The 72089-nt window shown below is 40.5% G+C and overlaps 2 protein-coding genes across 3 annotated transcripts; one reads left to right on the top strand and one right to left on the bottom strand.

The window, feature by feature from the left end:
- Window positions 1-20111: 20111 nt before the first annotated feature.
- zic4 (zic family member 4) lies at window positions 20112-24737 on the bottom strand. 2 transcript variants are annotated; one of them, XM_073488535.1, is made up of 3 exons: window positions 24311-24737; window positions 23576-24202; window positions 20112-21298 (listed from the first exon to the last, which is right to left on the bottom strand). In XM_073488535.1, exons 1-3 carry the CDS (start codon window positions 24735-24737, stop codon window positions 20856-20858), a joined length of 1497 nt encoding a protein of 498 aa, XP_073344636.1. In that variant the 3' UTR covers window positions 20112-20855. The 2 variants fall into 2 exon arrangements, with proteins under 2 accessions (XP_073344636.1, XP_073344635.1); XM_073488534.1 differs by having other exon boundaries at window positions 23576-24737.
- Window positions 24738-28906: 4169 nt separating this feature from the next.
- Window positions 28907-31112, top strand: zic1 (zic family member 1 (odd-paired homolog, Drosophila)). Its single transcript, XM_073488577.1, has 3 exons — window positions 28907-29867; window positions 30308-30471; window positions 30915-31112. Exons 1-3 carry the CDS (start codon window positions 28907-28909, stop codon window positions 31110-31112), a joined length of 1323 nt encoding a protein of 440 aa, XP_073344678.1.
- Window positions 31113-72089: the final 40977 nt, after the last annotated feature.

Here is a 72089-nt window from a genome sequence, read left to right on the forward strand (position 1 = left end):
GTAAAAATGTATGTCAGCGAGTCCATAAACTGTGTGCTAAGTATCTGGGCAGGACCTTATTAGCCGGGGTCAATCAAATCATATGTGTGAATTGACCTCGCTTTCCTCTGCTTTGGCAAGTCGGGAGCTCTGCACTTGGTAAAACAATCTCGCATCAAAGATAAAAGTTTTGGGGTGTTTACTATTCTCTCATTAACAACGCTCCCAGCCATCTGTGAAGTGCCGCAAACACACCTGCTCCACCCTGGGCCTGTAATGGCTTTTCTCAATGTGCATGTGGGTCTCCAACTATCTCAAGGAGAGGGAGGGGGGGCTGTTATAGACCTGTCATTCCGAGATCATCAACCAGACGCACAGCACCTTGTATTCCACTCGCATAATTATGGATATTGTAAAGCATTCAAAATGATCAATTTAGCAGGCTCTGTCACCGGAGGAGTTATTAAGCCACTTTGTGTCGATTTCAATGTTCATAATGTGGCGTTTTAAAGCACACCCGACTGCGTGAATTCGGAGCTCCGTCGCAGAGTGTGGACTTGTGCAGCTTGAGGCAGAAGTATATTTGTTAGTAGAGTCATTTTAAGCAATATCAATTTGGTTTGGGTTGAGGCCAAAATCTCTAGAAACCTTCCCATGCTGCCATCCACAATTTGCCGCTCTATTCAGATTCTCATCCTCATTACGTAAAAATCCATTGATGACAAAATGAGAGCGAGCTCAGGAGAGTAACGCGGAATATCTGGAAATAGATTTTTGCTCATACTTAATGGAGCTGGATGGTCCTTAAGGGGTGCGCCGCAGACAGAATGACTCATTTCGAATGGGAACTCTTAATAACATTGCCACCTTTGAAGTCTCGCACTTCAAACTGAAATGCCTCACGAAACAAGAAGCAGTGAACCACATCAGGTGCTGAGATGAATGAACTCCGGCAAATGAACTTTGGCAAGACCCCGTTGGATCCTTTGAACTTGCTTCAGGTCTGTTTCTGGTCTGTCAGGGGAGGGTGTGCAGTGCTGTGGTCACTCTGTGGTATGGTCATCAGGCTTTGCCCCCTCCGCTCCTCTCTGCCAATGTATCTGTTTCCAAATGGGACTGACGCAGGCCTGAGACGTACCCTGCTGGGGTCCTCTGAAACCAGAGACCCTTGAAGTGGACGTCTGCCTGTGTCCAGTCTGCTCCCAGGAACCTTCTCAGATCCAAGGGCTCCAAATGTGGCCTGCTGCATGAAGACATTTTGGACACAGCCTGGTCAGTCGGTTAGGTCCCTGCCCCCGACGTCTTGGCCCTCCACACACCACCACCACCACCACCTCTACCACGCTAACCACCAGCAGCCTCCTGCAGACCAGGGAGCAGACCACCCTGGGCTGGTCAGCAACCCCTGCTTACACCTGCCATAAAACTTAAAAGCTACAGTCTCATCCCCCAGCTTTGAAGTGTTCAAAGCATAGCTTAGTGACCTTTGATGCGACTTTGGCCGCAACACATGTTTTGCACCCATGTATAAACGCAGGCCTCTCAGTAGACAAGGCGGGATTGTTTACCTACATGTGCAAAACGTAAGGGCCAATGCATGGCAGCCATGCATGGAGCCTCTATTCCCACACGTCAAGTTCCCCGCGGTGGGAAGCTGACATGAGTCGAGCCGGACACTGCTTTGAGCAAACATATTCAGCCACCATGTGTTCAGCATTACTTCAGCCACTTTCTCTGCGCCCTCAGACTGACCACCAGGCCACAGTCCTTTCCTAAATATGGACACGCGCAGTTGCTTTTACTGGATATCTGAAAAATAACAAAACACATTCACTCAGTGGTAAAAAGTGCACATACTAAAGTACTGTGCTTACTTTTGTTTGGCCCACTTATTTTGTACTGACCAAAATGTGTTGATTGCACCTTGTATTGAAAGCTGGAATGTACTGCAAGTTGGCATCAAAAGCCGGGTCAGTTAACTTCACCCAGAAATGATCTACTCACCACCAAGCTGATGGAAAGTTTTAGTCCACAGAATTGTTCTGGAGCTTCACAGCAAAACAGTGTTTCAGCATTGTCCATGTGTTGAAGCTGTAAATAGCGTATTTTCAAATATGGAGCCATTTTATGTTTTTTTCAGTTGTTTATTTCTGTTTTAAAACAAGTTCCCATCTACTTCAGTTTTTGGGGTGAGAGATATCTGATTTTTTTTCTTGATCTATAGACTTTAACAATGCATCATTTTATAACCGTATTGAAAGTTTCTTTATATGAAATCTTAATTTGTAAAGTAAGCATTAACTAAAATGTTCTGGAGTAAGGGGTATAATATTACTCTCTGAACTGTAGCAGAGTCAAAATATAAAGGGGCATGAAATGGAAATACCCATGTAAGTACAAGTACTTCAGATTTGTGCTTTAGAGCAGTGCTTAGTTCGTTCCACCACTGCATTTAACACTCAAGAACTTTGTGTTTTCAAGGGTTTTCCAAGTTAAAAGAAAGAAAATTTTGCAAAACATGTTGTATTTGTCCATGCAAGTTATGCAAAATGTATTCAAAATTTTGCTTTCAGTACCGAAAACCAGGTTTGTAATGGCATTATGACAAATTTCATAAGATAACCAATAACCAATAACCAATACTTTGTGTATGATATTGAGGTGCTTGTACTTTAAAGGGTCTCTGTGAAGCTTCTGTGTTGTTTGCGGACTCTATTTCTACTCTAACGTTAGCTACTGTTGCTCTCTGTTAGCAGAGCAGAGACGATGCACTGGAGAACATCGCAGAAAATCCGACCCAAGTCCTTCACAAAGAAATCCACAGTCCAGCAGCGTTAAACAACTTAAACAAATCATCCACAGGCTTGTACAGTCAACTGAGAGGGACGGAGAGTTTGCATTTTTCATGTTTTCACGTTAGAATCTGCTCACATATGTGCAAGAAAAGAAGTGATTGATACATAAAAATTGCTACAAAATGTTTACATAGAGCCGCTTTAAGTCAGTATTTTCACAATGTGCGAATCTATACTTCTACATGACTTTATTTGAGGGGAAAATGTTGCACTTTTTACTTTTACATCCACAGAGGAAGCTAATTTACAGATAAGAAAATGTACATTCAAACATACAAGAAGCTCATAAATGCACTGCGTTTGACTAAACTACCCAACAGTATATAAAGCAGCTCATCCAGGATCTGAGACAATATTAAAATGATCCTTACACATACATTAAATTATAATGAAAGCTCATATGGAACCGTGCTGCCATACGTTCTTTCACTTTTCTAACTTAATATAAAAATGCACTGTGAATCCTTCTGTTTGAACTTAAGTAAAGGTTTGTGTGTAAGACTTGAGCGTTTTTTTACGATGTTACATTGCTGCTTTTTCATAATGAAAGGATCCAAGCTCTTCTCCTCGCACTATGCATATCATTCTCTTGCTTCAAATCACAGGAAATTGCATTCTTTACTTCTGTCAAATGCTGCATGCTTTGTTCCATAATATATGGGTCTTGTTTACGAACTTAAACGTGATGAGTTATTGGTGTCTGCTGGCATCTTAAACTTGCACGCATTTACAACTGTAATCATGTTTACTATGCACATGTCAAGGATTACTGCCTCCTCCTATGTCGCAGATAGCACTGCAGCATTCACTGTACATTATAAATAGCTGGCTGTTTTACAGGGCATTAAATATTTGACAGAAAAGTAAGCTCATAATTACACAAGAGCATGTATAAATGTCAAACAAAAGCAGGCTGATATATGGCCAGCCATAGGGTTTACATGCTTCACATGCTAGTGTCTGACTGACACGGCTCAAGATGATGTAATTATAACACGAGAGGCTTTATAAGTGCGTGAACCGTCACAGTGTGCACACAGAGTTAAAATAGCACACGCTCGAGTCTGGAATAACCTGGCAGCAAAACACAGGCTCCCCTTTATTTACACAGCGTGTGCGGGACCTGCTGTGCATGCAGTGTAAGTACACCAACAATGAATCTCAATTACAGCTCACATATAGGAGAAGTTGAAACATAATCAGGCTGAATGCTTTTCTGATTTTTGCTGTTCCATTCTTTAGCACCAATCAGAGAGCTGACTGTGCTGATGTCAGTGCTCAGCGGAGCCAGAGGAGCTGGCCTTTCGCTAACTATAGACTGAGAAATCCCGAGCGTGTTTCTTTTAGGCCTCGGGGCTGTGCGGCCCACACAAATGTTGATGAGGAAGAAACGGAGCGACTGCGTGGTGTCTGCACTGTGACCTGCGGAATGTGCCTTCAAAGAGGATTCTCAGGCAGCGTGAATTTCTCAGAGGAGTTTTTTCATTTCAGTCTCATGGCACTGTGTTAAAGCAGCGTGTAGTCACTCGGGAAGCGAGTTCACTATGAAATGTCAAACCTGGTCTGTGCTGCCGCTTTTCTTTGCACAAGGAGCCGGTTGCAAGACTCCAAAGTCGCTCCTGTCCCTTTGAATGTCACTACTCGTGGAACGCAAGGCCCGCAAAGTAGCGGTGATTTCATCTATTTGTTGTAAACTTTCACACCGTGGGTGCACAATGACCCAGACAGGAAGTGAAAGCAACATGAGCCGCAGAACCATACTGTTCGTCGGCCCAGAAGGCCCGAACAGTATGTAGCACATAAGACAGCAACAGCAACATTAAAACAGTATGAGCGAGAAGCTGTCAAGTGTGGCTGTCAACACCTCTATTTCAGCAGACATGACAGGCCCCTTTAAACCTTGATGGATATAAATCAAGACGCCATTTTGAAACAACAGGGTCATATTCAATCCTTGTTGAAAGTGTGTGCGTGTCCACATAAACCTTGCCAGCATGGGACTCCCTCGAGGGCACGCCGGCCTCCCATTCCCATCTCTGCCAGGCAACAGTTTCAGATCGGATTCTTCTCATTTTAATCCCTCATTACTGTTAAAGGGGCAATGTGTAGTTTTTGAGAGGAAATTCAAACTCAGAATTTTAATATTTACAATATTAATGAGGTAATAATACAATCTCTGAAATATTTATCTTTTCCATAAGTGAATAAACAAGCTGTTCTCAGAGGAAAATAAGGTCCTCATAACACTGTTTGTTTATATGTGGCGGACCCTGCCTCCTTTCTAGCTTCCAAGTAAAAAACTATGAAGTTGTGTTGTCCTTTAAGGTTTGTTTATTGCATTTATTCAGTCATGAAAACAAAGAGAGTTTGTTTATTTAGTTTGTTTAGACATTTATAAAAAACAAAAACAACTGGCCTTCAGACTAATCTCTGCTGTCTTTGCTCAACTGTGAGGATCCTTTTTCTTATTTTATTGGAGAATTTGTGTGCAAATACTTTGTATCTCAGTCAGAAAATGTTGTCTGGGGCCTTAAAAGCCAGAATTAAAACAGCTCCTGTTGCATGAAATATACACAAAACATGTGCTCCTGAACTGTTTTCATAGCCCCAGTGATGACAGTGATGCAGATGACCATATTGTAAACAGACTGGGGCTGCAACTAACGATTATTGTCATTAGTGATTAACCTGTGGATTATTTTATCAATGAATTGATTGTTTTTTGGTCTATAATATGTCAGAAAAAGGTGAAAAAATGTCAGTCGGTGTTTCCTAAAGTCTACGATATCATCCTTTAATGTGTTGTTTTGTCCAGAACTGAAGATATTCAGTTTACAGTCAAAGAGGGGTGAACAAAACAGAAAATATTCACATTTAAGAAGCTGGAATCTGATCATTTTGACTTCTATTTTCTCAATAAATCAATTATCAAACTAGTAGCTGGTTAATTTTGAAGCTGACAGCTAAATGATTAATACTGCAATAGAAAACATTATTTTTTTATGACATTAGGTAGAGGTAATTAAGAAGTAAAGCAGCAATTGTGTTAATTATGATATGATATAAAAATTAGATTCTGTGGCTATACGAATGAGATTGTCAGGCTAACTAGGTCTTTTCTGCTCATTAAAAGGTGAGTTAACCGAGTTTAAGTGCGTTTATCCATCCACTCCATCCCTAGTTAGTCAGGGAAATCAAGCACAACAACAAAACTTCCGCTCTTTCTCTAAATCTTCCGACCCTCTTTCAGAAACGTCCAGCCCCTTCATTCCTTTCACTCCAATGGGACTCTACGGAGAGCCTTTGTACTCGGCAGATCAGGCTGTGTCCACTACTCCCACTCCTTTTTCAATAGAGAGTAAGAGGACTGCTAAGGGCTGGAACGACAGTGTTACCCATGCAAGCAGAACATCCCTCTCTTTTTGTGCAGTGGGTTGGTGAGGGGGCAGCGGGGAAGGATGCGGTCAGTCTGCTCCGGGATAATAGAGGGCTGGGCAGCTGCCTTTGGCCCAACAAAGGGACTAGTCTCCTGTTAGTCCTGTTTACTTTAGTGTTGTTTCTATGCCGCCTGCGTGTCAGGGTACCTGAAAGGGCGTATTGGTTAAAAAAAAAAAAAAAAATGCGCGTAGGCCCTTACAATTGAGACGTTTCAGCCATCAGCTTCCCAGCTCCTGTCGGCGGAAGAAAATAGTCCAGCATGACTTTATTTCTATTCCAGGTGTGCTGGGGCTATTTTTTTCAAAGCACACGTGTGAGCAAGTAAAGAGATAAAAGACGAAATGTAGTATTTTATTTCTGATTATATCAACTGTAGTTATTGATGTTTGACTCAAGAACATCCATTTTTAGTGTCCAAATCAAATAAGACATGGAAGTTTGGGTCTATTTCTCTTCAAATGTTGTATTTTTTTTTCTTAAAGGATTAAAATCCCTTTGGAAAAAATAATCAAAGGTGCACTGTGTAGTTTTTGGGAAGAAATTTAAAGATCTTCATTCACTAAATAAACAAACTCTTTGTTTTCATGAACTGAAACTGACCTTAAAGGACACCACAATTGTTTATATGTGGCGGACCCTGCCACCTTACCAGCTTCATACACTTATTTTCCTCTGAGAACAGCTTGTTTATTAACTCATGTAAAAAATAAATATTTCTGAGTTTGCTTTATCTAATCATTAATATTGTAAATATTAAAATTCTGAGTTGACATTTCTTCACACTGCCCTCGTTTTTTTAATTGTGGCGATGTATTCATGAGAATAAGCAAAAATGAACAAACTTTGGTGCAAAGTGCTTTTTCCAAGACCACTCTCGGAGACACAGGCTGCAGAAGAAAGTGGGTCTCCAAAAAATCTTGCCAACACTTAAAAGTCAACATCGTCCATCTTTTCTTCACGCAAAAAGCCTCCTTGAGCCGAGCCTTTGATCCCTTTGAGCGCCCCCCTCCTCCTTTTCCTTACGCCAGATCTGTTTATGCGCTAAAATTCTTTAGTTTTCCATAGAAACGTGTCCTTTCCGCGGGGATATTGATGTTTTTTTCCTCGCAGGGGTTATGATATGGTGAATCAGAATTTCAAAGCCGGGGGACAATACTTGCATTCATGCTTGTTTTTTTGTGTGTGTGTGTGCGCGCGCCTTTGTCGAGGTTTTTTTTCTTCTTCTTCTTCGTCTCGTTGTTCAAATCCTCATTTCTCAAATGAATACAAATATTTATTCTGTGAATGTCTGAGCTGCAGTCACTTCGGATGCTTTTCAAACTATTAAAGTCTTTGTCGGAGCAGCAGGTTGCAAACGCCAAGACGCTCCAATGTGTGTGGACGCAGAGACAAGCATCTCCCTCTCTGTCTCTCTCTTACTGTGACTGTCTCTCTTATAATCACACACACAGGATTAGACTCAACACACCCTCTTTTTTTATTGACTTCAGGCACCTCACTCACCTCAAAGTTTCTGAATTTAGATTTAAATGCGTATCATGCGCCAAACATCTTGCGCACAGTTTGGAGAAGATCCACGCGTCTCTGACTCCCAAATACTAATAAATGCTTCCCACAAAAAAAAATCATAAAATTGGATTCACTTGTGCCCTGTTGTCACCCATGTTTAGCAAATGCCCCCACCAAGACATGGATCACAGATGCTAAGTGGGAGAAAAAACCGACTTGGCCACAGCTAAAAGCTTCAAAATTCCTCCAGTCGGGGTATTAAATCGACACCCAGGCCTTTCTCAGCCTCTCCTCCCTCTCCTTTCTGCCGGCTGACATGTCTGATAGACCACGCTTTCTCTCGGCATTGTCGCCCTGTCATCTCAACAATGTACATCTTCGGGACACCAATTTTAGAGGCCTTTGATCTGCAGACCGAGAGGAACAAAGTTATGGGGAGAGGGAGATGATAGAGGAGGATGGAGGGTTTTTTTTTTTTTGGGGGCTCACCCCTCCTCAGCCCCATTTTGACAAAACAGAAAGACAGAAATTGATTATCAGTACAAGAATAATACTCCCTCCACTGTCATCTCCCATGAACAATAACCACAATCATTTATAATAAGCAGCCCACATGTTAAATTCATTACATTCTGTATGCAGCTACTGATCAGAATCATGTTATAACATGTTAGATGTTTTCCTGTTATGACATCATAGAGACTTCTCACATTATAACAAGAAAATGTTGTAATGTGTACATTTTCTACTGTTATAACAGCTTACTATTTATCTTGTTATAACATGAAACACTTCACGTTATAACAAGATAAATATGTTGTTATAACAAGAAAAGTGTCTCGTTATAACAATGTGTTATCACGTAACATGAAAAGTTTCATGTTATAACCTGACAATATAACCTGAAAATATCGTTTTTAATGTGAATCCTTTTGTTTGTTATAATAATACATTATCGCGCTAAAATGTGAAACACTTCGCGTTATAACAAGATAAACATGTTGTTATAACAAGAAAAGTTTCTTGTTATAACGATATAAGTTATCACGTAACATGACTTGTGTTTGGTGATAACATGAAATTATGTTATCACCAAATACAACATTTATATAACATTTTGTTATAACAATAAATTATGATGCTATAACATGAAACGTTTTGCATTGTAACAAAAATTGTATATTGTTATAACATGATAAGGTTGTATTATGATGATACATGATAACATGAAGAAGACTTGTAATAACTTGGAGGAAACTTGTTAGAACATTAAAATATCTTATTATAATGTAAAACATATAATAAATGATCCCGCTATAACATGAAACAGTTCAAATTATATTAACATAAATGTTACATTTTTATAACAAAGAGTCTCTTGTTGTTCTATTATAACAACATAAATAGTTTTATTTTGTTACAACAAAAAAGTTACACTACTTAACACTATTTACCTTGTTATAAAGCTTCTTGTTATAAAGTTGTAAGTTTGTATTTCATAACAACATGAAAATATCTTGTAACAACATTAAATTACCTTGTTATAATGAGAAAACACTGTTATAACATGTAAATATCACGCTATAATGTAACGTTTCATAACATAAATAATACACAAACATCTTTTCATAAGAGGAAAAGTTTTTGTCATGATATAAGTTTGTATTCTGTTATGATGTGAAACAATCTTGTTATAACAATAAACTTTTAACCTGTTACTGATCCACTTTTCTTTTTGTGTCATGGCAGCATTATGCTTCCGTATAAAGAAGCAGGGGAACCTGCCACCAAAAGTCCTGCAGGAGATGCATAAGTGTAATGTGTTTACAGTAACAACATGTTTTCTCTGCAGAGATTCTGACAACTACATCCACTGTCTCCATATGTGCATCTTCTTAAGAAGGTACACAGACAATAGCTTGTAATTATTGTGCAGAGAGAGGAAAGATGAACATATGATTGAAGAAAGAAATGTGAGAAAAGACTCAATTTGCAGGTCTTTCTGCGGGCTAAATGATGGCATATGAAATTCCACACATTCCCTTTGTGCCCTCAAGGCCGTCAAGAGTCTACATTTCAAATCTGCCCTAAACATTAATTATGATATTCTGGCTGAGTCTCACGGGAGCTTTAACATTTGACACAGTCTGGGTAATCCTTCGTTTTCACCTTCTGATCTTCACCTCCTGAGCCACACTGTAGGAACACAGAAGAAGTGAACGCTGGAAGGGGTGCAACAGCTCCTATTGTAACACTCATACCCCAGAAATGTGTTTGGAGGGCTGAGCTCAAGTAGTGGAAGCATTAGTAACAGTTTATTGGTGCCAAAAATATTCCCAATTCACCTTTTGACGGCACCAAGAGTTAAGACACAGCTGTGTGCAGCAAAAGTTGATTCAAATGCAAGTGGCAGGTGCTTGTGAACGCCTTTAAAGTTGGAAAATGTGATGTTTTATGTGCATTATTCAGTTTATGTATTCATCCTGTGGATCAGGGACTTCATAATTCAGGGTTATAATGTTACTTAACTTGCATTTATCTGTCATCCCTGATCAGTCCTGCAACTTTAGTTCCACCAAATGTTTCATGAGCTTCACCAACACATCTATATTATGTACTTTTTCTGCACGCATGAGCCAAATCACCCCAAAAATGAACGCTGACAGTAAAAGTGGCAACACCTCCAACACTCAGCAGTGTAATTATCATCATATAGAGTCATTTGATGAAGCTTTATGATGAAGAGAGAAAAAAAAATTGAGAGAGAGAGGGGGGTGCTTCTGCTGTCTCTGCTTTCCATGTCATCTCACGCACTGCCACTCCTGATAAATGAACACGTTGCCCTGCTCCCCTATAGGCTGCGAGCGACGCAATCATGTCCCTCCTGTCATAAACAGCAGTCGTTTTACTGGCTCCAGTTAGTATTTCTATCGCTCCCAAGCAACTTTCCCGCAGCTCGCACGAGTGAGTGCTGAGAGTAACTGCAACATAAGAAATAAAGATACTGTGAAAAGTGACAACTAGGGTGTTACAACGTGTCAGGAGCCTGTTGGAGGGAGGGTCAGACACACCGGGCTGTTAGTGGGTGCAGCAAGACGACACTGCGAGCATGTGTTCCTCTTTTTGTTTTGTGGCTGATTTATTTAAAGTATGTTGAAGCACGTTTTAATCGTGTGATTATAACGTAAAGTCAAAAACCACTAAAATTCACTACGTGTATAGAGCTTGTATCAGATGATTGGCAGGGATTGCAAGGACTAAATACATAAAAGTGTTTATTTATTGTTTTCTGTGAAGCTGCAAGTTTCTAAATAATAAAAACAGAAAAATATCAAGTGTTCATGCGCTTTTAATTAATCTGTTCTCGACCTTTTGCGCCTTTAAAACTGAATTCAAACAAAATGTTGTACTTTGACATTTTAATTTAAATGGATGCTCTGGGTTAAGTTACATGTTTTGATATTTTTAATGAAGGTTGTGATATTTTAAAGGTGCTATTTGCAAGAAAAGTTGTTGTTTTTTTAAGTCTCATTCCCAAATCGTCAGATAATGACGCTCTGTCCTACATTTCCAAAACGTCATTATTTGACGACTTGTGAATGAGACTCAAAACTAAACTTTTCTTACAAATTGCACCTTTAATTATTCCTAATTATCTTATATATGAAATATTTGAATGAAAAACAAACATTTTTAATTTATTTTATTAACTCCCCTTGTTACACTCAGAGTGCAGCCACCCTTCTCTAAATTACCGTCACGTCGGTCTATTTACAGTCGAGTCATGTCACAGAACAATGACATGATGAAACCTGGAGGAATCCCACCTCCGAGAGCTCCACTGACCCGTGCGTCCATCCAGCAGAGATGTAGGTAGACCTACGCGGTGACATGAATGGTAACAAGTTTATCCCTCCCCGCAATATGAAGCATGTGCGTGTAGACGCATCGCGGGGGTTCCTTGAATGCGTCCTAAGCGCGTTTACAGCACACAGAAGCGAGAGATTAATCACCTTTTTGGACACTTTTAGTACATTTTTTAACAATTTCTGTGAGTTTCCTCTCGTCGTTTCCTTTTTCCTGGCCTGTTTCTGAGTGTTTGGAAGAAGTTTACAAACACCTATGAGCCATTGACGTCCTCTCCAGTCAGCCTGACTGCGAAACATCCATCCGCTCAATAGGACGTGTCACGGCGGCGCATGTCCGCGCACAAAAGACAATTGTGATTTAGACAAACATTGGGGGGAAAACATAAAGGCAAAGGTCAAGTCCTCTTTCAGTTCAAGTGTGCTGCGATTCACCTACAACACAACGGGCACAAAGACTTGCAGCTACCTCCGTTTTCTAAAGGGGGATGTGATGATTACCCGCTTTTACGACTGACGGAGGGAAGGAAGGAGGAAGATTCTCAACGTGGAAAAATAAGAGGAAGAGAACTCCTCACCCTCCTCCTCCTCCTCCTCACCACCACAGAAAGAGAAGAGGAATTACAACCTGGATTCCTTATAAGACACAAAATAAACAAATTATTATTCTTATAATTATCTTGCCAGGAAGAAAAATAAAAATGCATTTTCTACAATTTAGCCATTTTGTCGCGCTTTTTTTCTTCTTCTTGTATTATCACTGCAAGTTCAATTATTTTCTAGAACAGAGGGATTAGCAGAATAAGTAGTGTTAATTGCGCGGCAGGTATAACGAGCAGGTCTAATCCTTCTTCCCCCCTCTTTGTATTGAGTTTTTGTGGGCTTAATGAGTGGCAGGTAGGGCTGCTTCCTGCTTTCTCACATGCTCAAATAGGCCTCTCACCGCTTGCAGTCCTGGACCCTGGCTGTGTACAGGAAACAATTGATTTTGAGCATAAAGTTAATTATGCCTAGAAATTAGACAGCCTTAACGTTGGGTAAGGACTCGGAGGTTGATTTCCCTGACAGCTCTTAACACACTCTCACATATCATTCACGCATGTAGGTTTTTACTGTGTAGGTAATAATGTGCGAGGGGAAAAAACACTTACCTCATTTAAAAAAAAACATTTTTTTTTTGCATATGTATTCCAATAAAAAATAATATTTTTTAAAAAAAGGCTGCTCTGCTAGTTGTTCATTTTTATCCGAGCTTTAATGGAGAATTTAGGGAAATAAATGGACAAAAAAAAAAAAGTCCTGTGGGCTCGCTGCTCTCGCTGGTCTGAGTAGTTTCCTAGGCTACACAAATCAGTATTATGAAGATAGTCTAAGCTCAAAGAATGTCGCAGTGGTCGGCTTATTATTGGAAGCAGGGAAAAAAATCTTATTGAAACTTTTTTCCTTTTTTTCCCTTCTTCTTCTTCTTTTGATGAATTAACTCATGGACAAGGAGGATAAGCCTCGCATCGCGTCTTCAGGAAGAATTTCCACAAAGAAAAAAAGTGCTGCTTTGTGTTTTTGTCTTTTTTGGTGCCAGAATCAAGTGCCTTTAATTCTGCAACTTGAAGACTCTCCAAAAAATAAGAGTTTTTGCGCCCTGAATCTTTTTTCTATGCGTAAAAATGTCTTATTATGATGATCATGGGCAGGGAGGGTTGCCACGCACAGACAGAGACTGACCCCTCTGAGAGGGAACTTTAGCCTACATATGGTTTACGCGTCAAACTGGAAATTGCCAGCCGCTGAAAGGGTTTTCTTTAATTCTATTACCGGACGTGGGCTCGCTTTGTTTCAATACTGTCGCATCAAGATGATTGACAAAGTAATAAACGCGTCATGCTGCTGCATCTGATTATGCCGCGGCATTTGCATTGGACATTGAGGGGGGAATATGACAACCTTGACACGCTGGGGGATTTGCTCTGTCAAATAAACACGTCTCCAAGGATCTATATTGTCGCGGTGACAATAACCTCCCCATTCATTGAATTTCAAAGTATCTCGCAGTTCGTGTATCGGTTTTGATCAGGTTCTGGATGCGCGGAGGAAAGAAGGAAATAATGATATGAACGAATGAATAAATAAATGGTTGGCCACGAGCGGAAATTAACTCCACACACACTGGCGACACTCTTCTATAATTAATATGTCCCCCCCACCCTCCATCTCCACCTACACCTCCTCTTCCTCTCTTTCTTCACTTTCTGCAGGTTCAGTCCTCCAAGTGCCACTTGTCGTTGTAGTGGTCACACAAGCTGCGTGCACTGCAAAAATATCCATTTTAACAAATCAGGCATTACAGTGTTTAAATGTCTTACACACAGGAAGCTAAAAAATAATAATAATAATACAAATAAACCCTGTAGGAGATTCTCAACATGCTCCAAATAATTTAAAAACGTGTAAATCAAATTATCTTAATCTGGAACTACTTTTTAAAAAAATAATAATATTTGTTTTGGGTGTTTTGTGAGTATTTTTGTGCAGTGCAACGCTCTAAGAAAATTTTATTCATTAAAAAAAAAATCTCACCCAACATTTAACGCTTTTTATACAGGCTACTGGCGTTATAGATGGAGGCCATTTATATCCCATGGCGTGCCCACCTCCAGCAGGTGATCCCGATGTCGCAACGTGTCAGCGGTGGCCTGACATAAGTATAATAATAGTTAATAGAGCGTGATAGAGAGAATGGTATTAAAACCTAACAAAGATGTGTCAAAAGCACCGGGAAAAAAAAGAAGTCTATGTCTTCATTAGCTCGATCTCCAAGGACCGTCGAACATTTCATTAGTTTGTAATTTATGAATGTTTGACAAATATTAAAGAGTATGTAAATACGGGAGGCGTAATGTGTTTCCTGCGGGAGATGGCGAAATGACCCAAAGTCTTCGATACTGCTACACTGATCACATGCATTATGTTCCTCCTCAAACTGTGCATTTGCTCGAACATATTTTTCCCCATCTGACGTGTGAAATAGTGCAGATAAACCAATGATTCATAATGCTGCCAGCATTTGCATCCCCTAATACTCTGTGTTATTTTGATATATGATGATATACTGTCTCTTTTATCGACTGTATGAACGCACTTTTGCCATTATGGCTCTGGCTAAATCAGTAGGAGGGTTTTTGTGTCCTAAAACGCTCCATTTCCTTGTTCGTGAACCCAAACCAAAAAAATAAAAAATAAAATAAATAAATCGTTATTTTATTTTTATTTCAGCAGCAGTGGCTATCTGTAACTTCTAAGACGTGGAGTCCTTTTGTTTCCTGCTTGAAACTTGAAGTAAAAGGCCTCAGGAACTTCTGTCTTTTGGTGGCATTTCCTATTTTTTTCCTGGATTTGAAGCCACCTGTTCGTCGTGACTTGTGCTTTTGTCAGATATCAGTGTCACAGTCTCTCTCAGAGGTCAGCAGAAGATGATAAACTCGAGTTATGATAAATCACTGTGCGGGTTCAGCGCCAAAGGGCAAGTCCTTAAATCCAGAATCATTTATTCTGTATGATGCATGGCCCACTTTTATCCATCTGAAGTTTGAGCAACCTAAGTGAGCCTTTTTTTTTTTACATTTTATTTTAAAGGAGCACTGCGTTGTTTTGGGCAAGAAATTTAAAGATCATGACTAAACACACTCTCTTTGTTTTCGTGACTAACTGAATAAACAAAGTGAACTTAAAGGACAACACAATTTCAGTTTGTTTATATGTGGCGGACCCTGCCACCTTTCTAGCTTAGAAACATGTATTTTTCTCTGAGAGCAGCTTGTTTATTTAGTCATGTGGCAAAATAAATACATCTGAGTTTGCATTATTATCTCATTAATATTATAAATATTTAAAAAACGAGTTTGAATTTCTTCTCCAAAACCGCACACTGCCCCTTTAAATAAATATCTGCGCTCACACGGTTTGAAATCTTAATTAATTCCCTTTTAGCATGTTTTGGATTTATTTTAAAAACATGACTCATGCGGGGAGAAAAAGAAATAATGCGCCATTAAATTACTGTTTGGGCACGTTTGTACTCACGCGATGACTGAATAGACTCCCTATTAATATTTAGATCTATATGTTGCAGCAACAAGTCATTACGCACGTATATGCGTGTGTGACACGACGTGCGTTAACCGGAGGAAGTCATCATGGCTCCTCGCTCGCACTCTTCACTCCAGACTTGCGAGATCAAATGAGAAAAAGGAGAATCTCAGATCAAAAGAGAACCAAATAAGCGAGGTCGCTGATTCATTCACGCAGCTGCATTGAGACCAAGGCCAACAGGCGTATCATGCCACTGAAAGGGAGCTGCTATTCAGAGTGCAGGTGTGAAGTATGTGGCACATTCTGCCATATAATGTGGAGGTTGTTAGAAAATCCGTGTTCGGGCCCTATAGGGCTACTAGGGGGCTGATTCGCATTGGAGGGAGCCGGCTCGTGTATGAAAAGTGAAATAACTTCGTTTCCTGAAATCTGCGGATGACGGTAATCCTGCAACCTGGGGGGAGAGAGAGATTGGTGGAGGTGGAGGTGGCGGAAGGTGGAGGAGGGGGTCTATAAGGTCTTATTGGCACTGATTTTTTTTTTTTGTCCCTGTGACTTATGTGAGGTTTGCCTGCTGTATACAAAAGCTATCGCAGGGGTGTAGCCTTAAACCTGCCTCAGCTTTGCTTGCGCATCTTTTTTTTTTATAAGCGGAATTCGGTTAATCTGCCTTTAAAGTTTGTCATAAATCTTCATGACGGAAGCCCGTGGTAGCCTATACATCAAGAAGAAGGCATGTGATCCTCATGGGAAGACAATATTCAATATCCAGTACAAGCTTTAGTGGCTGTGGTTGCCTTTTTCAAAATAAATTGTAATGCTCCTTTAGGAAAAGAAAAACAGAATATTCCTTTAATTATATTTAGATTGAAAATAGTAAAAAAAATAGTTTGGATGATTTAAAGGGGCACTATGTCGTTTTGAAGAAGGAATTCAAACAGAATTTTAATATTTACAATATTAATCAGGTAATTTTCCCCCCATAACTGAATAAACAAGCTGTTCTCAGAGGAGGTGGCAGGGTCCGCCACATGTAAACAACATAAAAACGGTATGAAATTGTGTTGTCCTTTAAGATCAGTTTGTTTATTTAGTTTGTTTAGGCATAAAAAAAAAAAAGAAAGATCTTCCAATTAAAATGCCTTCCCTAAAACTACAGACTGCACCTTTAAAGTGCAAGTGGTGGAGAAGGGTGTTTACTGTAAACACAAAAAATATACAGCTTGTGATTAAATTTATATTTGAAACAATTTGCAAAACGTGACTGCTTGTCCATGTAAACAAGCTGTTCTCAGAGGAAACATAAGGTCCCAGAACACTGTTTGAAGCTAGAGAGGTGGCAGGGTCCGCCACATGTAAACAAAGTATGAAACTGTGTTGTCCTTTTAAGGTCAGGTTGTTTATTCGGTCATGAAACCGAAGAGAGTTTGTTTATTTAGTTTGTTTACACCAATGAAGATCTTCCTCTTCTGATTCTGCGCCTTTAAGCTTCATCTAAAACCTGTTTATTTATTATTGACTCTAATAAAAAAGGTCACATCAGCGCTTCCTCTGTCCCAGAACTCCATTATAACAGCTCTGTCCTGCTTTTCCGGTCTTTTTTTTTTTTTTTTGGTGGCTCTATTGCACCTGTCTCACTTGTCTTTCTCTTTATCTGCCATGCCAATTTCGGCCACTTCATTCCTGTTAATTATGACCTGGTTGGTGTTGGAGGTGCTGATGGTGGTGTTGGAGCGTGGGGTGGGCGTGGAGGAAAAGAAGTCGGTGGGGTAGGGGGGTGATGGTAAAGGGGTGGTGTGGAAGAAGGAGAAGGAGGAGGAGGAGGTGGAGGAGGAGGGGGGGTGGGGGGGTGAGGCTTTTACTCCTAGACTGCTAATCCCCCTATTAAAAGGGTTTTGTTCAATAATGCCGGACAGTTTCCGGAAGTAGGATTACCGCCTCCTTTATTTTACAAAGAAATGATATTTCACACTCAAATGAGCCTTAGGACGCAGCAGTGGTGGTGAGAGGGCCTTGGAAGAAATGAAATGGATTCATTTTCTTCTTTCTTTTTGTTGCGGTTTGGAAGTTGAATCCCCCCCCTCCCCCCCTCTTTTCTTCTCTTTTTCTTAAACAACATTTCTTCTATAATTAATGTGAATATTTCCTGTGAGACTACAAGCAGCTTCCTGTTTGGTTCTTCGTGTTGCAGCTCCTCCTCCTCCTCTTCTTCCTCCCCTCTTACGCACACACACACACACACCTGTTCTTGATTCTTGACCCCCAGAGCTGATATCAGATCAGAGGTTATCCTGAACCCATCGGGGTCAGTTGTTGTCAGAGATCCCTGTCTTACACTTCCAGCTGCCTGTCCTGCCCACTGTCAGCACGCGGGGGATTTTAACTTTCAAAATAAAAGCAAACAATCATCATATTTTCTTTAATCGCAAACACACGCCTGCTCACTTCAACTTTCTAGGCAACCGAGCCCACTTGTTCCAGCTTCATTTTCTGACTGAAGACAGGATGTTTCTATTCGCTCGAGGTCATAAATTACTGCGCGTAAAAGGTCACGAAGCTATTGCAGCGCAGACATGCTGCACTTATTTCAACTTCTTCTTCTCAGTGGATTCAGGAGCGTTGCTCTTTGATCCGCCTGCAGTTTGAGCTGCAAAAACTAGTGACCCACACCTTCCTGACTCGTGGTTTAACTCTCGCCTCTGTCCCCCTAAATGAAACAACCCCTTTAAATGTCGCCCTATCCTTCACTTTCAGCGCTGAATGGAAAATGTTTTTACGCGACTCAGTTAGTTCTTGTCCGTTTTGACGACTGGAACTAAAAGCTTTAGACGGCCCAATAGAGAGGAGCCCAATAGAGAGGAGCCCAACAAATCGGCGACAAAAGGCTTTCCGTGTCATCAACGTCGTTCAGACGACCTAGAAGAATCCCTCTGATATCAACTCCCACTTCAAAGACTCCCACTTTCAATTGAGATCCAACTATCTTGTTTTTTCTCCTTCCTTCCTTTTGTTTTCCTCCTCTTTACGCAACAAGAAGCTGGTGCCAAAAGAGGCATCATCATCATCATCATCATCATCTTCTTCTTGGTCTGTTTGGTTGGTTTGGTGTTTATTCTTTGCCTTCAGCAAACTGTCACGCACTTAACCAAACTCTATAAACGTATCAGGGAGTTTGGAGGTCTGCTGTTTCCACCCACTTCGGGCTCGAGTCGAAGCCGGAGTGAAAGATTTTCTTTCTTTCTTTTTTTTTTAAACTCCTCAGCCAGAAACTTTCCCCCAACACAACTGCACATTTTCCCACTTTCTTCTCTCCAAAAATAATTAATTTGACATTTTTCCCATTTTATTTTGTAAATTAATTCTACACGTGTGTCACGAACATGTGCAGTGATTGTCCCTCTTTTGTTTTTTTGTTTTTTTTACACATTTCATGTATAGAGCCTAAAATATGATTATGGTTAAATGTATCCATTCAGCTCTCTCTCTCTATTATGGTGCGGGACAACTGCGTTTCAGCGGCTTCCCCTTTGATTTTCCCAAAGTAGGCCTGAAGCAATAGAATATATTTTTCTTCTTTATACTGCCCTCGTCTGCAGCATAAAGGACATAGATTACCGTTTCCTACCCCATGGGAAGCAAATATTACATTCTTTAGAGCGGGCTTTTGAGTCCGCGGACTTGGCCCCATATCATTTGAGTTTGACTTGGCTATTGCTATAGAAATCTTAATTCACCATGAGGATTCACCGTCGTGAAAAAAATGGCTCTTTGTACTAAAACGCTCTTTGAAGTCTGGATCAGAATATTGTAGCCCTTCATCAGCCTCAGCCCCACGTCTCAGCCCAGAGCTGAGCGGAGAAAGTAAGACTTTAACACGAGTTAAGTCGCCCCTCTTTTTTTATTATTATTATTAGAGGAGAATACTTTAGAAAATACTATCTTTAAATGTATAAAAGGAGCTTTCACTGACGTTTTATGTCTTTGGATTTTAGCACAAAAAAGAAAGCAGACGTGGGTGGATTGTTGCTGGAGCATGTGTGTAAAGGAAGCAACAGTTTTTGTTTTTTAAAAAAAAATGGAATTATTGCTTTTAAAAACTTTTTAGAAAAAAGAAAAAAAGAGTGGAAAATTGCACATGTTCCCCAGAAAAGTGTCCACTTTTAAAGATGAAACATAACCGCACGTGAATTCCAGATAAACCCGAATGGCTCAGCAGAGTTTGTTTCACTTGAGTCATACAAGATTTATTCAAAATACTCACAAATTACAAGGCAATTCGGTACGCATTTTGAGTGGCGCTCGATTTCAGATATTCAAAAAAAAAAAAAAAAAAAAAAAAAAAAAATATTGACGACAATGATACAAAACCACAAAATGCCCACTTTGATAAAACATTTATAATTTCACGGTCGTATATCAAATACTGCAGGCTTATGAAACAGTTCTATCGTTGACCCTCTGCACAAATGGGGGGGAGGCGGAGAAATGCTGTAAACATGAAATGTTTGTACAAAGAACTGCAGTAATCGGTAAGAAACTGCGCAGAGACAGATCCTTACAAAACTATCAACATCAACACATCGAAACTTATACAAAATTTACAAATGTACAGTTGTTTTTGCCCTAATTGAAACATGCACTTTGGTTCGATAATACAAAAAAATTCCTCCAAGATCAGATTGAAAAATAAATAAAAACATATAGAAGTCAAAACTCGGAATTTCTTCTTCTTTCTTTCTTTTCTTTTTGTTGTTTTTTTTACAAAATAACTTTACACCAACATGCCTAGCCTACAATAATGCACCACATAGTCTAACGGATTTACACGACTCTGTCCACAAGTGGAGCAGTGGGCCGTCAGGGCGTTAACAGGCACTGAGCCAACCATTTTGAATCGCTGAGGTTTGTAAAATATATTCTTTTAATGTGCCTGGAAATTAGCACGTCTTTAAAGTTTGCACGTTTTTCCTTCCAATGTGGTTAAAATGCGTCTCTGGGCTCTGGGTGTCTGTTTTGGTGGCTCATCAGTAGGGCCCTTCACAGGCAAATATATAGGCACCAGAGCCAAACCATTTTTAATAGTTGAGCTCGTGAAAATGTGTTCTGTCACTTCTGCTGCGAGTTAAAACGCGTCCCTCGGTTCTGGGTTTCTGTAAGGTGGCTGGTCTGTGGGGTCGGGTGTGGAGGGCCCGCTGGGTGGTGTCTGGGCGCCGCTGGCACCTGAACTGTGGCACACGTACCATTCGCTTAAATTGGCGGGCTGGGAGGAGGCTCCCACCGGCTCCGACAGCACCGAGGAGCCTCCTGGCTCCCGGCCCAAGTCTGAGGAGGGGGAGACCAGGGACGGGGTGGATGACTCGTAGCCCGAGCTGGGCGGGGGGGACTTGCAGTGCACCTTCATGTGTTTCCTCAGGGAGCTGGGGTGCGTGTAGGACTTATCGCAGCCTCTCACTTTGCAGTTGTAGGGCTTATCGCTGGTGTGGACGTGGGAGTGCTTTTTCCGGTCACTGCTGTTGGCGAAGCGTCTGTCGCAGCCGTCGAACTCACATTTGAAGGGCTTCTCACCTGTTAATGATGGGGACACAATCACATATAAATTAAAACAAAAAAAAATCAATAAATCGAATATTCAGATCGTGTTGTTGTTTATTTCAGGAGACCAATTTGTAGCATGAACATTTAAATACACCAACAATGTGGGTAACCCCATTTTTATGGGCACACATGTTCTCAGGAGAGACTGAGCAACAAGTATCCAAGTATCTGCGACCAAAACAAGGACCAGGTGAATAAAAGCTGTCACTTTATGCTTATTTTTAAATATAATTTTGTCACAGTCTATGCATTTTTTTTAAATTTACAGTAAACACACTTGGACTTTTAAAGGAGCACTCTGTAGTGTTGAGGAAGATCCTCTATGTCTAAACAAACCAAATAAACAAACTCTCTTTGTTTTCATGACTGAATAAACAACTGACATTAAAAGGACAACACAATTTCAAAACTGTTTTACTCTGTTTATATTTGGCGGACCCTGCCACCCTGGGGACCAGACAGCTTGGTTATTCAGTTATGGAAAGAAAAGAAAACACATATTTCATGAATGTCGTAAATATTATATTTCTGAGTTTGTATTTCTCCTCCAAAACTACACAGAGAGCCCCTTTGAAGAAAAAAAAAAGAAACTTTGCCTATTTGGACAGAGCTGTCATTAGTCTCAGCCTGGTGTAAACAGGGGGGCTGAACCCCTACTGTCCTGGGTCTATACCTGGCGTCTGCATGCATCAAGGCATACGTCAAAACAGACAAGCTATGAGCACAGACATAGCAGGCCTAAAACCAACTGAAAAGCGTGATAAATGAAAGTATCGCCACAAGCCAGGCAGGCTTCAACCCACTGTGTGCAAACGGCAGCAGCAATAAAATAAAAAAAACGCAGACGGTTCTGGACTGCGTCTTAATTTTGCGTCTTAATAACGAGTATTCCTACCTGATTATGACAAGGCAGAAAAAAAAGAAAAAGAAAAAAAAAAGACAATCTGAATAAATTACACGGAAATCATCCACTGCTGATTTTTCTCCTCCGATTAAAGCTTTTGAGAATATGTAATTGCCTCTGTCTAATTACACTTGCGGGTTGAATATCAATTTGACCTTCAGCTGTTGGGTTGAGAGAGCCAATCAAGGATATTAGTGTAGTACAAGAAACCGTCGAGGAACAGACCCCAGGGGCAGCCCCAGTCATAACCACACTTTCGGGATAGGTTTTAAACATGATACCAAAAGACCAGGCCCCTTGGGAGTCAACACACAGAAATAATTTAACAGATTTGTACTTAGGTAATGTGAGCAAATTATATGAATAATACATAGGGCGCAGAGATGGAAGCGGAGGGGGGAGCGCCATGCAGCCACCGCAACAGAAAAAGAAGTAATCATTGTATTCATTTACAAGTCTGACTCGACATTTTGAGGCCCCTTCTCTCTCTCTTTCTTTTTTTTTTTTTTCCTCCTCTCTTCCTCCTCTCGAGCTCCACATGCAGCACGTCACTGCTGGGCCACAGAGGCAAGCAGCCATATTGTGCTGGAATATGTTTTTTAAAGTTAAAAATCAGGGCTGCATTGTGCGCCCGTCAGTCACTGGAGACGCTCTGGCAACCTGTTGGTGAATTATTCTCGCCGTGTGTGTGCACTTGTCAACTTGTTGCTTTGGCTTCAGGCTATCGAGGGGCTGATCAGCCCATAAACATGCACGTCACATCACTAAATAATAACATTAACTAAAAAGCTTCAAGCACTCCTCTTCTCTGCAGCTTTAAATCTAATAAATCCAACCAATTGTGATTGTGAATATTAGCTGGAATAACAGCTAATACACAGAGCAACAAGTGCCTGAGGGAAATAAAAAATCAAAATAAAAGCATCATCGCCATCATCATATCGGTTACACTCCCACGTGAAGGTGGCATATTTTACGCACAAAGCTACACAGACGAGAGCTGAGGTGGGCCTCGGTGTTTTGGCTGTGGTGTAAACACGAAGGTCCAGAGTGAGCTGTATCATAACCTTAAACTTAGGATGCAACTCATAACAAACAGGTGGTCCAATGGCTGCTGCTGCTGCTGCTGCGCTGATGTATCAGCAGCACAGATTGATTAATTGGCTCAGCAGAGAATATTTTAAATGCGTAAAATCAAAGAAAATGAAATTAAATCTCATAGGAAACATGAAATTACGCACAAAGCATGACTCGACTTCCCTGTATTTGAATTTCAACATGCAACTCGATTATTTTATGTGACACATTCCTTTTCTTTTTTTTACGAATATATATCTACTGACCTGTGTGCGTCCTCTTGTGAATCTTAAGATTCTCGGATCTGGCGAACACTTTCCCACAGCCAGGGAACGGGCACGGAAACGGTTTCTCCCCGGTGTGCACTCGAATGTGATTTACAAGTTTGTACTTGGCTTTAAATGGTTTGCCTTCCCTCGGACACTCTTCCCAAAAACATATGTGGTTCGCCTGCTCCGGTCCTCCGACGTGCTCCACCGTCACATGCGTTACGAGTTCGTGCATGGTGCTGTAAGTTTTGGAGCAAAGTTTCTTCGGCGAGTGCTCCGGCTCCAGCCACTTGCAGATCAGCTCTTGCTTTATCGGCTGCCTCATGTAGCGGAAAAATGCTCCGGCTCCGTGGTGGTGGTGGTGGTGAGCGCTGAGATTCATGTTCAGATTCAGACCACCGTAGCCATGCAAAGGCGATGCGGAGAACGGATCAGCCCTGGAGCTTGCCACTTGACTCAAGTGATCAGACCTAACGTACATTTCTCCAGGTAGTCCTAACCTTATTTGTCCATTCAACGCTTGGCCACCCGGTGATCCGCTAGAAGGCTGGTCGTGATGGAGTCCGGAGAAGAGGGTATGGTTCCCAGCGTCAGGGTGATGACCATAGTGTCCGGGATAGCTACCTGTTGTTGAGACAAACATTCCGTGGTGAGAGGCTGAACCAGCAGTCTGGTCAGTCAGTACAGGCATGGCTTGAGCTGTCAGATCTCTCCGGATGAGGAAATCCCTACCTGCGGATAAAGCCTGGGCCGTGTGAGACATAGAATAGGGGACCGATGTCGCCTGAACCGGGCCAAAAGCTCCCGTTTGACTGGAGACCACTTCACTGTGGCCTGCCATATGATGATTGTGGTGGTGGTGATGGTGGTGGGGATAATGATGGGCTGGGCTGATTTTGAGGGCCGCGGAGTGCCCCATGTGTTCTGGCCCGAATGGACTCGGCCCCAGGCGGGGTTCCGCAGTAATCTCCCCAGGGTGCGAGTGAGCCATTGAGTGTGGATGGCTGCTGAACCCCGGGAAGCCTGTCACGCTCTGAGGGGTATGGTGGTGATGATGGTGATGGTGGTGAGCCCCTGCCAAGTCAACTAATCTCAGCGCCGTGTTCCGTTTGGAAAACGTAGGGTCCATCACGGGGCTTCCCAATGCATCCACGCTCATTACTTCCTAATTTTAGAATAACTTGACAGCAGGCAAAATAATAATGATGATGACAAATATATTTTAATCGCAATGAAAAAATAAAGGAAAAAAAAAAAAGACTTTATAAAGTTAAGTCTATCTGCAGACTACATGGAATCCCATTCGGTTGAGAGGCAGCAGCAGGACGCTTTGATACTGAATAGAGATTCATGGTAGGCGCTGCAGCCCGTGGAGCTAAACAATCACCCTGCGCTCTAATTGGTCAGAGCTCGGTGATTGACGTCACCAGTGACAGTTTCCAACGTGATGAAAAATGTCTTAGTGACAGCGAGCTGCCAGCGCGCATGCGCAGTGCCTGAGGCAACGCTTGAGAAAAATAGTTGTTATGCAAAGGTTATCGTACAATAAAAGTCCTTAAAAAGTTGATCCAGATATACAGTCGCCTCTCTTTTGTCGCAGCGGACAAAGGCAGCGCGGCTATGAAACAGCAATTTCCCCGCTTTGATGATGCAATTACAAAACAGGCTGCCTCGCAAGAGTATGCATATTGTCACTATAAAAGTTGTAAGGATCATAAATAATGCAGTGATATCTTCATTTTGCCCCGCAACGTATGAAAAGCAACTTTACGCACGAATTACGCACAACTTTACGCACGTAGAAGATCGGCGTCAGCTGGAGAAAAAACTTGTCAGCTTCAACCGAAAGGGAAAACTCCACGTGGGAGTTTCAAACAGTCCGGAGTACATACCATTAATGTGCGCTTTGATAAACACCCATATTTACACATCCAAGCCGTTTGCCCCTTCAGCGCGCGCTGCTACAGTGCTGAGACTCCGTGCTCTGCTGGTGCTTGCTGGGATCCGTGTGTGTGGGGAGTGTGACTAGGGGCGAGCTGCGGCCATTGTCCCGAGGAGAAAAAAAAATGTAATGGACGGGACCTGTTGTTATGATCCGGGGTAATTTTGCTTTAGACCCAGGACGGCAGCAGATGAGGGTCACAGGAGGTGGTGCCGTTGCAGACTTAAGTTGAAAATAAAACGTGTGTGTACTGTAAGTATCGGTTACTACAATATTCTCCTTCAAAGTCTTCATCTTCCTCTTTTTTCTGCCTTTTTTGTTTGAATGCTGCAAAGATATTAGTTATGAATCATAACAACAACAAGCGGTGTGTATTATCTAACTCCTATGTTGATTATTATCTACGTGGATTTTGGTGTTTTAAAACCATCAGCCGGACTATTTTTTAAAAATCCGATGTGGAGTCGTTAAAATGTCGAGTAACGTTTGGATGTTACTGTACACGGGTTATAGTCGTCAGCACGGTGGACATTGTTCGTCTGTGTGCCGAACAGAAATGCCCAAAATTTAACTTAACTTAGTCGAATATCACAACTTGGAAATTTAGAATATTTCCCTGTCTTGCTCTGGTAATACTCCTATAATTACCAGTTGTTACTGTACCCTTTATTTTAAGTTATTGTGAGTTATATGTTGTGTGTTGCAACCAAAATGGTGTTACCGAACGCTTCAGATTTTTTTTTAGCCGGGGGGATGTTTAGACTGAAAGCTCAATCTTAATAAATTACAGTGTGGAGTGACCTTAAAGACGCGCTCACATACAGTATTGATCCATCTTTGAGTCCAATATGAAAAATGTGATATTTGCTTTCTAAGTAAATCGTGAAGGTTGTTAAACTGCAGCCTAGATTTATTGTCACAGGCGCTCGTCAGGATCTAAACCTCCTCACACACATTTTTGTTATTTTCGTTCATGAGAAAAATCAGCTGGACGTGATGTAAACTCGTGTTTTTGGATGACTGATTTGTTGTTTTTCAAAGTATTCAACCGGATGTGCTGAATAACGGGACGCTCGCCCACCTTTAACACGACTGAAATCATTTAAAAATCATCCTCCTCTCGGCTATTTGTCTGAATTGACTTGTCAAACACCGCTGCTGACAGCGTCCTATCCAGCACGTCAGAAATTCTGTCAATATTTTGAGACATATGACGGATCCAAAAGATGTTTATTAAATGGCCTTTGCGCGTGGGGTTCATGAGGCTCACAGCTGTAGCCTTCAGAGGCATCAGGCACACAGCAACCAATGTAATGCAAAACTTTGAAGTGCTATTTCTGGTCCAAGTTGTGCATGCACTCACTCTTGGAAGACGAGTAAGCAGGGGAGTTGTATAAGGTCCCAAACAAAAAAAAAAAAAGAAAGAGAGAGAGAGAGAGAGAAAAAAGCTGAATATTGTAGAGAGGTCTCATAAAACACTGCTTTTGCTGCTTTGGCTTTTAGTGGCTTTCACTGTAAATCCTAAATAGCTCCTGGAAGCCATTTTACATTTTCTACAGTGTGACTCCAGCACATTAGGATCATGACACTAAACGGTTATTGGCCTTTTAATTACAGGTACGCGTCTTTTACGCATAAAAGTCAAATATGTTAGAATCATTCTGAGGCGCAGACCTGGCACAGGAACTTTAAATACACCTGCAAAGTTGTATAATTCCAGCGAGCCTTTTCCTGGCAAATTCTGAGTATGTGACCTCCACTCTTGACTTGTTCAGTGATGTGTCATTCTTACCGTTCTCCACCTGTTGAAAGATCCCTCCAATTTGTGCATAGCAGAGCAGTGGATCAAGTTGTAAGGTCTACTTGTTAAGTTGAGAACAACTAAACTTCCCCTCTTTTCCCCTGGTCTCCCAAGACTGATTTTTGGAGAATGCCTTGCAAGAAACTAGCCTAGTAGCCAAGTAGATATTTTAATGGTTCGCATGGCACGTCTGTGCATGTGGCTTTGAACTCTAGCAGCCGGAGGTTCCTGCAGAGAGCGCCGCAAATCCCACTTGATAACTTCGACAACCCACAACGTTTTGCACACAGGCTATGCATCACTGGCCTGCAAAAGAAAAAAAAGAAGAAAAAAAAGATTGAGTATGTCGCACAAGCACAGCCAAACCGTGATGGATACATCAGGTGTATACCAGTGCATCCAAGTTAAACACCGGCCCTTGTATTCAAGGTAACCTTTTAAGAACGTGAGGTGCTGCTGCTGCTGCTGGTGAGCATGGTGATGATGATGGTGGTGATGATGATGATGATGATGATGATGTGGAAATCTAAAGCACAGATGTTGCACTGGTGTGTGAGCAGAAACATTGTGGTCAGAAAACAAAACGTTAAGTGGATTTCCTTCAAAAATAAAAATGGATGTGTTGATGATGACTGAGTGGTGACAGTGGACATGTCAGACCTCAGGGTTTCCCACGGGGTTTCCCGAGGAAAGGCGTAAAGCTCGTCCTCTTGCATACCTGGAGGTAACGAGGATCCACCTTTGGATACCTCGAAGATGTGTTTAGCATCCTGTCAGTCCATGCTAGTGGCAGTAAATTACATGTGTGTCATATTCTAGTTCATAGATAGATGCATAGAAAGCACAAACACGTCACCAGTTACATCAGCGAATGGTTTGCTTGGTAATCTAAAGCCTCCATGCTAACAAAGACAATCTGACACAATTGCTTTATAAGCACTTAATTCAATACATGGCCACAAAATGTGCTTTGCCTTTTTTATTTATTTATTTATTTATTTTTTTTTACAAATCCAGTTCTCCTCTCCTGCTCCTCAACTTTTGTTTTGCTGTTATTCAGCCATTTAACCAAATTCACAGTCAGCAATCTCACAATATCTGGGATTGATGATGCAAAGAGGCCAATAGAAGTGTGGGCCCTGCACCGTGGATTGTTATTTGGTGAGTGGATGTTATTGGGGGGAAAGGGGCTCCGCCAATGAGCGCTCAGCTGCGGGGCCACGTGTCCGCCCCCCTCCTCTCCCATTCATCAGGGCTGGACTGTGTTGTCTTTTCAATTCATTTATCTGCAGGAATGATTGCGACTATCAGTCTAGAGCTCACCGCCTGACTGAGGAGGTGAAAGTTGCGCCACAGGAAGATAAACCGCAAAAGACAATATTGCATGTATACATGATTTTGCGTGTGCATCGGATGCGCGGTATAGGGGAATTCCTCGCGTCCTAGAAAGTAAACAGAAAATCGGTGGATTGGAGAGTTTGCTCAGTCGAGTGAGGTCCAAGAGATAGAGAGAGGGGGAGGAAGAATATCTGCGCGTGATTTTGTGATTTCTGCTCTCAGTCGTCTCGGCGAGTCTAGACTGAAGATGCTCTTGGACGCAGGACCGCAGTATCCCACCATAGGAGTCACTACTTTCGGCTCCTCACGGCATCACTCAACAGGCGAAGTCACAGAGAGAGAAGTGGCGTTGGGGATAAATCCGTTCGCGGATGGGATGGGCGCCTTCAAAATAAACCACAGCTCCCACGACATTGGATCCGGACAAACGGCGTTTTCCTCCCAGGCGCCCGGCTACGCGGCAGCCGCCCTGGGACACCACCACCACCCGACCCACGTTGGCTCTTACTCCACGGCGGCTTTCAACTCCACCAGGGACTTTCTCTTCAGAAATCGGGGATTCGGGGACGCCACCGGCGCGCAGCACAGTTTGTTCGCCTCCGGAAGTTTCGCAGGGCCACATGGACACTCAGATGCAGCGGGGCACCTGCTCTTCCCGGGGCTCCACGAGCAAGCGGCGAGCCATGCGTCTTCCAACGTGGTCAACAGCCAGATGCGGCTGGGCTTCTCGGGGGACATGTACGGACGGGCCGACCAGTACGGCCACGTTACGAGCCCGCGGTCCGACCACTACGCTTCAACCCAGCTGCACGGCTACGGCCCCATGAACATGAATATGGCCGCACACCACGGAGCAGGGGCCTTCTTTCGATACATGCGGCAGCCGATCAAACAAGAGCTCATCTGCAAGTGGGTCGAGCCGGAGCAGCTGACGAATCCCAAAAAGTCGTGCAACAAAACTTTTAGCACGATGCACGAGCTGGTGACCCATCTGACGGTGGAGCATGTGGGGGGACCGGAGCAGACCAACCACATCTGCTTCTGGGAGGAGTGCGCCAGAGAAGGAAAGCCATTCAAAGCCAAATACAAACTTGTAAATCATATCAGAGTACACACCGGAGAAAAGCCCTTTCCGTGTCCGTTCCCGGGCTGTGGCAAAGTATTCGCCCGATCGGAAAATCTAAAAATTCACAAAAGGACTCACACCGGTAAGATCCGCGCAAGACCCGAGCGCTTTTTTTTTTTTTACTGCCAAAAATCCACGCTGACAATGTCCCATCCAAAAATATGCATGCGCTCCGGCTTATTATTTATTAGGCAGCTGGGCTCTCCTCACTGGCTGTGATTCAGTGCAGTTGTCAACAGAAAATATTTCACATGCTCTTTTTTTTTTTTTTTTTTAAAGCCTTTGTTATTTTTATATTAAAAGTGTGCACGTTTCAATTTAATTAAATGGATTTAATCCAAGAGGCTAAGTGGGTTAAATCCAAATTAATTTGCGAGGCTTGTAAAAGGAGATTTATAAGGAGAAAAAAAAAATGCTGCCTTTTGATTCTTCATCATAAAATCATGTGTAAAAATGTAGACTTTTTGAAATCAAGTGTTAAAATTGTGCTTTTTTCCCCCCCTTCCCTCTCTGTGTGTTTAGGTGAGAAGCCGTTTAAGTGTGAGTTTGAAGGCTGCGACAGGCGGTTTGCAAACAGCAGCGACCGCAAGAAACACATGCACGTCCACACGTCGGACAAACCATATCTGTGCAAAATGTGCGACAAGTCCTACACACACCCCAGCTCCCTCCGAAAACACATGAAGGTAAAACTCTTAGGATTTTTTATTTACATTCCTGTGTTCACTTCATTTAGAAACAGAATTATAAAAATGTTATAACCGCATGTTTGTTTTTTATTTATTTTTTTTTTTTTGCAGGAAAGCGAGAATAAAAAATATAAATAGTGTGTGATAATAGGAGAAAATGGCTGCATGGTTTAATTCCAGAAAATAGAGAAGCATAAGTTAATTCGCTTTGACACCCCTTCTATTCTTTCTTCTCTTTCAAGCGACAAATGAGATTAAGATCTTAATGAGAACAGTAATGTTTTGCCTCTGCTTTGTTTAAAAACAGTCAAAAGGAGGAAGTTTTAATTTTGTTTTGATGATTTTTCTCATGTTTAAAAAACAAAAAAAACAAACCCAGCGACAAACACCAACGTGCAGCATGTTTTTTTAAAAACATCCTCTCTTCCTTTTTGTCGAAGGTCCACGAATCCACCAATCCGGGACCGCAGCCATCTCCGGCGGCCAGTTCAGGGTACGAGTCGTCCACACCTCCCACCATAGTATCACCGTCCACAGAGAACCAGAGCAGCAGCTCCATATCACCAGCAGCCTCAGCAGTACACCACACAACCAGCCACAGCACGCTGTCGTCAAATTTCAATGAATGGTACGTGTAAATATTTTTGAACAGCAAAAGAAAAAAAAAAGAATGAAAAAAAGAGAGAAAGAGACTGCAGACATTTTAAAAAGAGGAAAAAAACTGCTTGGAAATCAAAGACTTTATAAAGTCAGCCAGTGAAACATGGACTGAGAAAACACGGGAGGCCCGAACGATCAATTAAAGGCTGTCTTTAAAGTCAATGAGAGAGAATGCATGGACAAAAAGGAGGCGAGGACAACCACCGAGTTTAACTTTCTCCCCCCCCCCCCCCCCAACTCAACCCCACTCACACACACACACACGCTCTCGATAATTTCTTTGACTCTTTTTATTTTTACTGAGAGACTTTTTCTTCCAAAAAGAGATCTCATAAAGCATGCTATCTGCGGGGCCTGAATTTTTTTGTACATAAGGATTTCACCACGCTGTGGAGGGGGGAGGAGGAGGAGGAGGAGGAGAAAAAATGTAATATTTTATTTTGTAAATAGTTCTATCACAGTTTAAGGGAATTTGTGAAAAATGTGGTCCCTAGATATATGGAAAAATGAGATGGTTTTAAAGAATATTGCGATGAATAGACTTCATTGAAAAGAATGTTATAGTTGTGAACCAAATGTGAATTATTCAGTATTACTACAGTCTACACGTCGACCTAACCGACTCTTAGTATTAATGTGCTTTTGTAGCCTATTCAGTGCAACATTTTCGTCCAAGGTCCAGTTTGAGTAGCACAGTATTCATTGTTGTTATTTAATGTCATGTCGATAAATCGTGTAGTGAAAGCCTGAAATTCCGTGTCAATCTGTTTATGTACGTGATATAAATATAAAGAAAAAAAAATTCTCTCTGTCAATTGCTTTTGTCTGAAAGGAAGTATTATTACATGTAAGGTAGCTCAATTTTCCATATTTATCCGCATGTAAAGGACCGGTAACATGTTAGAAATTGGTCGGTATTTATGGAGAAATGCGCTCGTATGTAAAATTTAGTTTACAACAAAAAAATGTTTGGATACATTTCGTACTATATTAAAGGATTAAAAAATACAATAATGCAAATGGCGTTTTGGAGGTTTTTGGTTTCATTCTGGTGCTGCTGTGTGGAACTCATGGGTGCTTTTATTATCCTTAAAAGGAAAACAGAAAAATAGAGCAACTTTTAAGCGTAATACTTCATTTAGTGCGGTATCGATTTACGCATTACCGATGTTTAGCTGCACGAATAATTACGTGCATGCTTTTGCAAGTGTGTGTATGTGAGATTGTGTGTGTGTGTGTGTGGGTGTGTGCGTCACCCAAAGCTAAAGGTTATGTCTCAGACTTCCCTGACAGTCAATAAGAAGTAAATCCACCCCCCCACCCCCCCTCTCTTGCATCTTCTGTTTATCGGAAATTAACATCCAACACTTTGCCCCGCAGTAATGTGGGAAATTAAATCGATTAATCACGCCCGGTTGTTCCTCTCCATGTTAAACCGGAATAACTCGCGTTACTTAATTGTTCGGGAATCTAATTTTCAAATCTAATTTATTTTTTTTTTCTTGCCGTTTGTCGGATTTCATAGATTTTTAAAAGGGGGGGAGAGGGAGAGAGAGAGAGAGAGCCGAGGAGTCAATGTGGCCCCCTCATTGTTCCTGGCTGCAGCTTGCTTGACCGCCCCATTAGGCAGAGATCACATCAGCAGCCGCCAGTGATCATGGTTAACACTGCCAGTGCGCACGGAGCCACGATCTGTCAGTCTGCAGCTTTGTCAGAACTGCTGCACACAGACGAAACACAACCAAATTTTAATCCGAAAAAGAATCTACACACACACACACACACAGCACGGGAGGGGTGTGTGTGTTCATGTGTGTGTGTGTGTGTGTGTGTGGAGAAAGAGAGAGAGAGAAAAAGAAAACATCCACGACTCCCACCACCATCTTTAGATGATTTGTTGAAATGTATTGAAATGTATTCATATTTTCTTTTCACGGACTATTAAATGTGGAGATAAATGAAGGATGGTAATAAAATGACTTTTTTCGACTCTATTTAACACTATCTATCTGGAGGTTCTGGAGGGAAAACACGCGCTCCACGCCGTGTGAATGCGTCCTGAGAGAAGTCACTTTGGCAAAAAAAAAAAAAAAAAAAGCTGTCGTAGAAACATCTTCACATGTAACTGGAAATATAAATAGTTTAAAAGGGGAGGATGTGTTAAAAAATACTATCTCGTGTGGTTTCCAGGCTACACACGTGCGCCATATATGTGTCAAATGCACAGATAGGAGCTGGAAATATGTGTGTGTCCATCACGTGAACTCGAGAGGAGCCTTTTAAAAATGTAGAAATTCCTGTTTTAGAGCCTTCTAATGATGGAAAAATACTCTCCTGGAAAACATTTGGAGTTTTGTTTGGATTCATTCTTATTTGCCTCATTACGGCCTTGACTTTTTCTCCCTCCTCCTCCTCCTTTATTTTAATTCCCTGCACATGTTTTTACTGAAGAGAGAAACGTTATAGTCTCCCCCCAAAAAAACGCAGCCAGACGTGCCCAACGCGAGGCATGAACCCTGACGGTGCTGTTTAATTTCCATCTCATGCCTCTTGTCGCGTTACTCTGCGCCGAGCCTACACACACAGACACACGCACGCACACACACTTCACTATACACTACACTGGTGTCGAGAATCAAATGCTCGTAAACGGAGGAGTCGACGACAGGCTGCAGCGCGTCTCCGCAGTTGCTGATGGTGACTCCAGATCAAATAGGAGCGCAGCAAAAAACATCCACTTTAAATGTATTTACGCTCGAGTCTGGAAAATGACAAACACTCAGATATCGGGAAGGCGCAGGCGCCGGCGTCATGAATATTTATTACCAGCACTTGTGGCCAGTAAACCGAGCCTGACGTTTGTGTTACCAAGGTAGACACACAGAAATGGTGGCTCAGCCTTTCACTCCATCTTGTTTTTTTTTTTTTTGTTTACACATTTAAATGTCCGAATTGTTTTCTTCCTCTAAAACAACACCAACGTTGCGTAAATCCACGCGTGGTGCGTAAAGTTAAAATAACACACAACAGAATTGTTCTTAATGGTTCCTCTTGGAGACATTTTTGGACCTTTCCTCTCCAGAGACGCGCTGAGCACGGCTGCCCAGTTTTAAAAAACAGAATAAATGCAACTTTCGCTTGCAATTTTTTTCCTTTTTCTTCCCCCTCAGTCCAAGATTAGAATAAAAGCCATAATCCGCGCCCCTTGATGGATGAGGTGCCCATTGCGTGTGCCAGCACTCTGATCTGCATGCCCAGCTGCCGTCACTCAATGAGAACTAAATCGATAAGTTAAACATTTTGCAGTTTGGTTTAACTATTAGGTTTCCGGCTAAATCATCCAGAGAGAGAAGGAGAGCTGGGAGGACATGTGATATCTGCTGCAGAGTTTAAAAACTTAAGAGGCTACAGTATTTTGCGCCCCTCAAGTTGCAAGTCATGAAATATCTTAAAAGCACTGGTCTCCATCTGCGTCCTCATACAAAAAGGTCAAATTCAAGTCAGGGCCACTTTCGTTTATTGGCATGCAGGCATTTGAAAACGCCTCCAAGAAAACCCTGTCGTATTTGCAGCTATAAAACGGCTTTCATTGCCAGACTCCTGGCTAATGGAGCAATCCATCCATCCCACAGTCAAGTTTGCACACAGCGATGATCCAGACATTGATTTCTTCTTTTATTTTATTATTATTTATTTAATTTGTTGTACAGAAAACGATTTATGATCATCAAGACAGGACGATGTGAAGAGCTTGTTATTTTGTCCCCTGACTTCTTATTATTTGATTTCCTCTGCAAAATGAGAAATACATTCGTGTCGTGGATTTATATCATCTGGATGTGTGCAAATATCTCTTAGCTCGCGACTGAATCCTGAATGATTCAAACTCTCTGTCTTTAAATGTGTAACCTGTGGTTGAAGCAGCTCTCAGGGGCTCCACGTGTGACCGCAGCTGCACTGAGAGCAACTTCACGTTTTTCTGCGCTAAACAGGCTCCATCCATCTCCAGCAAACAAAAAACGTCAAACTACCGCGAATTGGAAAGAAAAGCACGTAATATTTTTTCATTTCTTTTTGTTTTTGCTGCTGTATTATAATGCTGTCTGGAGCTCCTTTGACTGTTTTTTTTATATTTAACCACATCACTGATTGGGACATTAATCTCGGGTTTTTTCTGGTCCCAGTGCCGCGGGTTTTTTTTGGAAGAAGGGTTCGTTATAGTGAAACATTAGGCTCACGGTGACCCCGCGTTGCATCAGTTGTGGTCTCTGACATGCTATTAGGTTGAGACCGGCGCAGGAGATTTGTGGAGGCGCTGACACGGTGCTGTCGCGTCCCCCCCTCCACCCCCCACCCCTCTTTCCTTTGACGTGTTGCTAAATGAGGCCACTCCAATTAGCTCCTGCGACAGGGTGAGACTGCTGCACACCTCCGCCGCCGGAGAGGACAAGAAAATAGTCCCTGTATTGATGTATTCAAGGGAGTGGAGTGGGGTCGTGATTCACTCCGAAGCGATATTTGCTTGGTTGGTTGGTAGGTGCGGCGGTTTTTTGTGCCCAAATCTTTGCTCAAGGGCACTTCGGCAGCAGTGGCTATAAGGGAGGGAAGAGGGGCCTTTGAAAAATCTAGGAAATGGGCACTGGCAACCGACGAGCTTCCGGTTACAAAGTCTCGCTCGTTTAACCCTTTTGCAACTATCATCAGTTAAAGGGCCAATCCGCATTTTACTTAATTTTTTAAATTTTCAATTTAAAGGTGCATTATGTAGTTTAGGGGAAGAAATTTGTATCCCAAAAAATGTCTTCACTTACTGCTTTTTAAAAAATATATACTTAAACACACTAAATAAACAAACTCTTCGTCTTCATGACTGAATAAATGAGAATAAACAAACTGACCTTAAAGGTGCTATTTGTAAGAAAAGTAGATTTTTGAGTCTCATTCCCAACTCGGCGAATAACGACGCTCGTCAGTTTTCAACGAGTTGGGAATGAGACTCAAAAATCAACTTTTCTTAAATAAATGCAACACAATTTATTTATTTTCTTCTGAGAACAGCTTGTTTATTCAGTTATGGGGGGAAAAAAAATATTTCTGAGTTTGTATTATTACCTCATTCATATCATAAATATTAAAATTCTGAGTTTGAATTTCTTCTCCAAAACTACACAGTGCCCCTTTAAATGGCATTCATGCAGACACAGTACTAAAAAAATGTTTCTGTTCCTCTCACTTTGAGATGGAGACAGATTTTACTCATGTCTTACCAAACAGTAATAATTTAAACTCTTTGTTTAATAAAAGACCTGTCAAAGAAAATGAAGAGCGATAGCACTCTCTTGTGCTTTTTAATTCTGGAAACAGAGCCACAGTCTTTTGTTTATCCAAGATGCGGGCGTTCATCATGAAACATTTTTGAAAAATTCATCAGCTGGAGTGGAGTCGGCCCCCACGTTTCGTTTCTACGTGCTCAAAAAAGCGACGCATATGGTGCATTAATGTACCGTTTTCCAGCAGCTTGTCGACATCTGCGTATCTGATGAGTCCGGTAATGAACTTGTTTCGTAAAAGGAGGATGACCAGCCAAAGATAATCACTGACAGATTTCTCCACTTCACCATGTTTTTTTGTCAAAGTGCATCATAATAATGTGGCCCCCGAGGGAAACATGGCTGAAGCCAGATGAACTTGCAAAAGGTTTTAATGGTTTATAGTGACACGAAGGCTTATTCAGATGTTGCTTTGGATTTCAACAAATTCCCAGAGTCCCAGTTAACCTGTTAACCATTGTTCTGTGTGGTGTTTTAAATTGGTAGCAGACCGAAATGATTTCTCAACGTCATCTTAGAAGCCTGTGTGCTTAGTCTGTTTCTACAAAACACAAATTTCTCAAATGAGTGTCTTATAGTGGCTTATCAGGAAGCAGGATGTCTAAAACAAACCGAAACCGTCACTTTTCTAATTCTAATATGAGGTTTTAGTCTTTAACTCTCTGGTCTATGCTCAGGGTGCTTTCGGATTAGACTACGGTTTACAGAAAACCTAAAAGATCAGGTTGACTTCTGATACAAATGGCGGCCATAGTCAAAAACATAAAGATATAATTCTTAAACCCAGGTCGAGCAGCATTTACACACATTAACAGCATGTGCAAATGTTACAAACTCACCAGTCTCACTATAGTCTCAGGGAAATTCATTGTTTTCCTGTTGGGCTGCGACCCAAAATATTTTTCAGAGACAAGAGGCAATAAATACAGGTCGTTTTGCTTGCCTGTTGTTTCGAGCGCAGATATTTTAACTCCAGACAGAATTCTTTTCTCTTCTTCATGAGAAAATCTTTGAAGGAAAACTGGAATCATATGGTTAGTAGCCTCGTGTAACAGAGCTGCTGCCATTTTCAATTGTGTGTTAATAATCAACGCTTTTTCCTGCAAACATTTGTAATGGTTTCGGCTGACTCGTTGTTTGGTTTGATTCTGATAATGGAAGTACATCCATCATTAGTCCATCCATCATTAGAGTCCAGTGCACACAGTGGCTGTGTGTGCATCTGTAGATATTTCCCATTCCTTCCTATCGAAGCGTCTCTGCCATCGAGCCTGTTCAGAGTGGAATATATCAGTGGTTGTGTCATCAAGCCAAACCCCTAAACCCCGTAGTAAAATGTTACAACTTAAAAGCAGCATGTCGACGGCTAGAATCATCTTCTCGCTGACCCTTTCGTAAAAAAACCACATAGCCAGTGTACAGTACAACAACAAGAGAAACCACTGATGCAATGCCTCAATCACACCAGATATGTTCCACCTCTCTGCAGTGCAGTCATTTATAATTACACTGGCATCACAGAAAGAGAGAGTGATTAAATGTAAAATTTGGCAAACAAAACGTGGTATGTAAGGTATCATCATAACCGCGCTTGGCATTGGGATATTTTTCAGCAGCTGCATCAGCAGGACACAGGTGGAAATGCAACTTGACTGGCGATGGGAGCCAAGAAAGATCTGGAAGCTGAATGTGTCGGCCTGTCTGTCCGCGTGTGTGTCTGTGTGACTGTGCACTAACTCCCGCAGAATATCAGCTCCTATTCCTACTGTTACCAGAGGAGACATCTGGGAGTCTGAAGGACTATGACTCATTATTTATACTATTAAAATCATGATGATGTGACATTTTTGGGAGTCTGGACCAAACAAACATGTTTTCTTACACCTGGAGAACAAAGACTTGTAGGGCAGGACCACAGTACTTCATTGTAACGCTGTTGTGTCACACATTTTTCCTTTATCCAAAAGTTGCAGCTTTTAGGATTTGGATATTGCACTCAGCCGTACTGCGATGTCAATATTATTACGATTAATTGTGCTGTGATGCAAGACTGTAAAAAATAAATGTTATGTTTTACTTTATACAAGAAGCTAAATAATGACAATAGTAGAATGTGACTGAGTACATTTACTCAAGTTCTGTACTTGAGTACAAATTTGAGGTACTTGTACTCCATTTTATGCTATTTAATACTTCAACTCCACTCCATCTCAGATGGAAACATTTTTACTCCACTGCATTAGTTACTTGTCACTTTTACCCTTCATATCCAGAAAAAAAAATTAACTCCAAATCTGGTGATTTTGAATGTGATTTTTTTTTAAAAATATGTGTTGAGAAAATTCTCCCTCTTCTTAAGATAAATAAACTATTTTAAGGGTGCGACGTGTAGTTTTGGAAAAAAAATAAAAACACAGAAAGGTAATATTTACAATATGAATGAGGTGATAATACAAAAATAATGTTTATTTTTTTCCATAACTGAATAAACAAGCTGTTCTCAGAGGAAAATAAGGTCCCCAGAACACTGTTTGAAGCTAGGAAGGTGGCAGGGTCCGCCAAATATATGCAAAGTAAAACAGTATAAAACTGTGTTGTCCTTTAAGGTCAGTTTGTTTATTCAGTCATGAAAATCAATCAATGAGGATTTTTCCCTTCTGATTAAAATTAAGTCCACAAAACTACATAGTGCACCTTTAAAGTCATCATGCATCGTCACAAAGCTGAAAACAGGACACCATAAAACTTTTTTCGACATACTTGGTTCTCACAGGACAGCGACGCTACAAACCAAATAAAATATGATGGGTTGCTGTAGATTGAACTGTAAATAAAGTATTTAAATCAGCTCAACCTTAAACATCTGCAGCAGTAAAATGCAACATATGCATTAAAGCTGCAGTAATATGAATCCAAAAACATCAGGTATCATATTAAAACACTTCTACTTGAGGTGAGGTTTTGAATTCTTACTTGTAGTGGAGTATTTTCACAGTGTGGTATTAGCACTTTCACTGAAGTAAAGGATCTGAACATTTCTTCTACCGCTGAATAAGTGAGATGTATCAAACCCCAGTCAACCATTCCCCGATGTATGACTCACAGTCAGACCTCTGTGCAGCAGCTGCTCCTGTAAGTATCTCGCAGTCCCATTTTATGTTTTTGACTCTGATATGCCTCGATATCACACTTAACTGGGTGATACAGTGTGGTTTAGGTGAGAATAGATGATGTGACAGGGTCACATCACTTCCAGAAGCTGCACTGACCTCTGTGCTCCCGTGTGAAAGCACCTCTCAGATGATATTAAAGGTGCACTATGTTGTTTTGGGGGAGAAATTTTAATCAGAAGAGAAAGCTCTTCATTGGCTGATCTTGTTATGCCTGAACAAACTAAATATAAACAAACTCTCTTTGTTTGCATGACTGAATAAACAACAAACAAACAACTTTGTTTATATTTGGCGGACCCTGCCACCTTTCTAGCTTCAAACAGTGTTGTGGGGACCTTATTTTCCTCAGAGAACAGCTTGTTTATTCAGTTATGGAAAAGATACATATTTCTGAGTTTGTATTATTACCTCATTGATATTGTCAATATTAAAATTCTGAGTTTAAATTTCTTCTTCAAAACTACAAAGTGCCCCTTTAAATACATACCAGTGGTTTTCAAATTATTTATAGACCTTTGGGGCTAAAGTGTATTCTTATCAACATGCAACACAATGGGCCGATATACTACTATGTGAAGAGAAGGTTGAGTAAAGGGATATTCTGTAAAATGTCAAACATGAGAAAGGTCATTCTTTAACATCTTGTTGCTATGTTTGTTTACATTTTCATGACTCCAGGTATAAGGGCTGTAAAAAAACAAAACAAAGCATGGATGGTGTGTTGCTTTAAACATGCTGGCAAGAACTCCATCTATTCTAACTGAGCGACCAACCGTTGGACAGCTGCAACTGTGATCATTCAATTCATTTGCTAATAACAATTCCTAAATAAAATGTCATGTATTTCCGACATTATAAGGCGTGTGTATCCCATTAATTCCAATTGCTCGTTGCTCACTCACAGTTTGATTGATAACGATTGGCCCGGATCTGCTTGCTCCAGGTGTTTGCCGTTTATTATTTTTCCAGCCCTTTCAATTAATCACTAATTGGTGTTTCCACCTGCAATGGAAATTACACCACAACTGTGGCCAAAAGCCTCACACTGCCACTCTTTGTGCGGAAAATGCATCCAAATATTTATGGTTAAAAATGCCAGAAAAGATGGAAAAGAAAATATTAAAAACTAAAATACAATAATTCAAATACATGTTGTTGTGTCATTGTTGCACGCACAGCATGAGACAGTCAGCGTTCGAGGATTTTGAAATTAATGACAACATGAGCTGATTTCGTGCCTGCCATGTCAGCTTAGGTCACTGTGGTGGATGTAACTTGATGTTAGATGTCTGCATACGGAAACACTTCATTGTCAGAGTGGAATGTGTTTGAATAATGTCGCATTAATAAAGACTTTTTTAACTGAATGTGTCACTGCAAGTCGGAATTTTCTCGAATAATAAATCAATTCATAAGCTGCTTTTCTTCTACTAGCATGGCTACTTGTAGCACTTGAACACTGTGTGAAGTTCTGTTAAAAACTCCCACTGTACTCCACATAGAGGGCAAATGACAGCACTCACAAAAGGACAAGTTCTTAAACGTAGCAAGGCTTTGAAGGGGCACGATGTGGTTTTGGAAAAGAATTTTAATACTGACAATATTAATGAGGTAATAATCCAAACTCTTTTTTCCCATAACTGAATAAAGAAGCTGTTCTCAGAGGAAAATAAGCTCCCCAGAACACTGTTTGAAACTAGAAAGGTGGCAGGGTCCGCCAAATATAAACAAAGTAAAACAGTATGAAATTGTGTTGTCCTTTAAGGTCAGTTTGTTTATTCTGTTTATTCACTCATCTTTCTCTTAATAGTAATAGAAGATCTTTCTCTTCTGATTAAGATTTCTACATAGTGCGCCTTTAACCGGTGAATAACTTCCAAACTTTTGGGAAATATGAAGACTTGAATCTGGATGAAAGTTCGTGTTTCTGGAGCGCAGAAGAAAGAAGAAGCACAACTAAATGCAAGCCCACATCTGAACATCAATGTTCAAATTGCACAAGTGATCTTGCTCTGGTGGTTTATGGCTGACTGGAAACTTGTCAGCAGCTTTTGCAACTCAGAAATGAATGCTGAAACTCTGCACGCGCTGCAAACATTCAAGATGGATCTTCCTCATCATGCAGACAGAATCTAAATGCTATTTTTATAACTATCATATATGGATGTGTGTAATTATGGTTTCAATCTACTTGTGTGTCTGTTTACTCATAGCAAAGCAAATAGCAGGACTGGCGTTTAAGTGTCACATGACGTGTCTGCAACCACTTGTTTTTTTTCTTAACATATGACAGCCCCCTGCACTGCATCCACACTCAGCTATTTGGTACAAAGCCACGCTCAGCAGTGGTTTGTGTCTAATGGACAAGTGTTGATAAGTCCTCAAAAAGGAGCAATCCAGCTGAACTTCCCGCTAAAGGTTGTTTCCAAACTTATGCGACGTAAGTATCCATCTGTCATCGCTTCACAGAGAGCCGCAGCCGCCGTCAGCAAACAGATAAATGGCAGCATGTTGCTACCTAATGGCGAGTGGAATGATTGTTTTGAAAGCAGCTATTTCTGCAAAGTGTTTTAAATATATTTTTTCGAAAAAAATAAATAAAAAGTCTGTTCACCAGTTGTTTTCTTTTTATCAAATAATCGGTTTATGCTTAAAAACCGCAATCTGTAATTGAGTCTCAGTGTTGGAAGTTTGTCACTGCAACACTGGCTTTGTTTATGTTTTGATTTATGTGATTTTTTATGGAACAAAATGACCGACTAAGGTTTTAAATGAGAGGAAAACATCAGATTTAAATGTTTTTCTTAATTTTTTTTAATTTAAGTTTTTCTTCACTTATGTTTTATAATAATAATTTGGGTTTCCAAGTTAAACAAACAAATCATTTGCTGGTTCCTGTCTGTCTTTACTTCATGAATTTTTAAAAAAAAAATGTATGTGCTGAACCCAATCCACTGCGAATGAGACCTTCCTCTCTCTTTTCACTAATGTATTCAAGTCCTAACCCCACTGTGATATTAGGTATTGAACAGATAATACAAGATATGAGGTAAAGAGAGAGTGAACACAAAAAGTACAAAAGCCATCCTCTTCTTTTTTCCTCTTAGCGCTTCACACAGGAAGAGAGATTGAATCAGGATTAGAGCCCATAGAAACATATCTTTAAAATAGTGTTAGCATCAAGCACTGAGAGTTAATTATAACCAAAGGGAGTGTGGGGTCCGGCGTGGGGATTAGTGTTTTGATCCCTGGCCTTGTTAAACAAAATGGTGACGTACTGTAAGGTTTGAACAGTTTATCCCACTGGGTTACAGGTCGATTCTTTGAACGAGCACACCGCCGCCTTTGTTCTCTGAGCCTTTAAGAGGAGGCGACATATCACACACCTGCTAATGTAAATTACAAGCGTTATATTAATATATGGGGAGCATTCATGACCTCCTAAAAATCATCTGACAGACCTAAATGATAAATTGACTCTAATGTTTGGAGGATAAGATATATGAATGCTACAAAGGACTACTTAGGATTATTTGTATGCCTATTTTAGGGAGGCCTAGATTTGAGCGTCTGACTGATGATATGTCGTTGACTCATAAATAATTTCAAAGTTACATCACTCAGTGGCTTTCAGCAGCTTCTGATGCAACCCAATCTCATGGCCATGTGCAACGTTTCAATGAATCACTTATTCCGGACACTTTTGCTGATGGTGTCTGACTAAAAAATGTCAAACATCCAATACATTACAAGATTTTGTATGACTTTCTACGAAGCCCATGTTCATAATGCAATACAAAAATACTTATAATATGTTATAAAGCAGGTATAGAACTATTTTCTTATAGTTATAAGCACTCATGGGTGTTCATAGTGCTTTTTAACAATAACTTATTATCACACAAGTGTCCATAATCCATTATGAACATACTTATAATATGTGATAATGCAGCTATAGACCAGTATTATTATAGTTATAAGCTCTCATACTGCTTTACAACAATAATCATGAGTCATAATCACGCCATTGTCAATAATGCATTATAAATATTAGTATAATGGATTGCGCCGATTTTACACAACATTGTATGTGAGTACCTGTTACACTTACAGTAATTTATAATCTAATTTTTTTGCATTATAGTGATATAATGTACCAGCAATTAAGAAGTATTGACACTTGACCTTATAAGTCATATCAAAATACTTTATAATATGTTATGATTGTTATAAAGCATAAAGAATATTTATGAGTGCTTGTAACTATGATTACACAGCCATATAGGCACATTACAATGCATTAAAAGTATGTTCATAATGTAATATAATGTATTATAGATGTTGGCGTCAAATAAGAAATCTAACTATAAAACATTATGAAAATTCATGAGTGCCTATAACTATGACTATACAGCGCTATAGGTCCATTACAACGTATTAAAAGCATGTTCATAATGTGTTAAAATGCATTATAGACAGAAAGTGTTACCCCAAAACTTTTTTTCTTTCTAAACATACGTTTCAAACAGAAACATCCAAAGTTGAAACTATCATTCTTTGCATTCTCCAACACTTAAAAGCGTTTTTTTTCTTCTTCTTCTTCTTCTACTGCAATTAAGTTCATTCAAGTTGAAGACTGTTGCATGTGCAGATGGTTTGGAGGCGCATCAATCTCTGTCAGCGGTGTAATAATGCAGACATTCCATACTGGGACACTTCATGAGCAGAGGAGGCACATGAGAGGGGGAGTTCCCTAAATCAAATAAAGGCTTGTGTTCTGGCTCAAGTCTGAGAAGCAGCACCCCGGTGAGGATGCAGTGGGAATGAGATTATACACAGCCCCCACCCCCCCCAGTTACACTGTCTGCATTTTTACACATTACAGTTATAGAAACTTTGTTAAGGATTTAGCAAATAAAATTCAAATGTAACATGCAATAAAATGTTTAGCTTGTGATGTGTGAGTCTGAAACAGCATGATGCATTTCATTGCGTTATTGAGAAAACAGGATTTTATCATGGTCAGATTGGGATATTATGAGCAAAAGGTGTTGCGAGTTTCCCTAATCCTTCCAATCTTACCCCATTTTGTCACACAAACGTTAAGCTACATCTCTATTTACACCATTTCCCCTTGCTTTCTGGCGTCTTCATCTTCTGATCAATCTGAACATGGATTCCAAAGCTGTAAAAATGTTGGCAGCACTTCTGATTCAACCCCTCGTGGCTCCCTGGACTTGATGTTGATCACATGTAGAAAAATTCTCAGGCGCAGAAAACCGGAGGAACACACATGGGAAGTATTGGGGGCTGCAGGGAGACACGGGATGGAGAATGATAAGACTGCATGCCCTTCATCTTTCCCTCTGAATACAGGCCTAAGTCAATTTTACTCTCAGCGTGAGACTTTCTTCAGCCCAAGTTTTGAGTAAATCCAATCAGCTGTCCGCAGGATTGAGATGTAGTGTGTCAGTGATGACAGGGTTCGCTGAACAGGGACGATGCAGTCCAGCATTTTTAATAAGCTCCTCCTAAAGTTGCAATTATCATTATCAAGTATTTCTTTTAGTTTAATTTTACATAATTTGCTCCTCTCGGACACACCGCTGGTTGTTTTCACTCTGAAGTCCAATAACGTTTCAATACATTAAAATAAATCAAAGTCAACGAGTAAATTGGACCAAACTCTCTCTTCTCGAAGTTGTCGTTGAGTTTTTTTTTTGCAGAAAAAAAGTGTGTATATTTATGGGCCCTCCGTCATCTTTTGTGTGCGGCGACCAGTGAATTAAGCTCTGAGTTTAGCATGGCATTGCTTGAGTGCTTTGGCATAGCAGCATAGCATGAAATCCCCTCCGTCTGCCAGGTGCGAGTTCCCAAATCATACTTCCCCCAAATGTGCATCAACAGTTTTGACAGGCGGACTGTACAGAGCTATTCTACACTCAACAGTGCTGCTGTTCCAAGAAGACAGAGCGCACATACATCACACGCAGCCCACTCGCCCCACATGCTCTACTAGAGATTTTTTTTTTTTTTTTTTTGGGCACCTTCCCATCTCCACCCCTCTTCTCTTCCTCTCCTCTCTCATTTTTTTGATTGGCTTGACTCCATGCTCATTAGCATGTCCCATTATCTTCTGGAATATTCAGGGGAATGTTTCCACTTGCTGCCATTCCAATTATTGTAATATACAACATGGTTCATGACTTTCAAGTTTCTGGAAGTGCTTCAGCTTTTTTGTCAAGGTCCTCAGTCACATGTGAGGGCTGTGGATTTTTTTTTTTTTTCAAGGGCATCTGTTCCAAGCCGGCCCAGAAGAGAGACAACGCGGCGAAGAGTGGGGGTGGTGGTGTTGGTGGGGTTGGTTGAGGGGGGCCCGGAGCAAGCTGGAAAGATCCACCTAGAATTTGTTGAATCAAATCCTTGCACCTGGATATAATTGTCCTGCTGCTGTGCTGGGAGTTGCCGCTGCCACAAAGAGACCAAATTAGTGGCTCGAAAATGGCGACCTGTCAAGACACGCAGCCTCACCTGGTATCATATTTTACCGAGACAAAACGCTTTCCTTTGCATCGCTGGTTAATGATTATTTTGTTTACGGGCTCGGATAAATACACCGCTCGGAATTGCTGAGATGATGAGCATGAAATCAAGCCGCAACAACACCAAACAATACAGCAGAGTGTAATAGCTCCTCAAAGTGCTAAATGAATCATTTACATGTGAACTAAATCAAATGCAAATGGTTTTTGGTGGTATTTAAAGGTTGTTTTTTTTTTTTAGTTCTTTTGTGTCGAATAATGTTTTTTGGGCGCTTTTTAAAGAAAAGATCAATCGTGCAGTTCAGATACGTCAACATCTGGTTTGGTGTCGAGACAATGCTCTCTGTAGTTCACCATATGGATACGTGATGAAGGATTTGCATAAATACCCAATCATCTGAGGAATTAACATGTAGTAATATCTATCAGACTCTCGGGTGCATCCCAACTTTAATCCTCAGTCTTTTCATCTGTATTTTTTTTTTTTTCAAATCTACAACTTAAACACGCTAAGCCATCACGTGCGCAAACTCGCTTATGTGCAGCCACTTTGGGTCGGCCTGCTGATCGTGTGAAGGGAAAAGAATTACATCTTCTTAACTAAATAATGCAGTTTACCGAGATGGCAAGGATAAAGAATTGCAACCCTGGGGGGTCTGGACAATAACGACTAACGTTGATGAATCTTGTGGAAATTACCCGGCCTAAGCGTTCCTCAAAGAATATTAATAGAGTACCCTCTATTTATATTCCTACATAAATTCCAGCTGTATGTGAAGTTTATGGTATTCATTTTTTCGGCTGTGACTAATTAGTGTTGTTGCATTGCAAAAAAAAAAAAAAAAGATGATCATCTGTTTTTCTAATTTAATTTTTAATCTTGTACAGAAAACACCACAGTTTATCACACTTTTCTCCATAATCTGGCCACGTGCAGTTTTTTTCTCACATGGATGAAAGATTACACAAAGCTTTGTAATAAAAAAATGACTCTCAAATTGTAATTAATGTCAGATATTTGAATTAAAACCAGTTATGGTATTCAGTTTTATGGACAGAAGTGGAGGAAGTCTAAGTCCTAGTTTATATTCCGTGTCCGTGAACCTACACGGGAATATTATTTTGGGTTGGACCTCGGATGGAGTTAAAGCGATGTGGTCGGAGTATGGTTAGGTGTATAATGGTCCTTGGGTGAAGCCATGTAAGCAATGTGGCGGCTCCGCGGCCTCTGAATGTTTTCACTGGGAGAAGGAAACATGTTTAGGAGCTGGGAGGAAGTGGACAGCAGAGTCAGGAGTGGTTCTCTGTTGGCGTTTGCATTTTTTCGCACACACTCACACTTTCTGGACTGGAGGCAAAGCTTACTTCACTTGACAACTATTTTTAAAAATCATAATCATGAAATAACTTTGCAGCCCAGTGTTAAAAAAACATCACCTCATTTGACTTTGATGCATGCCGTCTCATTGAAGACATTCCCAGAACCTTTTATTGTGGTGTGAAAGTTCCAAGTAATGCACATCATCTCATTCACAGACCGTAAAAGAGGGGTTTTTTTTCCGAGGAAGCAAATGCCAAATCTGGAGTAATTCATTACGGTTTCCCCGTCTCTGCACCTGCATGGTGAGGGACATCCTCTGGGGATCGCGGCTATAGACAGCGTGGTGCGTAGTCTAATGGGTGAATCAGCTGCCAGGTGTGCCCCAGAAGTTTTTCCTGCCACCTGCATACTGGACGGACCATAAATGGTGTAACTGCTGTATTGCTTAGCTGGACAGAGAAACACACCTGGGCCGGGCTGAATTAAATGCTTAATGGGTCTGTCTTCTGCTAGAGAGAAAACATATCTTCTTCTCCACAATGAGCAATAACATGACGAAAGGAGCTCATAAAAGTCCATCTATAAAGCTTATAAAGCTCAGAATCTCTATCTGTTTGTCTCATATCTTGACAACCGTTCATCTGATTGACTTCATATTTGGTGAGTGTATTGCTGAGGACCCAAAGAAATGTAGTTATGAGTATGAAGTTGTTTGCATTAGAAATCATTTAAAAAAGCCAAAACGTTTGTGGATCTTGACCTCTCCAACTTGGCAGCCGCACAGATGCGTAGCTGCAACATGCAGCAGCCAATCAGGTGTCATTTTTTTTTTCTCCACAACCGTTCATCTGTGCAACTTCACACATCGCTGGTGAATTGCTGGGGACTCAAGAAAGTGAAATGAAGTTGTTTGGATGCACGCCACTGCTCAGTTTAACTGCCAGAGAAACAAGAAGGAGCGAACACAGGACGAAATCGTTTTGATTGGCAGCAGATTCAACCAATTGGAAGGCTGTGATCTGCTTCTGTGATTCAACCTCAGTTTAATCTCACTGGTGAAGTTTCTGTCTGGATTTTAACCGTATAATATAACTGTACAAACACACAAAGGCATGAATCATTAATTATGTCATTCTCCAGTTTACGTTGCAACCACAAACATTCTTTGTTGCACTGCAATGAGACTTATTTACATCTGGAACTCTAAAGTGTGAACTTCTGTTTTGATCCATCCTCCCATCAGATTGTAAGTGACGTCTGATGAACCTGGAGGATTACTCATCGGCAAACCAAGACGTGAACGGTACAAGATAAATGTGGTATTGGATTACTTATCAACTGACACGGATTGAACAGCAGTCTACAATGATGAGATAAGCAAAAAAGCTCAGGAACAACAATATTTTCTTTTAAGTAGGAACAAATTGACCTCTTTCCTACCCCAGAGTGTAGCTGTGGAGCTTGAATGGCCATTAGTGGCACCATAAAACAAATGGATCCAGCACAAGATCCAAGACAGCTGATGCTAATTTCCAAGTACAAAATTCAAAGTAAGCAATTACAAGAAGAAACGCTCCAGGTACTAATGTTTCCTCTGCTAGCCTCATTTGTGTATAGGTTTCGCAAGATTTTATTCAAAGATGTAACTAATCAGGTCTCTGTCAGTGTCACGTTTTGCATATATTTAACTTCATGTCGGTTTTACAGAGTCAAGGGACACATTTTTTAGTAGATCAGTGTATAATTATTATAATGTTATATATGGTGTTATCTTTGCCAGTGTTTCTCAGAGCTGTGAACAGACTTCATGCAAATATTAATTTCAGTGAGGCAGCTAACAGTTCGAAGCACAACATAGATAATAGTTGTATGCAAGTTGTATGTTGCTAACTGATTAACCTTGTTGCCATCAGTTGAAGCTAGACTGCAGCTAACAGAATAGAAAATGCTCCATATAAATCAATATGACACAGAATAAAGAGGCAGTTAATTTGGTTGCAGAGGGGTAATTTAAACCTTTTTATAACAGGATCATGTAACGATTTCACCTAATTTTTAATTTTTTTTTGACTGCATTCTTTCTGCACATGCCCTCCGTATTGATCTAAATGCCTGTGGACGTACATTTTCCTTCCAAGCTAAACTGGACCTGGATAGAAAGTTTGTTTTTGATACGATCTCTTCAAGAACCGTTGCAATTAAATGTGTCAGCGTATGTAAACACCAGTTCACATGTGAACAATTAAACAAGACCTGAAAGACCTGAAAAAAGTGCATCTGTAACCAAAGCCTGTGATTTCTTCTGTAGTAATGTTACATTGGAGATTAAATGAGCACTATGTAGTTTTGGGGAAAAATGTAATCAGAAGAGAAATATCTTAATAAACTGTTTTTTTGTTTGTTTGTTTTTTACACCTAAACAAACTAAATAAACAAACTCTCTTTGTTTTCATGACTAAATAAACTGAATAAACAAAATACCCTTAAAGGACAACACAACTGTTTATATTTGGCGGACCCTGCCATCTTTAAACAGTGTTCTGGGACCTTATTTTCCCCTGAGAACAGCTTTTTTATTCAGTTATGGAAAAGGTAAATATTGCTTTGGTGAAGTAATGGTAAAGTCAGAGTATGTGGAGTAATCCTTGCCAAGCCCCTCCGGACAGCGTCGGTATGTTGGACAGTTTTGGCACAGTGGCCACAGTAGGAATTGCAGCTGACATGAGGCCCACTTGCCCGTAGAAAAAAATAATAAATAAGAAATAACTAAAACTATTACAACATCATACAAAAATAAAATAGTGTCACTCCTTATCTGAGCCATTATGTCCGATAAAAACTGAAAAAAATCTCAAAAGGATCAAAGAAATGCGGCTAAAAAACAGAAAGCTGAGGAACTAGTTCTCCATTAGCCTTGTGAGCAGCCTTTAATAGAATGAATGGGGTGCCATCTTGCAACACAGCATCCACTTCTCTTAATATATCTGCCTTATGCACCCTGCATGTTTAGCATTAATACCGCTTTGTCAGCAGAAAACTTCAATCAAGCACTGTGTCGACTCAACTTGATGAAATCTTCTCTCCATCTAATCCATGCACAATCTCAGACATTTTATTAATAATAAAAGTGTAACACTTCCCAACACAGTTCATCATCGTACCTCCACACATAATTACTCGACATTTAGTATTTACAATAATTACACTATAATAATTGCAGTGATTACAAGTGATTATAAAGATGACATCATTGTAATTTCTTATTCATTTTCAACTTAACAACCTCATCACGCAAATACGACACCGTCGATGAAAACTTACGTTCAAGACTTTACACTGTTTTTTTTTTAAAGTTGATCTCATCATTAAAGTTGTTTTGATAATGCCATTTATGATGTTTTGAAGCGACTTTAACTAATTGCTACTATCTTCAAATAATAGGTGCCATAACATTAGCCGAGCATCAAAGATGTTAAAATGAGTAATCTTCCTGTCTTGTCCGTAAACGATGCATCCGTCTTATTATTAATACTGTGTGAATAATTTGGCCTCGTCACAGCTGAGATGTGAGATTTAAGAAGGAACAGGAGGAAAGACTCAAAGGCCGATTTACTGAAAAACGCGCTGACGGCTGCAAGCTTACATAAAAGATTTGATGTTTATCTCTCCCGAAGATATTGGATACAACTACTGAGACTGCGGTACACAGTCTTTGCTTTCTGCACGGTGCTCCCAAGTGTACTCTTGTCGTGGGCCAACCCCGTCTGCGGCGCATTAGTTTCTAGTTCTTGAGATTTAAACTGTGGCAGCAACACAGTGTAACAGCTCCCCAGAGAGAAGCAGTGATTGCACTCCAGTACATGAGGTGATATTATGTTTAATGTGTCGGTTTACTCCTTGAGGGGTTCCCAACATTTGGCATGCTTTTAATTCTTGGGACGCTCCCTCTTCTCCTGAGTCTGATTTTTTTACACACTTGTCTGTAATAGTTGTCAGTGATGCTGTCGTCATCAATTAGGCAAAGGGAAGTACCCATTTCCTGTTGTATTCATCCAGTTTCCGTGTTTGTTTTGTTGATTTTCAGCCGTGTTTTTTGAGCTGAATATGCCGTCAAATAACATGTTAGGCTACTCTTTTTAGGTTTCAGTGTTACGCAGTCTCACAGGTACCTATAGCAGCTCTCTGCAGGCCCCCTCTGCAGTCCGTCCCATATTAGAGGCCAGCTCTCTGCAGTAAAAGACCCTGCCGGAAACTGGGTTTGATTTGTTGACGTGAGTGCGCTGAGGGCAGAGTGGGGGCCATGCATTAACGGGATCGAGACAATAGGCCATCACTAATCAGAGACCTCAAGGTTGCCATGAGGTTAATTGTAATGCAGGTGGCACAAGGGGAGGGGGCGAATAAGAAATGTCGACTCCTTTACTGCCTCGGCGGCCATTGTGTTCTAACATTAAGCCCTGGGGCTAGGATTTGGCTTTTTCTCTCGCTCTTTCCCCTGTGTCCTCTTTACCTTTTAATTTCTTATTATCCGCTGATTCCCATTCACCCTCCATGGGTTAAAGAAAACCTTTTGCCACATGTCAAAAGGAAATGTTAATATTGAGCCTGTCCTGGCTGTTGTGATGCGTGGCGAACCATTGTGGGGCTCCACTGGTGATTCAACAGTGCATTTCACATTCACTGGAAGCACTCCTGTTGCATCATTGTTATTTGTTTAAACTGACAGAAACAGCAGACCCTGCTTGCTTTTGTGTCAGTGAAAGACCATCTCCAAACAAGAGCCAGGTCATGAATACACAATAGGGCAGTGTCTTTTAGAGCAGCATTTGTTCGAGGTTTTGTTGTTGCTTGTGACCATTTTTCCGGGAGGTTGGACTGAGCTGCATTTACCATGCTCATGTTTTTCAGTTTTTCCTGTGAGCGGTTTGAAGGAGATGTGGAGGAGTTTAAAGAGAGTTTATACACAGCACTCACAAATGTATGTATTATTTGACATTTTTTACTTTTTTACAAATGTATATTTTTACATTTGCTTTACATGACATTTATCTTCGACTACTGCTTCAACATATCAGGGAAACATTTCTATTAAATGTGCAAGTTGCAAAGTGTTCATACCAAACATATCTGGGAAATATTAGTATAGTGACGATTGTATTGTATTTCATACAATAGCCATACAAAATGCTGAAAACATGTTTAAATATATTTATGGTTATCTTTAGGCACTCACAGAAAAGATCACTGTTCAATATATTGTTATAGCCTTAAAGTCAGTGGCCATGCAAGCATCTCTGAGAGGTTGCATTTAGCCAGAGTGATGCTTTAAGCCAAATGCTAATGGCATCATGTTTGCATTGCCAATGCTAACATGCTGGGGGTTTAATTGATACTTAGAATGATACTTTTGGTATGTTTGGTAACACTTTATAATAACCAGCAGTAATAAATGTAAAATGTATAGTTAATTAAACTTTAATTAACATGTATTTCACTGTTAACAATCAACAAAATGCTTTATAAACCATTTATTAAGCAATTGTGAATAATGTTAAAGATGACCACAGTATTCATTAACCATTTACAAAGTATTATAAACATTAGTTGCAACTTTACAACAAACAATTGCTTAATAAATTGTTTAAAAAGCATGTCATTGTTTGTTAACAGTGAAATATCTGGTAACTAATGTTTAATTAACTTAACTGAAGTCAAATTACATACAATACAACTGTTGAAGACCCAAAGATAGAAAGGGAGCACAAGTATAAATCTTGGTGGCATGTTGGCCAACATGCTAACGTTACGGCCAAGTGGCCTTCATCAGCTCATGGAGGAAAATGGAAGACATGCCATTTATATACAGGAGCCGGCAGGTGATTTCCAACTATTAAGTGTTTAATATTGTTTATAAGGGACCCCACAATTGTGAGTTCACTCACAGGTCAATTTAGGAAACGACTACTAAGCCTCTGGGGGTAATGATCAATGTTTTGGGGCTTTCAGTGTTCTCAGCAGATATACGGACATCCAGGTCAAGACTTCCTCTTCCGTCAACTGTCACTGATGAACAGATATCAGCATACCAAAATATATCTTTTAAAACAGCCAATAAAAAGCTTAATCGTTGTCAGATGATTGCCGATGGGTTCTGAGATTGCATTTTGGCCGGTTTGTTCTTTCTCTGTTGCTCTCCATACGACATGTTTACCTGCAGGCAACCAAAGCCCGCTCAAGTGTGATTGGTCGATACTACTCAAAATGCAAATTTAAACCAGAATGCTTCTGACACCAAAATCTTGTCCCTTGCTTGGAAATTCTGCACTCATACGCCGATATCTGTTTGTGTCAACTTGCAAGGGAACTGTAAATCCTTATTTCTTTTTATGCAGGAACATTTAATCAAAAACAGCCATCTCTCCCTAAACCTAACCAAATTGCATTTGTTGCCTTAACATAACTCACAATGCAAACATTGGTCTGCATTTCCAAAGTCCAACCTTTTGTAAGCCCATCGTCTGCCCTGGCCAAAAAAAACATTCCCACTTAACATCATCTAGGCAGCTATTACATTTCCCTCAAAACCGAACTGGAAAAAACAAATTAGTGGCAATATAAATTCAATTTCTAGAGGACAGGGTTGGGCCTAGTAAAGCATTTGATTAAATGATTCTAATCAAATATCAGGATTCTTTATAGATGTGTAATTGGTTAATTAACCTGAGTATCAATATTTACTTTATATTTTAATCTGTCTCAGTTTGCAGATCGGATTAGTTATTACACTGATTAATCATTCACAACCATCTCTTTCATCCTATTTGATTTGGTCCCTTTGATAAAATGTCCTCTAAAGTTGGAAATTTTTCCTCCCTTTCTACATCGGCCCTCGCACAACTTTTACATTTTGACATTTCACGTCCGACCAGAGCAGCTCTATTCCTGGAGATCATAGTGACTTGTAGCAGTTGAGAGCTCTTGCCGTCTGAGAGGGAAGGGGTCAACTGGAGTAAAGGGAGGGCGGCGGATTGCCTTGAAAGACAAACATCTCAGTGTCTGCCAACCTGCAACTGGCCCCTGTGTTTATTCAGCTGAGGATTGGACAGCAGCCAGAGCATCAGAGTGGCAGAGTCCTTCTTCCACAGCATATGCGAGGGCAGTACGTTGAAATTTGCGTTTGATACATGACAAATGAGACGGTATTGAACAGCGGGGATGCTGGTAAGGCATGGCTGGATGAGGTACAGCTGGTGTGGTGGAGGGTAAGAGGGAAGGACGGGGGCACCATGTTTCTGCCAAGATCCTTCCTCATCAAACTATTGTGTTGGGGGATTGCTTTTACTGATATTTATGTCATATAAACGTGCCACGAGTGATTTAAAGTATGAAAAATATAATGTATTGTTTCGCCATTACTGTACAATAATATGGCATTACTGCTGAACAAAACCTCCACTGACCAAAGGTTGGATCTCTACACTTGTCTGCGCTGATCACCTGTATGTGTTGAAAATGCTAATTAGCCTCAGAGCAGCCGCCTCTCGTTCAGAAAGCCTTTGCATCTTGCATGCAAAAATATGCATCTCGGCTTTATTTTTAATCCAAGAGTTTCAAACTTGCACCATCCAAATAGTATTAACCCGGTGATTATACAGTACACTGGCTTTAAAAATTGCAAATGTTATATACACCTTTCATCTCTCACCCACTTCATGTGACCAAGACCTTGGTCTGACAAAACCAGATAAAGTGGCATTATTCCAACTATGGGCTGATATTTACCACATTTATCCGGATATGTGACATTGAGAGGGACAAGCAGAACCAGCAGGGCGATTAAGGCCCTATTATCACCTGTGCCTCCGAGACATCCGTGACTTCGCCACGGATCCACATGGGCAGGAAATCTGTCGAGCTGCAGACTAGCAGTGACTTTGAAATCAACCTGAGTTGCAATGTAAAGCACTTTGAAAAGCAAGATGGTGCTTACCTGAGCAGATCATCTGTCGTCACCACGCGTCTCTGGAGGGGGAGGTTGGTCGATCACATCCGTCAAAGTGTTTAGGCGGGTTCGTATCAAGCGGAACATTCTTTCATCTCGCTTAAGGAGAAGTGTGGCGTTCACGCCTCCAGCTAAGCTCCGAAGTGACACCTCCGTCCTGATCAGTTGGCCTTAACCGGGGGTTGATCAGCAGCTCTCACATTCAATCAGAGTGGAACCTCGTGTCAGTGTCAGGTTTTTAATCCGAACCTTTTCGCAACTTCACATCTCGGTGATGTTATTTCCAACTCAAGGCGCAATTGCAAGAATCGGGTGAAGCCACAGAAATTAATCTGGATATTGAAAGTGTGTTTATGAAGGTTTCTGATTGGATCAGTCACATTATAGTCAAATATTTGGTGGCTGAAGCTATGTTGTTTGTAATTCTGCATGGTTTGCATGGAATTCAAAAATGGTAAACACTTTTTATTAAGACATATTTACTATTAACTAGTAGCTTACTATCATATATTGTCATTATTAAGCACTTATTAATGCCTAATTCTGTGTGGCCGTTTAGAGTTTTCCCTCAAAAACCTCCTAATTACTTCTTATTGATAGTAAAGACACTATAGGACATGAATCATAATCTTTGGGCCTTTAAAGGTGGAAATACCGAAACAAAAGTCATTCTCCCTTAATAGCACTTCATAAATATGGTCTATTTTTATGTATCAAGCGTTAATAATGTCCAAATCACTCTAAATTAAGTCAGTTTTCAGTCAGTGTTCTTCTTAGAAATTGTTGTTACAATCAGTGTATGTGATTTATGATGACTCAATCAATGATGATTTGATTAGTTTTCACTAAAAAAAGATGTGTTCTATCTGTAATGCAATAAAAATATTTATTTTCGAACAAATGTAAGGTTAAAGTGACTCCAGTATGTTAAAGGGCAGTGTTCTCAAGTTTTTATTTCAAAGTTTTGAGAATATTTTGACGATTATCGTTATAATATCGTGAATCGCAATTATGTTTATCAGGTATTTTTTTATATTTTTATATCGTCCCATACTTAATCATGATACATCTCTTTATCGAGGTTTGACTTGATTTATAAGCAATGGTTTACGGGCTTATGTGAGTGATAACTTCCTCTTAAATATTTGTTGATCTGAAAGCACAGATGACAGTTTGCACTAATTAAGAATATTAAAAACACATAAGGTCGAGTCACCATCAAAACTCTTGTGCAACAAGTCCTCTGATTTCTTCTGAGCTCCTCATTGCTTTTCACAAGGGAAGGATTCTGTCTTTAAAATGCCACCACATGCCATCTCTCATCCGAGATGTAGCACCTATCAGGAGGTGCAGACTGTCTTAAGTGAGACTGTGAAATCCCTCGGGGCTCAGTGATGGAAAATGTGCCTGGATTCCCAACTTGACACCCGACTTCTGCCACCTCTGCTACTGTGGGATCCAGTGTCTGCGGGTGAAGGTGGTGTCACAGGTTACGAAGCGACTTCCGCTCGTAGCTACTCGAGCGTAAACAAGAGAACGCCTTCACTGGGAGACGTTTCCATTTAAAGGCATATAGGTTGATCAAGTGTCCCTTGATAGCATTGATTACACAGCATTAAATACAAGAGTGGAAATGTCGTAGGTGGATAATTGTGTGCTTAGTGGATAAATGAAGTTGTAAAAAGCCATCTGGTACATTTAATTGTAAAATTAAGGAGCATGGCGGTTTCTTTTTCCTTCTATTTACCTGAACAGGAGTGGCATACATTTGGGTTGTTTGCACAGAGGCATTAAAGACATCTCACATGCGTATTTAGCACTTAGTCTTGTTTCATTATGTGCGTTTACATCACTGAATTATGCTATATAAATGGTCCCAGACTCCCTGCCTTCTTCCCAGGAACCAACCAACTGGGATGGTTTTAATGCCACAACATGATTTGTATTTTTACATTTGCTTTACATATGATTATGTTATTACATATTTTCAGTTCGCAATCACAATCAGGTTGCATTACAGGGTTAGATGTAATCCCAAAGTAATACAAATTCAGCTCACAGCTAATGATATTCATGAGGTGCAGCATGCCCCGGCGCTCTGCCTGTAGCTCGTACCTATTGTTAAGCCTCCCCATCTTCCCCCAAGGTATAGGCTAGTGGCAACATTTAAAGGAAATGACATAATCTACACTTATGCATGGTGGAGGAAAGCCGTTGTTGAAAGTGAAAGTATTCCAGGCTGGTTTGTTAATGTTTGCTTGATAACAAATGTCTTTAAAAAAAGGCAAGGGAATAGAATTTGAAGGTGCACTATGTAGATATTTTAATCTGAGGAGAAAAATCTTCATTGACTGATATTTTTGTTCCTAGATACGGAGGCCCTAAAGGGCCATGCATTCATACATTTTATTTCCTCTGTCTTCCCGTGATAACGAGTTAATTTCATTTGTTTTCTCGAGATCTCGAGTTATTATCTCGAAATAACAACTGCCGTTTTTCCGAGATAACGAGATATTTTTCTCGAGATAACGAAACTTTGTTTTCCCGAGATAACGATATAATTAATTCGAGATCTCGGGATAATGACTGTGGTATGATAGGCCTGAGATTATGGAGACGCCCGGGACCTCGTGACCCTAACCCTATGTAGTTAACGATAACATCAGTCTCACTTAGATTGTGCTGCCGATATAGCTGAAGCCTTTTTAGATTACGCACACTAATGCTATTTCAGCCTGTGTCAGGCCTTGATTCAAAAGATATGTGACGCGGTGATCGATATGCTCCTGCTCCTCTGACATTGCTACACTGAATGATGTTTCCTGCAATGATTTAATATACTACACTATCGTTTTGTTTTCTCAAGATCTCAAATTCATTTTATCGTTATCTCGGGGAAACAAAGTTTCGTTATCTCGAGAAAATTATCCCGTTATCTCGGGAAAACGGCAGTTGTTATTTCGAGATAATAACTCGAGATCTCTAGAAAACAAATGAAATTAACTCGTTATCACTGGAAAACGGCAGTTGTTATTTCGAGATAATAACTCGAGATCTCGAGAAAACAAATGAAATTAACTCGTTATCACGGGAAAACGGCAGTTGTTATTTCGAGATAATAACTCGAGATCTCTAGAAAACAAATGAAATTAACTCGTTATCACGGGAAAACGGAGGAAATAAAATGTATGAATGCATGGCCCTTTAGGTCTTCCGTACCTAGACAAACTTAATACACAAACTCTCTTTGTTCTCATGACTGAATAAACAAACTGACCTCATAGAACAACTTGATTCCTTAATGTTTTACTTTGTTTATATGTGGCGGACCCTGCCACCCCTCTAGCTTCAAACAGTGTTCTGGGGACCTTATTTTCCTCTGAGGAAGGATATTGTAAATGTAAAAATTCTGAGTTTGAATCTCTTCTCCAAAAACTACATAGTGCCCCTTTAACTCTTCAAGTTTTCTATGTGATGACTATTCTACGAGATAAATTACCAAAAAAAAGCTACTTGAGATATGACAAGTATTTTCTTTCACAACATCAAAGCGGCTCAGTCCGTTGTCATCCCTCTTGTCATTATCAAGAGCTTCTCTAAAGGACATGAAAACTCGCAGCCCTCGTCTGCCATTTAACAAAAGACAATAACCTCCTTAAGTACGAGACTAAGTCTCAGCTCCGCCTGCATTAGCCAAAAGAAGGCCCTGTGTAATTAGTCTTGCACTATAAATCAAGTGGTGTGAATCTATTTCGCCATGCCCTAATTGAAAGTGCTCTCTTTTTTTCCCCCGCCGCTGTAGTCGGACACAGAGCTCCATCGGATGGTGATAGATGTGGAATCCAGCACAAACAGTTTGAACCAGTCAGGCCGTGATTGATCAGTACCCTCTGGGATGTCGGGTGGATCTTTCTCCTTCAAACCACAAGATAAAAGCCTTAACGACTCTCCGGTCTTGTTGTACCTCCCGATTGTGTGTTTGTGTGTGTGTCTCTCTCTGTGTGTCAGTGTTTTATTATTTCGCAGTGTTTGACCTTGAAGGTTCTGTGTGCATTTGGGGGCTCTGATGTCTCAATGATTTCTCTTTAAAGTGCCAAAATACGCCTTTTATGCGCTATTGATGCTGCTATACACACACTACATAAATGCCCCATGGAGGAGGCCATTTGCATGAAAATTTAGTTGATTTATGACTGGATTCTATAGCATTTTCTATAACCACCCAGCACATTTTTGCAGGGGCTTAGTAGTGGCCGTAGTGATGCCACAGTACAGTGCTGTAACCCAACTTCAAAGACCGTTTTGTTCACACGCACCCTCACAAAAACACAGGGTGACTTCACTGGCTTCCAGTGGCAAAGGTGGACCAGCTGGGTTGTTTTGTTCTCCACTTGTGTTTTTTTTTCTCCCTTTCTCTCTGTTTTCCCTCTCTTCATCGTCCCCAGTTGTTCCACCAATCTTTTTTTTTCTCCAGAGCATTTGCTCCGGAGATTTACACTTGCTGTTGTTGATGGAATAAAAAAAAAAAAAAGTGCAAGCAGGAGAGCGGGCGATGCTGGTGATTCAGGTTCGTTGTGTGGTATTTCAATGAGGTCTAGGCTTGATTGTCCTATAGCGGCGATGGATGTGGCTTTTGGAAGTGGAGGTGCATCGGAGGGGATCACTCGGCATCTGGCCCAGCGCTCTTGTGTCACCGTGACCCTCCTGTGGGGGAGGCAGTGAGGGCCACAGTAGGGGGTCCCACTGAAAAGCAACATAAATTTCAGAGGGAGAATCAATAGACTGTGAGAATTGTAAGAGATGCATTGGTTTGGACTCTCTGACTGTGACCCTGGTACTTTGCTATATCGAAGTCGTCGAGGGCGCACCTACAATCCTCGACAACAGTGAAAATAACAACATAAAACAACAGCATGTATGATCCACTAAGACTAAGACAGTTTTGTACGTCTTTCGATTATCGCGCCAACCTACTCCCAATTCTGTGGGATAGCCTCGGAGAAAAAAGAGAAAAAAAAAAGGGAAAAAAGAAGAAGTCTGTTACGTGGGGGAAACCTATTCTCCCACAAGATGTATAAATAGCCGCAGCCATGGCTCTCTGTGTCAAAGTTAGGACACTCAGTGGGGTGCAGACTTCAAAGCAACCAGGGATTTCTCCAAAACAACTGCTGGCAATTTCGAATCAGCATTCCCTCTGAAAGCAATGTAACCTTTCACCTGTATTCTAGCATGAGATAACTAGAGGAGAAAATGTCAAATTCGGAATATATACAGTACAGTTTATGTAAGGGAAAAAAAGGGGAGACTTGAGAATGGAGTTTTTCCACTCACAAACCTCCTTAAAGGAGCATTGCGTAGTTTTTGGGAAGACATTTTAATCAGAAAGATTTGTTTTGACTAAACAAACTAAATAAACAAACTTTTTGTTTTCATGACACACTGAACAAACTGTTACCTTATGGAACAACTCCATTCCTTAATGTATTACTTTGTTTACATGTGGCGGACCCTGCCACCTTTCTAGTTTCAAACAGTGTTCTGGGGACCTTATTTTCCTCTGAGAACAGCTTGTTTATTCAGTTATGGAAAAAATAAATGTGTCGGAGCTTGTATTATTACCTTATTAATATTGTAAATATCAAAATTCTGAGTTTGATTTTTTTCTCCAAAACGCCATAGTGCCCCTTTCAAATGATTAAATGCATTTTTAATTACAGTTGAAGTGTAGATGTGTCATTTCATGCCACATAATGATTGTTTTTAAGCAAGCTTTGGCAGCAGATGTCACCTTAAGAGACTTGAAAACGCAGCTGATCAGGCTTCAAAAGACGCCTCTTTTGCCACTTGGTGGGAAATGAAAATGACCCAGAAGGGTTAAAGGCCAAAAAACATGTCAAGAATTTCCCGAGAATATATTTAAAGCAGCAACAGGACGAGTGCAGCTCTTAATTCAAATTTAGACGGAAAACATGTGCGTTGTATTTATTTGTTGTGGGCTTCAAACGAGATATTCAATTCAAGAATTCACTGTAAGCAGAATAAAAAAAAGAGAGAAAGAAAGAGAGTTAAGCCTATTCAATGAAGACATGGGGTTAACATGGTATTGTGCCTTTGATGGAGTCGGCCTGCGGTGCATTGTGGGTAGTGGGCTACTCTGTGGCCGCAGCAGGATACTGGCGGCTCCGTCCAGTTTTTAGGTGCTGTCGCTCTCTCCTCGGTCATATTAATTATGGGATAGAAAAAGTCTAATCCCTCAGCCTTTGAAGCGCCAGGCCACTTTTCAAGGCTGGAGTAGAGCTACAATATCTCTCACACACACACACACACACACACACACACAAGCACACACACACACACACACAACACAATGTATTCTCAAAGACAGCACATGCACATGTATTTTCACGCTTCTTGCATTCTGCTTTAGTTGCCAGTCGGACTATGATTGAGTGTGTTTTTGCTGATGATGTTTTCCTTGCTGCTAAAACTATATGGATCGTCTCTATCTACCTAATTAAACCTATACAACATATCATTTCCTTCACCCAAATGCTTCGCTGTTCATTTGGCATTTGGCAGCTGCAACGTTTTCGAGCGTTGAATGAAGATAGCATTGATTGTTTAAGTTATTTCCAACAGTATCGAGGTGCACTGTATTCACGTTTCATCTCCCCACATCGCAGGTGAGTGCTCCACAGAGAGCTGAAATCATTCACAGAAAGCTACGCCGTGAACAATCCCTGAATTTTACATTTTTCAACTCATTAGCCACAATCTTCTCCGCAGAAACGATATGAGGATATCTTGTTCCATTTTTTTTTTTTATCAATTTGCTAATGCTGTTTGTTATTTTGTCTGAAAACACTCTCATGCAGATGGAAAGTCCTCTTCCTCCAACATCAAAGTGGAGTCCCTGCTGAACCGTCACCCCCGTCTCTCTCTCGTAAGCAGACCGCAGTCCAGTTTTTCCCTCTGTAATCAGATCTCAGGCCTGTGCTTCATGGAGGAAAACAGCCACTGGAGATTGGCAGCCTACAACAGGTTTTATGGCTGTTGTTTCAGGTGGGAGGCGAGTTAGTCGGATGGATGGCTGTCGGGAGGGATTTTACACTGCCCTCTTGTGCTCTGACACACACTGTACTCCCTCTCTCTCCCCCTGTTCACGCTGACTAATTTTCACTGCTGTGTGTCCCTGCAGCTCAGACGGCAAACAAGAAAAGAGGCAACAGTGCAGTTGAATATTATGTAAATGTTATTCAAAATGCTGAGGGGGTATGAGTTTTTGTTGATCTGTAGTCAGTTTTTGGAAAGCTGCAGGTTATAAAACATACAGCAACGACGACGTGCATTCCTGGGTTTAATACTCAGTCAGTGAATGAGCTTACTTAGCCCTCATACAAAGGGATTAGTGGCATATTGCTTTTGCATAACAGTTTTAGTTGCACCTCAGTGCTGCTTGGGCAAGATATTGATTTTTTTCCTGTTTGTTTTGGTCGTGTTTTAATAAAAAAATTAAAAAAAAGCTGACCTTTCACTTCAAAAGATTCTCTGACGCTTTAAAAATGAAAAAAAAAAAAAAATGAGATTTCACATTCAAAAGTCACATTTTGAAAGAAAAATAAAACCAAGCTCAGGATTCTTTTTCTATTACGACTGATTAAAAATGGCAGAAATTCTGAGCTGCACTCTTCCCGCTCTGCCACATGTCAAAAGGATGGAGAGGAGGGTGAGGAGGAATAATTGTTTGATCTGTCCTTTTGCCTGTCGCTGCCCTAATCACTCAAGACTGATTCAGAAAATGCAGGCTTGAATGTCAGAGGGCCTCCTGTGGAGAGGTGGAGCATTTCAGCGGCTTTGGACAGCCGTGCCCCGGTAATCACTACTCTCAACCTGGCCGGGCACTCCAGCACTCCCCTGATTGAGCACCTCAATCTAACAAGGTGCTATTGCCGGAGCCAGAGATTCTGCCAGGTTTTGACAAACCAGTGGATTGTCCCTGATCATCATGGGACATTGCTTTTTTCGCAGCTCAGCCATGCATGGAGTCAGGCACACACCTGCCAGCGCTCTGAGTGTGAGCGCTACACAGGAAATTCAAAATGAGCTTGAAGGTTACCTTCCTTTAAAAAAAAAAAAATCTAATAATTCCACATCATTTGAGGGATACATCACCGGAGATAAGCTTGTTTCCTGTCATGTCGCACTGTGAAGCCATTTTGGGGATTTCAGTTTACATTTCCCATGTGATTTCTGACTGCTACCACGCTTCCTCTGACCTTGTTTCAGTGTGTGACACCAGGGCTCGCCCTGAGGGAATATACATCCCACTCGTAGCTAGATAGCAGCATGTTTACAATTACCTTTAACCTTAAGCTTTTGCCTCTAGAGACCTAATTGATTTCAGTAGCAAGCTGCAGTCTGAAGGTCTGTGAAATGGGATATTTTTTGAAGATTTAAGACAAACAGGGCTGCAACTCATAGTTACTCTCATCATCAGTTAATCTGCCAATTATTTTAGCAATAAATAGATTAATGTAATCAATAAAATATCAAAAAATAGTGAAAAAAGCCCGAGGTGACATCTTCAAACGTCTTTTTTGTCCAACAAGCTGTCAATACCCCCAAATTTTGGATTCAAGAATTATGGGAAATAAAGAAATTCTCACATCAAAACAACAGTTTGCATTTTGCGTAAAACCCTCCCAAAAGATCAACACGCTAACAACACCATGGACAATTAAAGCAACACTATGTAACTTTTAAAGTAATTCTGGAGAAAGATAGTTGATTGTCCATCGTTCTCAGATCGTCAGATACCAACAGTTTGGGTTAGTGGTTGGGGTCCGAGTCCGACGCCACGTCCTGATTTGATATTTGAAGATCTGGGCATGAGACTAGCGTACCCCGCCATTCGTAACAGTTGCTCATACTTGCTGCTGAACCATCTGTGAGAGCTGTTTCAGCTCTATAAATAACAGTGTTACACAGGCAGAAATGTGCCGCTAAACACAGTGCAAATCAATGCAATTGCTATGCTATGGATCAAAAACAACTATAAGCACAATGATATGAAAATGAGCGCCGCTATATAGTGACACACAGCAGACAAAAACAAACCACTACTGAGCATCGAAACAGAAAATTATCTTCAATCTCCAAAGTGTAAAATTAGCCCAGTCGTTCTCCAGAACAAGTATATAACGCACCTCATCAATACAGCATTTTAACTTGACTAATATTAGCTCCTCGGCTTGTAGAAATGGCTACTCATAAAGAATTCATGTATTTTACTTCTACAGTCTGGGACAGTCCAATGAATATTTATGCGAGTGAACAACTCTCAAAGCAGCCGTAGATGTAAAACTTGTGATGACTGGTAACTGATTTCACACTCCCATGACTTTTGAGTTGCAGTCAAAATGGATTTTTGCCTTGAAAATCTGTCTCGGTCCTCAGAGCGACTGCAGATATTACAGTAAATCATAAAGGCAGTAAAGGGATCACAGGTCGAACTGGGGCAAATGTTCATTTAAAGTTTGGGATCTTATATAAAACACAGTTAATTAAAGAAGGTGTTTTATGTTAAAGTTAGACGAGAGCTGAAAAAAAAATCGAAGTACTTTTAACTTAACAAACAGGTTAACACAATGAATTCCTTAAAAAATAACAAGCCTGAGGACTGCACTGATTTATAACCTTTCCTGTTAAATTACACCAGTTTGAGTGGTACTTCCTGATGGTTTCAGCCTGACTTCAGAGGTTAATTGTAAAATTCCCCTCAAAGCCTTTTAATACATCATAACACAGCTGCAGAAAAAAAAAAGAGCTGGAGTACTTCTGAAGGGTTCAAATGCATTTGGAATAACTACTAGCTGTAGGATGATCGGCAATGCTTTCAGAAATTATGATCGATTGTAGTTTTTACAAAGCTGGATTTAAAGTGTCATAAATGTCTCCATTCAATGGGAAATAATAGCCTTGTACAGACTTGCGCGAGTTGAAATTCATTGTAGCCTTGCCTCCAGTTCTTTAACCTCTCATCCGTTTTCAGCTTAATATAATATTGTTGATTTATCTGTGATATATTTGGAGCTGCGGGCGTTTTTACGCTCCCGTTCTGAAATGAATAGATGGTCTTCAAGGGTGTGGACGGGTGTTTCATTATTCTAGTTGGCTTGACTGTGAATTGTGGCACGAACATGGCGGTCACTCCATCAAAAGGAATTATGTTCAGTTTCTCACAAAGACATTTGTCATACGGGGACAGGAGGTATTAGAGCAATGAAAGACTCTTAACTCCTGTTAAAATCACCACCTTGGACTCCTTGCGACGGGAGCCGAGGGAAAACAGCCACTTGGTCTCCTGCGTTCCTGGTGGCATTTTCAACGCAGATCCTCATAACTTGATGCTGAAAGTTGATTAATAGTACATTTAGCACAACTCACAGCCTTCTTCTCGGTAATAAATTAGGGTCATTAATCAATAAAGAGCACAGCAATTCCAGGAGACAGGGGACATGCTGGTTCCTAATAGAAAAAGAGAGGAGTGACGCTCGGGCCTTTCCCACCATTGACCACCCTGGCTGAGGTGTTCATTGTGCACCTGCCTAAATCCAATTAAATGACATAATTAATGAACATCTTTCTTAACAATAATGGGCTTTGCCTCTGTGCCAGCCTATTGATTTTTTTTAGTGACAAACCGGTTAGGATAGCCTGTCACTGTCAGCTTGAAGATTTAGTGAGTTTTTCTTAGTGGGCTTAAAAGTTAAACTATTATGTTGGGGTATTTTTTAAGCGGGAGGGTTTCCTCACAAGAGAAGCATAGATTTTGAGATGTTTCTAGCTCTTCATATAAAGATGTAAAATGAGTCTAAGCTGATGGCAGCATGGAGCGTACAATACAAACTGGTCACACAATGGACCCAGTAGGGACCCTTTATCAATCTAAAGATCAACCTGATCTCATGGGATGGCGTATAAATAGCATTTAAAATGCACAGTATGTAATTTCTGCCACTAGGGGTCTCACGGTCAAAACAAAAGAAGTAGGTAGCGTGGAATCATGGGAGTTTTGTCTTCATTGTTAAAAAACACAATTTCTGATAAAAAAAAATATGTGACTCAGGCAGATATGTTCACGATAAGCAAATTATATAAGTTATGTCACGTTTACCAACTTTCCTCTTCACTCTCTGACCAAATGAAACGCACCATTACCTTGATGTCCTTTGTCGTCGTAGTCAGGTGCCATGGTGTTGTCATGGCAACAATGATAAACACGTGGTGAAACAGTCGCAGTTTCGCTAGGTTTAAGCACCAAAACTACTTGGTTAGGTTTAGGAAAAGATCGTGGTTTGGGTAGACATAAGTACGTGACGTAAGTTGAAGATGCAATATGTAAGAATTGGCCACCTGTCGAATTCATACTAAAAAACAATCAGGGGTCAGCATCACCAGAGTAACCAAAAGCTGCTGCTTACTAGAGCTGCCGTTAGCTACTTAGCTCGGTTAGCCGTGCATCTAGTGGTCTGGACTGTTGGTCCTCATTCCACTAGCACAGGAGTTTGGACGGGGATGGTGTTAAATGGTTAGCATGCTAACTTCAGTAGATATCTCTGCAACACAACACATAGATGTCATAACATCTACACTGTTATTTCTTCACATTTTGAGTTCATTTTTAAATATGTTCAACTAAAATTATTACATACTGCACCTTTAAATACAATTAAATTATAAGCTTAAGTTTAAATAACTCAATGTTGACTTTTTGTTTCACACCCATCCACCCAGTCCACCTCCTTTCTCCAACTTTGTTTTTTTTTTTCATACTAGATCAACAACTTTTTTACCCCTACAACATTTGTGTGTAAAATAACATGCCAAAAGCTCTATGCAGAAAATGTTAAATGACACACGGGAACATAAAAGAAGAAATGCGTTGTAATACCATGTGAATTTACTTAAGATATTGTCATTCATACGACATGTGGTGAGGCCAGGCTGTATAGACAGCATTCATTCGTTTTCCGTAACACCCAAACATGAGTAAATCTACACAATCAATTAACAATGATAAGTCAATTAAAGTGAGGAGATGCAATTCTACACAAGCAGGAAACGGTTACATGCTTGAGTGGTGGATGAATGACTCTCAGGTTCGCCTGGATACCTGAAAAAGCGCCTTCCCCATCCAACGCTGTCCAGAGCTGTCAAGAGCTGCCTCTGCTTCATTCAGCTTGATTAATGATAAGCTGTGGGGCACAGCTAGAAGGTCTAGTCTCAATTATGAAAAAGGCAGTAACTAGTCCATTGTGCTGATGCCTTTATTCCACTGACAACGCTGAAAAATAGCAATATTTCTAATCAGGGGCCAATCATTTATCACCCGAGTATTGGCGTTCTTTGACTTCCCACCTCATCCATCCAAACCCAACCTATCCTTTAAGCCACGGAGCTGCATGCTACATCCTTTATCAGCCACTGTTGTGTTCAAACTATTTTACTTTATTCATGGGCATTGCTGTTTCTAATAAGAAATAAAATACTGTGTTCTGGCAATCTCCTAAATGGCTATTTGCGTCTCTAAAACATTTCCCAGTGTCAATTTTGCATTGTAAATAAATTTGCCTACAAAGAAAAGAGGCAACTTTCCCTATTTCACCATTACATTCACAACGCCTAGACTTTATAGGGGAAGATAAGTGAGTTTAATATGCACTGGAGGGTAAAGAAAATATTCTATTACTGCATGTAGTGTAGAAATTACCCCATAAAGAAACTAATATGGCAATTTGGGGAGCAATTTTTAATATGATTTTTATGATGCACAGTTCTACTTATGGTAATGAAGTTGTCATTGTACTTGTTCACTGCTGCTAATGCAGAGCCCATCTTTCAATTTGTGCGAATTAGACTAAACTGTTACGAATGAACTTCATTAATGCTGGAATGAGAAAAAACATGTTATTGCATTTCTGGACCACTGGCTCTGGGATTGTGTGTTTTATATTGTTTTGATCTAATTTTGGAGTTTGAGAGAAAACACTCTCTTAGGTATATAGGACTGCTCGAAAATACAAACAAACAGCAGGGGATCGTTATCTATTTTGAAATGGATACCACACCAAAGTCTCATTGAGAAGAGGGATGGTGTGGTTTACGATTGTTACTGAACTAACACTTTATCTATTCTAATTCTAGTATATTTAGTGTCACATGGGCATCAATTGGGCATAACAAGGTGCCGCTCTCGTAATTTCTTAGTCTACATGGGTTTAAATTTAATGTGGCGGTTTTCTCATCATTATAAAGAAAAATAAAGACCAAGCAAACCTCAAATCTGAAATAAAAAGACACATCAAAGGAACCATTCAGGACCAGTGTTCCCTCTGGTGATCTGTGTATTATAGTCTGTTATTGACAAAATAATAATATCTTGTCTGTCATCGGTAATTGCTCCGCTTGTCCTCTGAAATTTAGTCGATATAAATGGGTGTGGAAGCTTTCCTAGAAAATAACAGGAGATGTGGGGACTGAGCTGTAGCTTGGGTGTAGTACAGTGCTGCCAAGACACAAACAATCTAGATGTGGTACAGTTATTGGGCCTTGACCTTCAACTAAAACCAAAGATGTAGGTAAGATAATATTGACAGGTTAGTGGCCTCATTGACATTCAGCATTTTTCGTATACATTTTATTTTTTGTCAATTGCTGATAAATAATTAAACTACTTTGCTAATAAGCTACTTTGGCTCTTATGCCAAATAATAATTTTAATAATCTAAAGCTGCAAAGTAACTAATAACTTAAGTGGTCAAATAATTGTAGTAAATCAGAAGTATAAAGTAGCAGAATATGGAAACACTCCAGTGGAGTAAAACCTAAAGACTGTACTTAAAGATGCAATATGTCAGAATTTTAGTGTTAAACATAACACTTAAATTATAAACCTAATGTGAAAAAGAGACATCTACGTATTGTGTGGCAGAAATATCTACTGAAGTTAGCATGCTAACCAGTTAGCCCCTTGTCACTTTGTACCTCAAGAGGTGATAGTCCAATAGTAAACAACACCAACACACCCCCGGTGCTCCGAGCTTCCGGTCCATGCTGAGTCAGATAATCCGAGCTAATAGCGCCCTGCACGAGTTAGCAGCAGTTAGTGGTTACTCTGGTGATATGTTGCCCCCTATTTCTTACCAATTTCTTACATATTGCACCTTTAAGTACACTACTTGAATATATGTACTTGGTTACATTCCATCAGGTGATTGAAAATGTTCATTTTCTTAGGAAATTGTTTTATTTTAATGGCCATTCTAAATTAACATTGGTTAGAAATTATTTCACTCTCAACAAACAATGAAATGGTAATATGTCTGATGTTTATAAACCATTACAATTGCTAAATAAATGGTTTGTAAAACATTTCATTGTTTCTTAACAGTCAAATAGCTCTTAACTTACATGTAATAACCTAAAAATGTACCATTTATTACCGATAGTTACTATTAAGTGTTATCCAAAAATGATACTGGTTCAAAATATCGGTTATCGGTCTTAAGTATTACTAATATCAGTTGATCCCTTATAACTTCTACTCTGCTTTTTAGGGGTACTATATGTAACTTATTGTTGAGTGAGGTTATTAAAAGGTAAATGCATCCTTCGCCACATTTTAATTGGCATGTCAAGTCCATTATGTAATCCCTCTATACCTCTGGAACATAAATTCCACATATTGAGTAAAGATGCATATTTTTTTGGAGAGTCTATTTCCAAATTAACATTCATTTTGGATATTGATAACAGCCTCAGTAAAGTCAATGTTGTCCCCAGTGATCAATGTTCCCAAACAAATCAGAGAGAGCTCAGTTATCTTAGTCCAGTCTGGCGAGAGGAAAAATCAATGTCCAGTGTCAATACCAGGTGTAATTACCTGTTGAGTCTTCATTCATTTCGAAGTGAACACTGAGCTTGGCTCAATGAGTACAATCCCTTAATCTTATTTCGTGCGCTGATTAGGAAACCCGGAAACGGTCAAATGCGACTGGACAGATGTTGGGAATCAGGTTTGATTTTTTTAATTGCTTTGTGCTCTTTAGACACAGTTCCCTCTCTGCTTCTTTCAATCCATTTAACAAATGGATAATGCTGAAATGTCTGTTCAAGGATTCTGGCAGAAAGTGGTGAGGTTAATTGTTTTTTTCTGGAAAAATAGCCACAACTGAAGAGCAGTGGTGTAAGGTTGACCAAGCAGCAATCAGGCACAAAATGCTTTTATTTAGCAGTCTGAGTGTATGTATTTTTACAGGAGTGGAGTCCGCCTAAAGAGGGGACATAAGACTTAAAGTTCCACGCCAATCAATAATATGTTCTGCTTATAGTTACTCCACTTGGATGTGAGCAGAGCTTGACACTCGAAGGCCTTTTTCACATTTTTCTCCTGCAACATGTGTTACAGTATGAGTGTACAGTACGAGCAAAGTTTTGTGACATCGCAACTAGTTTGGAAGCCAATCGAAGAGTAGATGTAACTTAACGAGTTAATTAAACTTCTGATCTGATTTATGTTTTTTCCACAACAGATCAAATTCTTATTCCAAGCAGAGAATTTCTATATCAGGAAATATGTGTGGAGGGGGACCTTTAATAAAGAAAAGAAATAAGAGAAAACAAATCACTTTGCACATGTCCCATTTAAAATGACATTATTGGACTCGAGATGAACAGTTAAAAAAAGGATCTAAAATGATGTAGCAGAATGAGACATCTTCCTCGTCAAAATCTGGCACCCACATCACCCACAATGCAACTTGGTAGCCAACAGTTGGGTAGGATATGTGCGATGCTATTAATGGCTACTATAGCCTTGAGATGCTAGGCTCGAGCAGAGATGAAGAGCAAATTTGGGGTCCTCTGCCCCAACCAACATATCCTCAAGTGACATCATATGAGGCTCGCACTGGAGCCATAAAAGTCTTTTTTCACGCAGCAGCACTTCCCGAGACCTGTAAACTAAAACTGCAACAACCCTACTGTAAACACACTTGAGTTCTCCTATATTTCGGGTCATCTGCTCCTCCGTACAAATGTGCTGGCTCGGCTCGACTCTGTTCGCCTCAGCATGTCAGCCAAGTGAGGCAGGGATTTGCATTTCAATCACAACAGGGCTACCAGGTAAATACTCTACCTTGCTGCTGTTTTATCGAAGAATAGCTGCTAACAAAGCTCCGCTAATTAGCTTTTAAATGTGTATCGTTTCTTAGAAATTCTTTACAATAAAAGTCCCCCATTATGTAGTTATTTATAATCTTTTATCATGAAGCAGAAAAATTGGGAAATGTTGGGTGCTTATCAGCAGTAACTTATACGACTGAGCTGAAAGCGAACATGGTAAAACAGTAAAATAAAGCAGATGTTTGAAAGTACAAACAGGACTTTTCCTTCACAGGAATGAGCCTCGCAATGGCAGCACACCCTTGTTTGATGAGGAGACAGGGGTCGTCACGGGTTGGTCGCGGTCAGAAGATGTCACTGCAGCACGCTTGAAGGCTGGGCAGGTGCGCTTCGACCCTACTC

Source organism: Pagrus major, chromosome 19 (assembly GCF_040436345.1).
Source record: "Pagrus major chromosome 19, Pma_NU_1.0".
Lineage (NCBI taxonomy): Eukaryota > Metazoa > Chordata > Actinopteri > Spariformes > Sparidae > Pagrus > Pagrus major.

Excerpts from the sequence above, each read along its gene's own strand:
- zic1 (XM_073488577.1), top strand. The coding sequence starts at position 28,907 with ATGCTCTTGGACGCAGGACCGCAGTATCCCACCATAGGAGTCACTACT. Across the intron at positions 29,868-30,307 it reads TCACAAAAGGACTCACACCG|GTGAGAAGCCGTTTAAGTGT; the intron begins GTAAGATCCGCG and ends CTGTGTGTTTAG. Across the intron at positions 30,472-30,914 it reads CCCTCCGAAAACACATGAAG|GTCCACGAATCCACCAATCC; the intron begins GTAAAACTCTTA and ends TTTTTGTCGAAG.
- zic4 (XM_073488534.1), bottom strand. The coding sequence starts at position 24,737 with ATGAGCGTGGATGCATTGGGAAGCCCCGTGATGGACCCTACGTTTTCC. Across the intron at positions 21,299-23,575 it reads TCACAAGAGGACGCACACAG|GTGAGAAGCCCTTCAAATGT; the intron begins GTCAGTAGATAT and ends CATCATTAACAG.